General features: G+C 36.4%; 2 protein-coding genes across 4 annotated transcripts; one reads left to right on the plus strand and one right to left on the minus strand.

The window, feature by feature from the left end:
- Window positions 1-2,294: 2,294 nt before the first annotated feature.
- On the minus strand, window positions 2,295-13,878 carry LOC127841783 (uncharacterized). The gene is made up of 2 exons (XM_052370858.1): window positions 13,707-13,878; window positions 2,295-4,670 (listed from the first exon to the last, which is right to left on the minus strand). The coding sequence occupies exon 2, from the start codon at window positions 4,666-4,668 to the stop codon at window positions 2,971-2,973; it is 1,698 nt and encodes a 565-aa protein (XP_052226818.1). The 5' UTR covers window positions 4,669-4,670; window positions 13,707-13,878; the 3' UTR covers window positions 2,295-2,970.
- Window positions 13,879-19,896: 6,018 nt separating this feature from the next.
- On the plus strand, window positions 19,897-46,735 carry LOC127841780 (uncharacterized). Of its 3 annotated transcripts, none has more exons than XM_052370855.1 (16): window positions 19,897-20,004; window positions 21,509-21,593; window positions 22,045-22,603; window positions 22,872-22,962; window positions 27,427-27,561; window positions 29,402-29,540; window positions 30,211-30,348; window positions 33,363-33,519; window positions 34,618-34,813; window positions 35,487-35,625; window positions 37,056-37,178; window positions 39,969-40,204; window positions 41,042-41,227; window positions 42,471-42,572; window positions 43,863-43,949; window positions 44,855-46,735. In XM_052370855.1, exons 2-16 carry the CDS (start codon window positions 21,524-21,526, stop codon window positions 45,005-45,007), a joined length of 2,511 nt encoding a protein of 836 aa, XP_052226815.1. In that variant the 5' UTR covers window positions 19,897-20,004; window positions 21,509-21,523; the 3' UTR covers window positions 45,008-46,735. The 3 variants fall into 3 exon arrangements, with proteins under 3 accessions (XP_052226815.1, XP_052226814.1, XP_052226813.1); XM_052370854.1 differs by lacking the exon at window positions 19,897-20,004 and adding an exon at window positions 20,032-20,207 and having other exon boundaries at window positions 42,498-42,572; XM_052370853.1 differs by lacking the exon at window positions 19,897-20,004 and adding an exon at window positions 20,034-20,207.
- Window positions 46,736-67,500: the final 20,765 nt, after the last annotated feature.

Raw genomic sequence — 67,500 nt, forward strand, 5'->3', positions numbered from 1 at the left:
CTCTAACAAATAAAATTCTACATGTTTGTTGTGAGCTTATATGACGTAGATTCTGCCCTAGTCTTTGGTGGATTATTTAATAAATGTTTAGATTATTTCTACTCCTCGTCATGTATTAAACAGCGATGTATGACTAGTTTTATATAGAAGTATTATTTGAATATCGTGTAGTCAGCGATTGTTGTCGGCTGTGGTATATTGTAGTTATAATTGTTTTGGTTTAACGAGAATAAACTATGCATTTTTATATGCAAGAGAAGTAATTCATTGTATCTGTTATCGATATATCCTTTAGGACAGCATCACATGAACACGTGTGGTTAGATTAAGTAATGCGTGTGGTTTAGCAATGCGGCGTCAAACAATATCCAGCAAATAATTTGAATAGCGTTCTGGGAAAACTGGGCTTAATGTATGTGCGTTTAGTGTTGTCCCAAATTGGTCTGTGCAGTCTACATAGGCTAATCATGGACGAAACTTTCTGCTTTTATGGAATTTTTCGTTGAAATAAAATCTCTTCTAAACGCAAATCTAGTCTAGGCGGAAGTGTTTTTCTTGCGTAGCATGGCAGACTGCACATGCTAATCTGGGATGCCATGTTACGCTTTGCATTAAGCCCAGTTTTTCCATAACGAGACTCAAATTATCGTCAATAGATTGGTGGAAATGAGCCATGCCTGGCTGAAAGAATGTTCAATTCAGGGCTGCTTTAGAGTTTGCACACACCCGTTCGAAAAACGCTCAAATTATTGGACATGTCAAGTTAAGTGTGGACAGGCGCACTTTCTGATCAAAATGCATGGTCGCGACAATCGTCAAGGTCACAATTAATGGTAAAAATAAGAAAATAAATCCTTGACCCATTGATGGAGCATACCTTTGTAAAGCAGATTGTGAAATCAATTGGCAGAGATGACAAGCATCGGAGATGACTAGTCATGAAGTCGTAGGTCAAGATCACGTCAAACCTCGGTACAAGAAATAAACGCCTGATACTTCGTACGGAGCATTATTTATCAAGCGCGAAAATTCTAAGACTTTGGTAAAAACCTTGATTGTCAGAGTAGCGAAGGTCAAGGTCATTATGCAAGTCATCACTTTGTCAAATTCATAACTTTGTCCAGCATAGATCCAATAACGGCATAATTGTCCGGCGTTTTAGGACGTATTGTCACGCGCGAGAAATTGGTCCCCTTGTTTTAGGTCAGAGTCCAAAATCAAGATCAAAAGTCGTATACCGGCAATACACGCATTGAGACTGACCTTAGTTTTAAGAAATTTATATTTATGACGCGCTTTTCGTTGTTGCAATGACGCTTTTGTGCTTCTATGTCAGAGGGGGTAATATTATCCCGGGTAGTCAAAATGGCGACGTCCATGCCGAGACAATTATTTTTCGCTGTATTATATCCTTTATTAATTTTGTTTAATTTTTAAATTACGCTCACTTTCCAGCCATATCAGTTTAATTGCGATGCGTTTATTTCGTATCAAAATTCTGTTTATATATCGACTTTACTCCCCGTGCATTTTCATAGTGGAACTGTTATTGGGTCATCCCGCAAAGAAATTTCGCAACGAGTAAAGTCGAGATATAGAGCGAATATTTACTCGAAATAAACGCTAACAACTTTCTTGCTGACATTGTTAGAAAATGAGCGGCATAAAAAATACTACAAGTAATAAAGGGTATAAAACGGCGAAAAATACCTACCTCGGCATGGACGTCGCCATATCGATTATCACGTGATTGCACCCTCTGCAATAGCAATAAGAAACGTTGGTTTAATTCGGGTTGACCCTGAGTCACTCTTGTTTGTACCAAACAAAAACACGACCTGGTGTTTTGAATTCTCACGGATAATTCTACAGGGTATGTGTGTTCAACATAATTCGCATCATTTTGAAAGCAGGCAACGTGTTGCAATTCACTGAATATTCATTCATCCACAAATTTACCGAAACATGTAATACCGGGACAACCCATATGGGGTTGAATCGCTGAAACGCACTAAATTGCCCGATTTTTAAAAATATCAAAATATGTTGAAAACACACACACTTTACCCACCTTTAAAAATTATCATTGAAATTTCCAAACATCCTGTCCTAGCGCCACCTCGGAAGTAGCATTAACCTAGTTATTAACGCATCGCAAAACAAAGGTGGGTCCCGTGATTAATGGCCATGATGTATTAACCCACCAAAAGAGGACGAGACCACAGCGCTATGCATTCTATACATAGATGGTGACGTCACTACGTCAGTAAGACCGGTGTGACACAATGCAGCGCTATGGTTATCTAATACAGAAATAATTTATGTAACTATAGCGCTTTTCCGTTTGTAGTTTTATTCATATTGTAAACAATACAAGTCAAACATTATAAAATAATCTAGCAAATACATTAAAATAATATAACAATGACACGTCTTTCATAACAGTTAATGTGGTGACAAATTAAGGATTTATTTAATTAGAATACTTATATGGCACTGTACACAGTGCACTGAAGGGCTTGGATTCCATGAGGAAAACTGGACTAAATGCAGGTGCGTGAAGAGTCTGCACAGACTAATCTGGGACGACACTTTTCGCTGTACTTGATTTTTGCTAAGAAGAGACTTCCTTTATACGAAAAATACCACAAGAGCGTTAAGTGTCGTCCCTGATAAGCCAGTGCGGACTGCACAATCTAATCGGAGACGACAGTTTACGCACATGCATTAAATCCTCTTTTTCCCGCAGAACTTGGCTCAAATGATCTATTATTGACAGAGTTTTAAAGAAGAAAAGCAGACTTTGACGAATTGATGAGAGTGTTTCCAAACAAGTTTTTAAGATGTAATGATTAACACATTTAACTGATAGATTTTATATCGAATATAAAATGGTCATAGAATAAGATCTGCTACGAACTACATCTACTAATCAAAATAAATTAATATCCCCAACGTCCACTCGAGACGTCACGTGGTATTCTCGACGTCATCAGGGCATGTGGAGGCCCCGTCCACTGTTCTGGAACTCTCGAATCCTGACTCGCTCACAGCCACTTCCGGTAACTTACAGTTAATTGTAACTCGAAAATCACTTGCCTTCCCCTTTGTGGAATTCTCAGGTTGCTGAAACGTAACTCTCTGACCTGCCGTTTTGCTGTTCATTGTCCTAGATATATATGTGGAACCGGGAGTCATTTCCTCTTTACGTGTATCCTTCTGATCAAATATGATGTTTTTTGCTGTTACTTTCAAGCCAGGTCCGACGCCTGTAACAAGCGCCATCTGAAGCTCCATCCGGCACATGCTGCATTTACACTTCTCCGTATCCGCATTACTGTTTCCGGTGTGTTGCATGCCGGGTGTGCGCAAATAGAACTGGCGCTCATGCAATTTCGACTGCTTGTTAAGGAGAATAAAATCCCCGGATGCAGGATCCGTTATTTCTGGTACAGGCGAACTAGCCCGGGATGGCGGTCGAGAAGGGGCCGCAGCAGCGGGGGTCAAAGAGAGACCCTTAAATCGTGACCCCTGTGGGGACTTTGACCTTTGACCGGAATTTGGTCGTGATTGCGGCGTTCCATATGGATTGTTTTCATCGTAATAACTAAGGATATGTTCTACCCGTCTGTTATAATCGACTCGCTCGTGCGCGATTCGCCGCGGATCCGTTTCGAACGTTTTTCTCAATTTATGTGCGCCACCAGTTTCATACTTCGGGTGTTTGAGATAGTCTCGTCGAAGCTCCGCCAGAAAGCAGTTGCCCCGGTCCGCTCTCAGGGTCTGAGTTTTTAGGAACTGTGTCAGATCGTGCCGTGATTTCCCGAAGTACATCACCTTTCCGTTATCTATATACACAGTGGCGCGGCTAGTGTCCTGAACGACGTATTTTTTTGCCTTGGATTGTTTTAGATCCAGATCACGCGCGTTAACTATTCCACTGGAACCACTTGACATGGACTTTGCATCGTCAAATTGAAATATATCCACCTTGCTAGGCTCGGTCGTGTATTTTGTTTGCTTGATGCTGTTCTGCCTGATGAAGACATGTTTGGCCTCCTGTGACGGTGGCGTGGTGTGCATCTGCTTTTGTTTGCTCGTCTTCAAAGTCTCGGCGCTGGTGACAGGAAATACGGGAGCAGTATGCGCGCGTGGCGACGTCGCTCCATCGGCGAGAAGGTGAGTCGCCGATATTTTGGTAGTTACAGGAGCCTCTGCAAATCGTCGGCGCGCAGAATTCACGCGACGTTGTTTCTGAAATGTTGTCACGTAATCAGAATTCCTTTTCGGAAACGATGCGGCATTTTTTGTTTGAATTAGTGAGTTACTCAGCTCTGCCCGCGCGTCTTCCGTTACGTTGCTCGATAGCATAAAATTCTCACTTAGAGCAGAACTATGTTGGTTGCCACCAGACGGCGCTTTTTGTGCGTCCGCATCCCGCTTAGACGAATGGATCCCGCGCCTCGATTGTGGTCGACTTTCATTTTGAGGCCCGCCCGCTCTAGCGGAAAACGGTCGCGGGGAGGCGACTTTCTTTGGCGTTAAGGTGCGGTCGCTGGAGGAGCCGACGGCGAATTGTTCGTCGGCGTCGTCTACGAATGTCTTGGTGGTGAGCTGGTATCGAGGTGGCAGCCGCTGCCACAGTGTCCATGTCTGTACGGTGGACATTTCTGAAAATACACAATTTGTATGCCATAAGATACGCTGCACATGCTTGTCAGGAGCTACGCTGGTCCAATATGACATAAGAACCATTTTCGCGCGAAGCGGCTCATATCAACCGACAATAGCTTTATACACAATAAAATGCAACATCAAGTATATGAACATATGTTTCTTCTGTTTGAATTTGCAGTTCGAGTTGGAATTTAAGTTTAAGCAACCATTGCTTTGAAAAATACAATAAGCTCGGATAAAATATCCGTTAGATATCAGTAGCATCATCACCACCAACACCATTAATACCATCACTATAATCGTCGTCATTTCAACCATATTCATCATGAAAATATTTTTGTTAGTCAGACATGTTATTTTGTCTGTTTGCATATAATATATACATTCTTCCCGGAATCTATGGCATTTTTATTTGTCATTCTGTCAAACTGTGAACGGGTCCGTTTGTATAATCAAAGCGCTGTAGGTGCTGAAGGCCTGGGGCTAGATTTAGTGTGACGTAAAATGTATTTAGGATGTTTTGTCCGAATTTCTCCCTTTGTCCGAATTTATACTGATCGACCCTAGCGGTTGAGTGCAGAAGCTCAGAGACTGTAAGAAAAGACAATATTTGTGTATATAATACAGTGTACATAGACGTTGGAGGACAACACGATACTGGTTGTGGGAACGATAACATTTTGTTCAACTCTACAGATCTGGTAGAGATTCGTCTACATAGGCGGTGAAATTACACAACAACAATAACATGGCCGCAAAAAAACCATGTTATTGTTGGCGACAAATAAATCACTTTCAATAGCCTAAAATAGCTTTCTATCACATGATTAACAGATCAGGAAAACACTCATACTTCCTTTGTAATGTGTATACAAAAGAAAATCCCAAGAAAAACCCAAATCTCACTATTGCCGGTAGAGCCCCGGTCCATCCCGGTTTGCTAACGCCGGTCGACCGGCGAGGACCGGGATGATTCGTAGAAATTTTTTAACACAGTCAAAATATTTCCCGATGCCGCCCCGTTTGAAGCCGGTCAACAGCCCGGCAGAGTCCCGGTCAACCCGGACTGGCTACGGTTCATCCCGGTGAAGCCCGGGCAAAGCCCCGGTAGTGCCCCGGTTGAGCCCCGGTGAAAGCCGGCAGCATGTCGGCATAGCCTCGGTTGTCGCCGGTAGTGTCCCGGTTGAGCCCCGGTAAAAGCGGGCAGCGTCCCGACAGAGCCCCGCTATACCGTAACACCACCGGCATTCACCGGGGCTATACCGGCATCAGTCCCCGGCAGAGCTACGGCAACGCCCTGGTTTCGTCCCGGTCGTCGCCGGTAATACCCCGGCGGAGCCCTGATGAATGCCGGTGGCGTACCGGCAGAGCGCCGGTTTACTTATGTACCGTAGCTTTACCGGGACTTTAACGGCATTCACCGGTGCTCCACCGGGGCGTTGCTGTAGCTCTGCCGGGGTCTGTATGGGCCTCGGTGGAGCTACGGTGCCGTCCCGGTTGTTCCCGGTGCCGTCCCGGTTGTTCCTCGTGCAGCCCCGGTCGTTGCCGGTCCTTCCCGGTGACTCCCGGAGGTATTGAACATTTAAATACTTTCCCGTTGGAGCCCCGGTTTTCCCCGGTCGTCCCCGGTGGAGCCCTGGTTCATCCCGGTAGAGTCCGGCTCACGCACCGGGGCTCCGCCGGCATCATAGTGAGACTGGGCCTTTACCCTGATAAAGAACGGTGTACAGATTGTGTACGTTGTCTCATGCAGAACTTTTCGCGCTCGATTTGCGCGCTCGATCTGCGCAGTGAAATATCATATCCGGTAACTTCGTATATTTCCGAGAATGATCATGAATATTTGTTGTTGATTTTTATTGTCTTTTTTCTTGAATGACTCGTTAACGCAAAATAAAATAACAATATCATAAAATATGTTTATAAATACCAAATATAATGTCTTCAAAAAATGTATCAGAAAAAAAATTCTTCTTACTGTATCCGAAGACACTAGACGTGTCTTTTCGGCCTAAACCGTCCAGTGAGGAACTTTTTCTCGCATGAATATGCAAACAATAAAAACTATGTCGTAGCCAATGCTTAGCAATTTTGCTTTAATCATATTTTTTTACAACTTTTATAACACGGTTAAGTTATTTAGTGATGTTTTGTATTTACAAGGCGGATTATTGAGATCTGCGAAGAACTTCTTTTACTGCGCATGAATTAAGGGGTAAATCGTTTTTGGGAATTTGGGTGTGTGCAGCCAGCCAATTCTGACTGTCTCAGAAATTTGTATCATTACTATGGCCTTGGGGCTACGCCCCATGCCAAAAAGCGACATTGAGAATATGTATCAAATGAATACAGCATTTTGAGTTAGACGCCTTGCTTTTGAAAAACGGGGCGTAATGCACGTGCTTTAAGACTAAGACTTCATTTAAACGAACAATTTTATAAGGGCGGAAAGTGCCGTCCCTATTTAGCCTGTGTGGACTGCATAGCCTAATCTGGGATGTCACATGCATAAAGTCCAATTTTTCCAATAAGGCGGCTCAATGAACTTTCCTAGCAGCAAAATACGTCACAGAGATACTTGTGAAATGTCATTAAAAAGCATTGTCGACGATATATAATGTGTTTCGAGTACGGGTATGTAACAACTAGCGTTCATTTACTAGTTTCCGGTCGTTCTTAATTAAGGAGAATAAACTTTTATCAAGTGCTTTGTCAATAAAACAATCTGCCTGTTTAAATACCTTGTTTGAAAATACCGAGTACGTTATATTACTCGTAGGAAATGGATATTGGTGTGTATTCGTTTTCAACTGTTTTAAACCGGGAACAAATGGGTTTTATTGAGCACAGAAATGTGCATAACATATAGAGGAAGAAAAAAGTACATGATAGAGAAATTCAGAGCCGGGGTTGTCAGAACAGACTAGGGAATAACAGAGAAGGGAAAAGATTTACTACACAGAACATGAAATAGTATAGCATTTTAAAACCAAATATGTACAGAACATAATTGTATTTCAGTTATTAATTGCAAAATTCAGTCTAAAGCAACACATAAACAAATAATTCATCGTTAGAAACAGCCATAACGCTCCTTTACTGAAAAATAAGCATATGTTCAAAACACTTTTTCATTTGTAGTAGTAATGACCTTAACACCGCGTGCACGAATTACGATTTCTAATTCGGGATTTGAACAGGATAAATTACAGTTAATAATCAAGATTAAGCGATTGATATTACGGATTAAACAAGATCATACAATTCGAACTTGAGTGTTAAGGTATGAATCTTAAAAAAGATTTGTAACTGAACTTTATCCAATAAACATTAAACCTATAAGACTAACTAAAGCCTGTTGATTTCGACTAATTTAATTGTAATTAAAAAGTCATCTCTGTCAATCAAGAACAGTCTGAATTAATGCATTTTGAAATAATTGTCATATTTCTTCATTAAAAATGGCTTAAAAAAGAAAATAGCGTTGTATTTGTCATGTTTACTTTTTAAGAAAACACTATAAATAAATTGCGCGGTACAATCCAATTTACAATTCCATAATGCTATAAATTCAATAATAATAATAAACTCGATGTTCAAATACTTTAGAACATGCTAAAAAGCATTTCTTATCAAATGCGAATATTATTTATAATTGGTACATAGAATACATATATAAAAAATATAACGGTGTGTGCTTAATATTTGCGCTGCGCTCTGAAAAAACGGCGCCTGGCGCATGTCCGTTCAGTGTTGTCCCAGATAAGCCAGTGAATTCCGCACAGGCTTATCAGTGCGACATTTTGCGCTGTAATGGAAGTTTTCTATGAAATGGAGTCTTTTATAAATGAAAATCGAGTCGAAGCGGGATGGGTGTTGTCCCTGATTAGCCTGTGCGGACTGCACAGTTTAATCGCGGACGACACTTTACGCATGTGCGTTCAGTCACGTTCATCCAGAGGGAGGCGCAATTTTCACAATATTGTAACCCGCATCCCAGACATGTCAAATTAGAATCTTGGAGCGAACCTCGACGTAAGGCAGAGCTGAGACTCGCGCATCGCCGCTGTCTCCGATCCGGAAGTAGAGGCACGAACAGGCTCGGCTGCACTGCCGACCGCTTCACAGCGCTGTCCGTAGTCATAGTTACCTTGTATTAGTTACGTTCCACGCGTTTGAAATGTTAATCCGTTTGAGTCATTATTATGAGTGAGAACACTCTTCGCCTCCGTATTCGATTTTAAATGAACATAGGGCGGACTTACGTTTGTAAATATATCTCTTTTACCATCATATGTACGTGTGTTCCGCCTTTGCATAGCTGAAGTTATTGTAAATGCAGTGGTTAAAATGAAATGTTATTCAATGATTCACAGCCATGATTCTAAAAAAAACATAGGGAACTTAATTATAGCATTTTTCACGTCGACACCTTGCGATACATTTGCTAAAGAATAGTCATTAATAGAGATACAATTTCACATGAAAGAGCAATTTATTTCATTAATCTCCATTAATTCGACAATTACATGCCGTGTTTCTATACAATGTCGTGTTTTATATCACATTTCATAGGATACGGATTGGAAAGCAAACAGGTCGATACTGGAAACACGGCTTTCTGTCCGAGTTGATTTCCCGACTAAAGTCACAGATCTATATTCAGTAGAATGTATATCCATATCTTGATCTGGCCATTAATAATTCACATAGACAGTGATTTTACTGCCAACTAAGTTATTTACATGCGTAAAGTACGAAATTTATTTAAAAGTCGTGTATATATTTTTCGTCTTTATGAAAATACTCGAGATGCGCGAACACAAACCACCAGGAAGCATAATCTAAATAGATGGTGCGCCTCTCTCTACATACGATTTTAGATCAGTTTATTCCCTGTTGCGCGATTACACGTTCTAATTAAAATGTATATTTTATCACAACTATTTGCATTTAACAGTCCAAGTTTCAGAAATCAGTAAACACTACAAACGAATTGAATGAGTACTTAATCTTTAATCAGGGAGGTCATTGTTGAGGATTTTTACAGGTGTTATGTAGGTAATACTTGACCTCCTTGCTATTGGCTCATGGTAGACGTAATAAATCCTCCATGTTATAGTCATAAATCGACCATGGTATCGCCATTAATTGGCCATGGAATACGCCATGAATCGGCCAAGGTATACCCCATGAATCTGCCATGGCATACGCCATGAATCGGCCATGGTATACGATTGAATCGGCCATGGTATGCGCCATGAATCGGCCATGGTATACGATTGAATCGGCCGTGGTATACGCCATGAATCGGCCATGGTATACAATTGAATCGGCCATGGCATACGCCATGAATCGGCCATGGTATACGATTGAATCGGCCATGGTATACGCCATGAATCGGCCATGGTATACGATTGAATCGGCCAAGGTATACGCCTTGAATCGGCCATGGTATACGATTGAATCGGCCATGGTATACGTCATGAATCGGCCATGGTATACGATTGAATCGGCCATGGCAAACGCCATGAATCGGCCATGGTATACGATTGAATCGGCCATGGTATACGCCATGAATCGGCCATGGTATACAATTGAATCAGCCAAGGTATACGCCTTGAATCGGCCATGGTATACGCCATGAATCGACCAAGGTTTACGCCATGAATCGGCCATGGTATACGCCATGAATTGACCGTGGTATACGCCATGAATCGGCCATGGCATACGCCTTGAATCGGCCATGGTATACGCCATGAATCGGCCATGGCATACGCCTTGAATCGACCATGGTATACGCCATGAATCGGCCAAGGTATACGCCATGAATCGGCCATGGTATACGATTGAATCGACCATGGTATACGCCTTGAATCAGCCATGGTATACGATTGAATCGGCCATGGTATACGCCTTGAATCGACCAAGGTATACGCCATGAATCGACCAAGGTATACGCCATGAATCGGCCAAGGCATACGCATTGAATCGGCCATGGCATACGCCTTGAATCGGAGATGGTATACGCCTTGAATCGACCATGGTATACGCCATGAATCGGCCATGGTATAAGCCATGAAACGACCATGGTATACGCCATGAATCGACCGTGGTATACGCCATGAATCGGCCATGGTATACGCCTTGAAACGGCCATGGTATACGCCATGAATCGGCCATGGTATACGCCATGAATCGGCCATGGTATACGCCATGAATCGGCCATGGTATACGCCATGAATCGACCAAGGTATACGCCTCGAATCGGCCATGGTAAACGCCATGAATCGGCCAATGTATACGCCATGAATCGGCCAAGGTATACGCCATGAATCGGCCATGGTATACGCCATAAATCGGCCATGGTATACGCCATGAATCGGTCATGGACCGGCCCTGGTATACGTAATGAATCAGCAAAGGTATACGCCTTTAATCCATCACGGTACAGGCCATGAATCGGCCATGATATACGCCATGAATCGGCCAATGTATACGTTATATATTGCAGAAATATGAGTGTGTTTTAGTTCATGTGTGTAGATGTATTAATGTGTTGCAGTTCATATTTGTATAAAAATTAATATGCAAAAGCACATTTGGATAGAAATCGCCTTGTGTTGTGGTACATAATTGTATAAATAGTCATGTGTTTTGGTGAACATATGTTGAAATAGTTATGTAGTTTGGGACACGTGTTAAAGTATTCAAACGATTTGTCCCTTCACATTGTAAGCAGCCAGTTTGTAATATTGATTCGAGTGTAATGTAAATTGTAACTTAAAGGTGTCATAGTATAATTATGTGTAACAATATACAGGGCGATATTCTATTTGGGATGTTAAATTATGTAAACTGATTGTAATATATTTGCTAAACATACTGAGACTATTGTTCAATTTTTCAAAGGTAACAATACTCACTATACTACTGATTCTAATAAGTGAGTTAATGCTTTGCTCTTGTGGTGAGAATGTTTCGATATAGGATTACAAGAAACAAATTTGAAATCAGTTTCATTGGCCTGTGTCATGCGAAAATGTGTGTTATGCCATATGCGACCAGCGTAGCTCCAGACCAGCCTGTGAAATCTGATAAGGAACTAACCCGTCCGTTATAAAGTCACGCAAGTTTTTGTCGTTTCATTAGCGGAAAGATTTGCTCCTTACCAGACTGCCAAAATGGCATAACACCCATTTTCGCATGATGCGGATCAATTATTATTAGTTATGGTGCCTTAATTCTACAAGTTGCCATTGTAGCTATGAAACACGTGTTTGATACAATTTATTTAACCTAGTAATACATTTCCATTAACCTATTTATGCCTAGCGTCTAGAAAAAAGGCCTTGGCAAACAGCGTAGACCCAGATGAGACGCCGCATGATGCGGCGTCTCATTTGGGTCTGCGCTGTTTGCTTAAAAGAATTTATGTAAAACATATCCTAAACATAGAAATAAATATACCAGACATCCATAACTTTGAAAATAAATTGATCCAATATAGAAGGATGGGAGAGTCCACTAGGCTTAAAGGGGTTAAATAACAACCACATCTCGCAAAATGTATGCTGCAACTATCATTTGCGCTCGATTGGTCATGGTCGGCTCGTGTAATACTTTTAAGTACCCAACGTGCTCTTAAGGTAGCGCACCCGTAATGGGCACCTATCCAAATATAATCTAATCTATTATTTTCTTAATCAGCATCATTTCACTGAACTACATGCAAATTTTTAGGTAGTCTTTCCATGCTTTAAAAAAAATATACTGATTATCAAAACCACCCCCACACTCGGCTTTTGTCCAGTGTAAGTGCACCCCTGGGGTATATGAAAGTTCCACAATTCATCCAGATTTCCAAATAAAGGCATGCAGTTGGTGTGTACAGATGCAGCAAAGGTGTTTAAAGTTTAAACAAGATGAACAAGAGATGTGTTTGTCAGAAACACAATGCCCCCTATTGCGCCGCTTTGAAGCCATAAATTTGACCTTTGACACTGAACGATGACCTTGACCTTTAGCCACTCAAAATGTGCAGCTCCATGAGATGCATGCCAAATATCAAGTTGCTATCTTCAATATTGCAAAAATTATGACCAAGGTTAAAGTTTTGTGACACACACATACAATGACAGACAGACAGACATACAGACAGACAGACATGCCACAGACAATATACCCGCCGATCTTTCGATCTGGGGGCATAAAAAAGTTTTCTTTTACGGACATTTATTTTGTAGAACTTGTTATCTATGGAAGAGCGCCATGAAATGTAAGTGGTTTCAGGCAAGTAAAAATTGGGTTGGTGAAAACAAAGTGTCATAAAATTCAAAATAGTATCATTTAAGTAATATTTGGAACTTAGTGTTTATAGATACACTATATACAGCAAACATACCAAGAAATAGACAGATTTACCGTTTACTTTTTGAAATAAAAATAAAAATGCAACATGCATGGTTCGTATTTTCAGCAATAAATTACCCAATTTAGCCATAACGTTTTTTTAATTTTAAAAATTGAAGAATGTACATAAAAATTGAAACATATTCAACAATAAACATAGCTTATATGCCATATTAAATCAAATTACGTTAGAAAAGAAATAAAACGCGTCGCAAAAAGTATACGTCGTCGGCAGGATTCGAACCTGCGCGGGAATATCCCAAAAGATTTCTAGTCTATCGCCTTAACCACTAGGCTACGGCACCTAATATTAGGCTCTTCAACCTTCGAAGAAATCGCGGGAAATCATTAGGGGTGCGCTACCTTAAGTAAACTAAAAGTGTGCGAGGACGGAAAATATACGAAAAAGTACCGTGGAGTATGACCGAGTGCCTTTCAGTTTATTTTCCGCACCCGGGGTATATCGTAGAATACTTGAGCGTACCCGGGGTATATCGTATATACTTGAGCGTACACGGGGTATATCGTAGAATACTTGAGCGTACCCAGGGTAATTGTATGTGATACATGAGTCGAGAACGACCATTTGAGCATTACAAGTTATTCATAATACGAACCTGTTATTTTATCCTTTAAAACGTATCAATCCAGATAAAGCACTTATCAATATTATTGTATTTAAATACCGGTATCCATTCTTCGAATGGTCTCACGAATATACCAGTAGGCAACATTTAAGACATTGGCAATCTAACAAAACGTTTTCAAGATACGAACATTAGTTATCAATCGAAGAAACCCAGTCTGTTTACATTTGTCACACATTCGTTCGTTCTTTCATTGGTCAAATATTAAAATAATAGACCAGGTCTTAATCGCAAGTTTTGATGGCTGTCGACTCTCAATTTGAGATTTGTCAATCTATGCCTTGGCCATTGTAAACAGCGCTATCTTTCACAGTTCGCTTTCGTTTGAACAAGTGGTAAAAAGTCTGAGACTTGTTCAGATGTATTGAGATTGAATCATTGAAAATATCAGTTGCCTTTGGATTTTTTTCGATTAAACATGAACGTGATAAAGGGTAATTCAATGACACCGTATGAACTAGTTTCAGAAACATGCGTTTTCCAAATGATCAATAGTTAAATATCGCCCTATATTGCCACAATGATATGCCATGGTTTATTAAAATTATGGGGATTATGTGAACATGCTTGAAAATAAAACACCTTGCAACAACGTGTGGGCGCAATTAGATCGCTGTGAGTTTCCTGGCACGTTCTTTTAAATGGCTTTTAGTTCTTAAGTGCGTTGTTTAACGGCAGTCATGCGATGAACACAACGGCGGCGCAGAAAAAAAGAAACCCACATTTCACTCTCGCCGCAACCACTTGGGTTTATCATCTGAGACCGCAAGGCTGTGATGAGCTTCGTATAAACACCGAGATAAGGTGTTTGCTTGAACCTAATTATCCACATTAGTTAATCATTACATAGATATATATTTTGTATACTATGTCTAACAACTTTTAGAAATTGAGTCGAATATTTTCCTGATTAAATGTCAAATCTAAACTCATATGTATACCCAATACATTCGATTTTGTATGAAAAACAACAAAAACACAAATATGATACATTTGTACATTTTATCGTTATCTAACTGAAATACTATGCTTCCTTTCGAATACTTTGTATATGAATTTCGGGTATTAAGCGACATCTGTGCATTTTTGTCGTGGATATCACTAGCAACTTGCACCTCTGTTTATTATTCATTAAAAAGAAATATAAATTGGCTTACCTGGTGAAAATGTTAGCTACTCCTTCACGAAAAACACGAAAACGACGCCATATTGGAAGTAAGTTCAAACTAACCTAACCTAAACCAAGTAAGCTCCAGGCTACGCATGCTCCCCCCCCCCCCCCTCCCGCAGGTTGCAGTTTGATTGTGCGTATGAGGTTGTTTTTTTTATATTTTGTGAAAACATCTGGCACGTGCGGTCTAATTAATATGTTTCTTATTTAATGTCTCTGAAATCGACAACTAGCTAAACGTGTTAGTAAATGAACTAAGTTGAAACTCTTATGTACTGAAAAATAATCATTTTTAAAAATGATAATCTATCAATTAGTCACATTTAAATATTTTATTGTATTATTTGGTCTTTTTGTTTCAAAACAGTTCAGAATACCACCATGGTTTGTATTTAAACAACCGTTCACAGGCTTATGTACAATAACCACCAAGGACATGCATGCACACCTGACCTTCATCTGCAACTGCAATTTATCATGAAGCACTCTGTATTGAGTGTATTCACTCAATATATCATTTCATTTGATATATCATTTGAAAAGGGAGGTAACAGCACCTAATCATGATACACGAAAATAACTATTAATGTACTGTCCATGGTGCGCGGGATATGATAAAACTGGTATATTTAGAACCTTGCGTCATTCTATAATTTGATATTTCTATCGGGGCGTTTTATTGGTGGATAGTTTTACTGAAAATGACGTAATAACATATCACGAGGGTTACATTCTACTAGCAGCCTGTACACTGGTACCCGATCTTTACGGCACTGTACTAACAACGAAGTCAGTTATCGATTTTGGTACACCACTTTACTTTTGTAACATAGAGTTCCCGTTTATGGGTCACCATTTGAATATCAACGAGATTATTAATGTAAACATGTTTTGCTCTTATATTAAGAATTACCGGTCTCGATAATATATATAATCATAGGGAAAAATCACGGATTTGTTATGTGACACATTAATATGAACGACAACGACGGACAGCAACAACAAACACATAGACAAACCCTTTGCTCCTAGGTGCGATTCAAGCGCCAATGAAAAGTCTCAAGGTAATTGTTAATTTCAAACAAAGTTCATATAACTCTGAAATCGTGTCCGCATTCCGATAAAGAATAATAATAATTATTTAACTATAATCCCCTTTCGTGTGCACATTTTATGGGAGTATTATATAAACATTTCATTGCAAAAGCTACTTCGGTGATCGCGCTGCCGACTGTCATGTTAAGTACAGTTCTTATAAATCATGCTAGTAGGTGAAGTCCAGTCGCCGTGGTATCGTGGATATGGTGTCCGCCTAGCAATCGGGAGGTCATGGACTCGATCCTCACTGTGGGAGCGTTCTTTAGATTTCCCCCATAGACACCAAGTACTGATTCTAATCCCAGGAAACGAACTCGATAGCGTTTCAAATAAGCCTTAGGCTTTCTATGCAATCGAGCTAAAATAAATAGGTTTTAACTAAACTAACTGAAGCGCACACCGCCACCAAACCCACTTCCATGACGAGAAGAAAAGGCCTTTCATGTTTTAAAATAATTTTTTGAATGTGCTTAAAGTGTCGTTAAAATATGTTGTAATGACTTACCGTTTGTGTCAAAAGTTAGTAGGTATGCAAGTTACAAACATATGCATACAGCCACAATTTGTGCATGAAAGCATATATTGTAAGCCTAAAGATATTTTTGTATGCCACATTCAAAATATACCTACAGGTTCAATTTGAGCCTTTAGTCTGTCTATATAAATTCATACCCACAGTACACTAAACATTACAAATTGTTTGAAGGGGTCAGAACGTCTTTAAGTTTTAGTTTTTATGTATTATACTTTTATAATTACACATCGTTATTGAAGATCTTTTATTTGTGTATATAAGAATAAAATTGTTGTTAATAATGCGGTTATAAGAATGGTTTTAATTAGAGACAGTGGGTTCATGCAAATACTGGTGTTACATGAATGTTCAAATGTAAACAGACAGGTGTAAATAAACGCCTGTAGACACAGCTTAAATATGCATGAAAGCTTTTGATTATGTCTGTAGTCATAATAGTGTATCTACATGGGTATATAATTTAGCTGATTTATGTATAATATGTATATTTACTTTTAAGTCATAAGTTCTGACTAAAACGTACGGCATACAAACACACGGCATACAGTCGAAGGGTCCAACAGTTAAGTTTATTTACGCATCAGTAAAAATGTGAACACAAAAGTCCGAACAAAGTAAGTATTGTTGCAAAGATAAAACCTTTAAACGAAAAAGCCTTTTGAAACAGTAATTTAAGAAAGTTTTTTATACTCATATTTGACCTTTAATTGTTATCTGGACCTTCGACCTGGTTCTGGTATGCAATTCTCCGTCGCAGTATGCTGGTAACTTCTGCCATGTTCTGTAATTTTAATATTTAATGGACAAAAGCTGAACAAAAATATATGCAAATGCAGTGTAAGGGTATTTTATTAAACATTTGCCTTTAAATTGTGACATGTTTCTTTGACCTATGGCTCTAGTGTTTTTGTATGACTATCTACCTTACCATGATTATGATTTAAGCCATATTTTTTTTAAATCAAGCATTGCTGGTTACAGTTATAGCCCATACAATATGTATATGTGTGAGGTTGTGTTCTTACAATTAGCTTTCATTTTCATTTTGTATTATGTGCAAATATGAGTATATAATGCATTTATTGCTATAACATCATGTTCGCTGCACTAATATATACTTACGCACAAGTTATTAATATAGTTGTATGTAGACATGAGAACATTTAAATTATTGGATTTTGCATAAGCCAGCTCTTCAGCATAACAACGTGCACTTTCTTTCCTCGTAGTACATTCCTTCTCCCATGATATCAAGGTCAGTACGTGGTTAGCCATTCTGGAAATCGTCCCTGAAAGCAAGAATATGCTACCGATATATACCCGTTTGCTATGACAAACACTGTCTAATATAAATTATCAATCGAAAGGTATGCTGGTTGGTTTTTCAATAACAAAACATAATTACAGGCAGAGGGCCAGATAAGATGCGTATTTGCGTAAAATACGCATGAAAAAAAAATACGAATGACTTAAAATTTTGTTGAGTAAAAAAACTCCTGGCTATATTCGGATTACGCACCGTGTGCAATTTCAATGCGTATTAACCGTTTATACATGCGTATAAATTCATGTAAACATGACTGGTTCCCGTTATTGTGCCCACACCGGTAAAAACGTAGTGACATCACCAGTTATGTGTAGAATGTGGTTCCCGACCTAATTTACTCCTCAGTCAGAAAGGTATCATTTCATTTTGGCCAAAGATAAAGACCGATGTTGACACAACGGGCTCCCCGCTGCATTGTTGAGAATCGATATACGCTTATGGTGAAAACATTTTACATCAGATTCGATACAACCCGATTCGCCGAACTTAAAGCATATAATTTTTGCTATCAGTTTATCTCTTGTGTGGCACTATGGAAAACCCCCTTTCCTTCAAGCACTTTTTAAATGGCAGTCGAAATACACATATAATAAACAAGTTTTATGAGTCAAGCTTTGAAGATTTTGATCGTGACTGTATGTGTGTTCTAAACTGTGGCTTGCCAAATCAAGACGGAAAAAGATAGTAATGGCTGCTTATAAGCCCAGGGCAACACAACAGAAAAACGGTTAAATAAAACAAAAGTGATTGCTTTATTTTGTACAGGCTGCTTGTTATAGCGAGTTAACACTGCATGTACAATTTATTATTAATTCTGATCCTTTGAACATAAATACTCCTTAAATGTATCGGATCTTGATTTTTACTCCTCAATTAAAAAGTTCATGAGTGAAATACCCCTCGGCTGAAAAAATTATCTGGAGAATCAGATATATGTAAATACGGTATTTTAAGTAGTCGAAAAAACTTAGTCTTCAAGGGTGAATTCAAAAATATTCTATCATATAGTTCAATCGTAAAGAACTAATGTCATAGTCAAAATAAGCCATTGAATGACACACATAATAATATCTGATATCGGTCTTGTGAAATTTCGCGGTATTTTACGATCATTTTAATTTTCGTACTTCAGTTACAAAACATCTTATGATGATCAAAGCTTTTCCGGTATTGTTCAATGCATTACTAAGCACTTTTCGTGTCAAGAATGCTTATCAACGTAGTTGTAAATACATCAATTTCCTTTATAAGAAACACGATTATTATATTTCATATAACTTCAATTATATAGTTTATACTAGAAAACAACAATTTAAACCTTGTTTTAAATTTCATTGTTTCGAAAAACGTATTTTTTTTTAAAAATTTTCTAGCTCGATGCATGCTACGAATATATTATTTATGGATCTTTTAGCGATAATTTGTTTTCTCCGAAGGTGTAGGTCTATGTGCAATATGAGCAAATTAAAGTGATATTATGGGCAACTAACAGTTTAAAGGTGTCAATCGCAACCGTTTTTTTTTGTTGGTGTTTTTACTTCATATACGTCTACACTTATATTTGTTAATACAGCATCAACATACTAAAACAATATCCCGGAAAGAGAAAAAAATGCATTTGAATATCAACCGTACTTTCGTTTGACAACTGATCATGCATGTACGATGTGAACCTAAATTTAGTTTTAGTGCAGATTCGTTCATACGACACAAAGACACAAACTTGTTTTACGAATCATTTCGGCCAAAGACCTATAGGATACAAAGACCTATAGAATACATGTATTCTATAGGTCTTTGTATTCTATAGGTCTTTGTTTCGGCTTAGAGGACTGGGTGAGTAATGTAAAATATCGAATATAAAATATATTTTTAATAAACAACTGGTAGCAAGATGAGTTGCAGATAATTGGTCAGTTTCCATATTTTAACTAACTCTTTTGACCTGTTAATTATTTTCAGCTCAATTCAACAGTGAAAAATCCCTATTCTATCACTTTAACGGCTCTTTTACTATAAGCGTGGAACCAGTCGATCATGTGTGTGTGTGTGTGTGTGTGTTGTGTATCCTAAATGAGGAAAATAAAACGTTACGTGACCGATTGTCTTCTTTCGTTTCACGGATTTCAATTTCTCGGTAATTTGTCCTGTAACGTGCATCTAGCAACATAACCTTACTGTTAATATCATATAAATTATTTCTAGTGTCATCTCATACACACAAATAAGCATGTAAACGATGTGCTTCAGCCGAAATAGCGACACAAATTCGTAGATTTCAGAAGCCCAACAGAACCCATCGCCATTTTGAATTGTGTTACAATGGAATGCGAGCAATTTGTAAGACTCAATTAACCATATTAATTTAAAAACGACGAACTGTTCAATTATATTAACGTATATAAAGTATTAATATATGATATGTAGTTGCAGTGGTTTATGGACGTTTCGTGCCTCTACCAGTTCGTGCCACTGATATTTGTGTTGAAAAGGGGTAGACGTTTCGTCCCACTGATAATATATAGCGGATGGGTGTGAATAATGCCGTATAGGTGTGAATGATATTGAGGTGTATATAAATGTAGAAAATTACAACAATGTTGACAACATTTATAATTATAAATAACAAACAAATAAAATGATCTAACGTTAGTATACTAATATTTGTAAATAGTGTATTATATGCGATAAACATAAAGCATAAAGTGTTGTTATTTTTTATGAATCATGTGTGTGTGCTTGTAATAATAAAATAAAATGATTTATTGTTAGTATAAAAACATGTGTTCATTCTGTTTAATAAATATTAAACATGAAATGCTGTTATTTTCTATGCTTCAATTGTATGTATTATATACATAAATAATAATATATAATATGAATGAACAATAATACAATTTAAAATAGAGTTGGTCTTTTTCTTTTAAGAAATGCTTATGCTTTACTATCGACTCACAAACTTTCAATTAGCGGTATGTGTCTTTACGTAATTAGCAAACAATTAATTACCGATTGGGCCTTAAATTTACCGACACGGGCCTTTAATGGCCAATTAGTTACCAATTAGTAAACAACTCACCGCTTTAATTATGATACAAACTGTGTAATTCACTGAAAGAGTAAATAAAGTCAGTTGAACACACAGTATATAATACGTGTGTTGTTCGTTGAATTCACAAAACCAGTAATGGCTTGCGAATATCCTTGTGTGTACTGTGCACGGAATGTTGGGGAAGAAGATAAAGCCATCTCATGCGATGAATGTGAAAGATGGCAGGATCTGTCGTGTGAGACTGGTGTCAGTCTCTGACAGTATCGAAAAATGATGAAAGGGAATGTCGTCGTTACAAGGAAACGTGCGAAAGTTTCCTGTTATGTTTTCACACCTATACGGAATTATTCACACCTATCCGCCTATATATTATCAGTGGGACGAAACGTCCAATGCCCTCCTACACAAATATCAGTGGCATGAACTGGTAGTGGCACGAAACGTCCAGTACCCGTTGCAGTAATCCAACTCCCAGCTATTGACCCTTTGGCTCACTGGTACATGTATGTACTCTTAAAAGCTCAGAGCATTCAAGAAGAACTAATATGATATGTAGAGCATTTTCGTCTTCATTGTTCACGTATTTCAGCCAATTGCTGACCACATGGCAGATCATTTCACGCACACAGGGAAAGATCCGCCTTCTTCGAAAATCAAGATGAATCCGTCGACATGTATGTTTGTATAAGTTTTGAACTTCTATTTGTGTAGTTGCTAGACGAATGCTTCAAATGTTTTCACTCATTATGAAGTAAGAAAAGATGCTATGTTTTTATGGGTTAATTGTGTAAAAAGATAACTGTGTGTGCTTATAATTTATTTGAGGGTCCGAAAAAAGCTCTTTGATTATAACAAAAACAATAAGATACAAACTTATAGCAGACAAGCCATTTTCAGCAATATGTACCAGTCCATAAAACAGACGCAATCCCAAAGCAAAATGGTAGAAAAAAATCCCTATTGACAACAATTCTCAATTTTTTTCTTTCATTAAGTTCTACTGATGATTTATTCCCTATTTTATTTCGTTTACATCTAACAGAGTATATAACTATAATTTAAGTGAAAATTTTCTTGTAATTTGAATTATTTAACTTCTAGAACCATTTACCATTATAACTTCAGTGAAGGTTTTGCCCCCTGAATCGCCAGTCCAACCAGATCTTGTTCCACGCTTTGAGGAGTTGGTCTTTCATGACAGCAGTGGAGGACAGCAGGACCCTATTGACGGCTTTGTGGACTTAAACTTGTCCAACCGAGATCATGTCACTACTACCACACACAACATTTCCTCTACACAGTCTACAGAGGGGATCCCCAACTCTTTGCCAAATGTTGTACCCAGTGGTGTTTTTGGTTTGGCCTTCAGTTCATATGATCAAGATAGCCAACAGCACCAGGAACCCTTTTATTCCATGCCGCAGCTAAGACAGAGATTGCCTGCTGGGAAAACATTTCAAGATGGACCTTCTCTTAAACTGTTTGTTGCCAGTTGTGATGAAGACGCGACTCTGAAGAAAAGCTCGCCTAAACAGTTTGATGCCAGTTTGGAGGAAGATGCAAACAAAAGCCCACCTTTGCCTGCATGTTTGTATAGCACTCAGGAGCAGACTGCAATCCCTGAAGGTCCCAAAAAACTGTACACACAAGAACCTGTCAAACTGAGGAAAACCTTTGAGGAAGGGTATGTTTCAGCCTTATATTAACTTTACATGTGTTCCTTAACAGAACTTTATATATGTACCATAATATCCTAACTTTTTTTTAGAGCAAAAAATTTTAAGTTTCTTTTTTCTTTAAGCAAAAGAAATTTTGGTTGTTCAACCTACAAGTTTTAGGACCACCAAAACAGCAACAAAGTGCTTATTAAATTATACAACTACACAAACATTGTATCTGTTTTAACTGAAGGTTATAATGATGTTCTCTACTGGGTTGAATATTGTTTTCAGAAAAGTTGTACTGGGTACCACAGAAGCATTGCGGGACCTTGTTCAGTGCTACAGTAAGCTAGGGAAAACTACAGGTGTAATCTGTGATGAGGTAAAACTAGCAAACGTTAACGATCATGTCAACAATCTTAAATGGACTCCTGAATTAAACTACACATTTTGTTTTATCTATTATAATATTTTTAAGTACAGAAGTGGCCTTTTAATTTTTGGGAAATGTATTGAAGTATAAATTATAGTATAATTTGCAGTCAAATTTGAATGTTTTGCTGATTTTAAGTGGATGTCCTTGATTCAATCAGAACTTCTGTAAATTTTATTTTGAACATATTTTTGTACTGGACAATAACATTCTTAGTCAGTTTGCATAATATCAACCATATTTAATAATAATCTCAAGTTGAGGATATCTTAGAAATATAAAAAAAACATGATAAGCCTTGGAAAGAAAAATATTCAAAAAAATAAATCTGACATTCACAATGCTCCTTCATTGGTCTTGTGCTTGTAGTAGCAATTCTATGTAGGATTACTTATAAGCTCTTGGGTTAAATAAAACAACCACCATTTTAAACAGTCATGTGTTTGATTTATTACATCATTTTAAAGCATTTAAACACACCAACAAGATCTTTCCAAGTTCTTAAGACAACTATCTGGATTGTATTTTGGGTGATAAATTTCAGGCAAATTAATATATATGTCATGTCATGTTAGTCACTACTGATATATGTCGTGTACACTCGTGATACTGGTTATATTAATACTTTGGGAAAACACATTGGTTTCTTGTACTATAAATAGATATACATTATGAATACATGGGAAATGAAAGTAGCCTTGCTGTTTAGACTATTATAGGTTATCCCAAAGGAATTATCAACATTTTTGTCCCTGTAAGCACATTTCTAGAAAGTTGGAAGATATTTTGTGCACGCTATAAGAAAATATATACATATGTTGTGGACTATAATTCAAGCCCATGTCTCAAATTTATTGACCCTAGCTTTCTATACTTCGGTCTTAAATGCACAGGCTTCACTTATTCTGACCTACTTCCAATTGACCAGTCGCCAAATTATCGATCCCTCAGCCCACACAGTCACGTGGTTTAGTGATTGGAAAACTCCGACATGCAGATCACAATGATGGCGAAAGAGGCGGGTGAAATCGTATATTTTGTAATGATGTATCAGGCTATTTTCTACAATATTAAGTGTTAAAGCCACAAAATAAACTAAACTGCTTTGTAAAACTTTAATACAATCATAGATGCTGTAGAGAGAAATTGCGTAATCAAAATAAATTCGTAAACGAAAGGCTGACTATCAGAAACGTTTCATAAACATATATAGGGAGCTGATTAAAGATTCCTTGTAAAAATGAACATTTATTATGCCCCCCTTCGAAGAAGAGGGGGTATATTGCTTTGCACATGTCGGTCGGTCTGTTGGTCCGTCCACGAGGTGGTTTCCGGATGATAACTAAAGAACGCTTATTTCTAGGATTATGAAACATGATAGGTAGATTGATCATGACTAGCAGATGACCCCTATTGATTTTCAGGTCACTAGGTCAAAGGTCAAGGTCACGGTGACCCGAAATAGTAAAATGGTTTCCGGATGATAACTCAAGAACGCTTAGGCCTAGGATCATGAAACTTGATAGGTAGATTGATAATGACTCGCAGATGACCCCTATTGATTTTCAGGTCACTAGGTCAAAGGTCAAGGTCACAGTGACCCGAAATAGTAAAATGGTTTCCGGATGATAACTCAAGAACGCTTAGGCCTAGGATCATGAAACTTGAAAGGTAGATTGAACATGACTGTCAGATGACCCCTTTTGATTTTCAGGTTACTAGGTCAAGGTCACAGTGACCCGAAATAGCAAAATGGTTTCCGGATGATAACTCAAGAACGCTTATGCCTAGGATCATGAAACTTCGTAGGTAGATTGATAATGGCTGGCAGATGACCCCTATTGATTGTCAGGTCACTAGGTCAAAGGTCAAGGTCACGGTGACCTGAAACAGTAAAATGGTTTCCGGATGCTAACTCAAGATTTGCTTATGCCTAGGATCATGAAACTTCATAGGTACATTGATCATGACTTGCAGATGACCCCTATTGATTTTCAGGTCACTTGGTCAAGGTCACGGTGACCCAAAATAGTAAAATGGTTTCCGGATGATAACTCAAGAAGGCTTATGCCTAGGATCATGAAACTTGATAGGTAGATTGATCATGACTCGCAGTTGACCCTATTGATTTTCAGGTCACTATATCAAAGGTCAAGGTCACCGTGACCTGAAATAGTAAATTGGTTTCCGGATGATAACTCAAGAACCCTAATGGCTACGATCATGAAACTTAATAAGTACATTGATCGTGACTCGCAGATGACCCCTATTGATTTTGAGGTCACTAGGTCAAAGGTCAAGGTCATGGTGACCCGAAATAGTAAAATGGTTTACAGATGATAACTCAATAACGCTTATGCCTAGGATCATGAAACTTCATAGGTACATTGAGCATGACTCGCAGATGACCCCTATCGATTTTGAGGTCACTAGGTCAAAGGTCAAGTTCACGGTGACCGGTAATAGTTAAATGGTTTCCGGATGATAACTAAAGAACACTTATTCCTAGGATTATGAAACTTGATAGGTAGATTGATCATGACTCGCAGATGACCCCTATTGATTTTCAGGTCACTAGGTCAAAGATCAAGGTCACAGTGACCCGAAATAGTAAAATGGTTTCCGGATGATAACTCAAGAACGCTTATGACTAGGATCATGAAACTCCATAGGTACATTGATCATGACTGTCAGATGACCCCTATTAATTTTCAAGTCACTAGGTCAAGGTCACAGTGACAAAAACATACTCACACAATGGCTGTCACTACAACGGAGAGCCCATATGGGGGGGGGGCATGCATGTTTTATAAACAGCCCTTGTTTTATTATAAACTTGGATTTGTATTAAACGGCCTTATGGCTGTTTATATATAATTATTTTGATGAATATATTAAGTACCCAATCCAAATGACGCATCTATATCATTATGAATGACTGCGTTTTTTCCGTTTATTAAAATGTATTGATCTCTGATTTATTGTGTTTTCAAAAAGACACCGATTCTCTTTATTTAGATATATATAAAATTTTGAGTTAAACCATAATTTAATATATGCTTATTTCGTGGTTTCATTTACAGATAGTCTGAGTTGCATTTTTATATCATGTTTTTTTTAATGCAAACCAGTTACAGTTCACTCTCGAAAAATGATATGTTGGTTTTCCAGTGCTGGATTTTTATGTCCCCCACTATAGTAGTGCCCACTTTGCCCTGTCTGTTGGTTGGTCTGTTGGTTGGTTGGTTGGTTGGTCTGTTGGTTTGCGCCAACTTTAATATTTGCAATAACTTTTGCAATATTGAAGATAGCAACTTGATATTTGGCATGCATATGTACCTCATGGAGCTGCACATTTTGAGTGGTGAAAAGTCAAGGTCAAGGTCATCCTTCAAAGTCAAAGGTCATATATATGAGTCAAAATCGCTCATTTAATGTACACTTTTGCAGTATTTCAATATTCAAGATAGCAACTTGATATTTGGCATGCATGTGTACCTCATGGAGCTGCACATTTTGAGTGGTGAAAGGTCAAGGTCATCCTTCAAGGTCAGAGGTCAAAATTATGTGGACAAAATCGCTCATTCTATGAGTACCTTTTGCAATATTGAAGACAGCAACTTGATATTTGGCATGCATGTGTATCTCATGGAGCTGCACATTTTGAGTGGTAAAAGGTCAAGGTCAAGGTCATCCTTCAAGGTCAGAGGTCAAATATATTTTTATTTATATAATGCATTTGTTTATAACTACATTGTGTAGATCACCTTTATATGTTTATTGCAATGTTCACATTTTCCGCCGAATTATTATAATGTATTGTACACTTTACACATGAAGTCACTATAGCTGTCTTAGCCGCGTTGAAAACACCTTTTTGCTGTTTTTTTAAAAACAATATTTAAGTTACTAATTTATGAATGTTTCCGTTGTTTATAATCCACAGAAAATAAATATGTTATTGGGAGTAACTTAACAGTTTTCTTTTCTTGTGTACAGTACTTAACAATGCCTCAATGTTAATACATTCTGATGAACATATTCTGCTATTTATTAATTATCGACTATTACGCCGAGATTATAAAGTCCTAATATGTCATTCATGTTTTTATGCCCCCGAAGGAGGGCATATAGTGATCGGACCGTCCGTCCGTCTTTTTGTCACACTTTGCGTTTAGGTTTCACGTTAAGGTTTCGAAAAATGCTCATAACTTCTATGTCCCTTCACATAGCAACTTGATATTTTGCATGCATGTGTATCTCATGGAGCTGCACATTTTGAGTGGTGAAAGGTCAAGGTCATCCTTCAAGGTAAAAGGTTAAAAAACGTATCAAAGCGGCGCAGCAGGGGGCATTGTGTTTCTGACAAACACATCTCTTGTTTTTACAACAATTGTTTTCCTCACTTTGCAGGATTTGAACACTGAGAGAGACCTGTATGAGAAGGATGTACACTATATTGTGGAGAAGTCGCTGGGACAGGGGTCGTTTGGAACTGTGCATCTTGCCATGGACTCGAACAGAGGAAAGAAGTTTGTCCTAAAAAAAGTATGTACAACACATTGTAGTGCATCGGAGAGAGCATTATATGTATAAGCTGAAGAAATTTGCATCATTATACCTCTGAACAAGTTATTAGCTAGATTGGTGTGTTATCATTGATTTTTATGTATTAAAAACCTTGATTTGATTAGTTACTCTGACTCAATACTGTGTGATACAGGATCAGTAAATAAATATTTTGCAAGAGAATAGCTCTAGCCCAGTCTATATTAGCAACCTTATATCTTACCATCTAGGATCAGTAAGAATTTATGCAGTGAAATTAATTTATTTTACAAAGTACCAAGTTTACTTGACTTTCATCAAGTTATAACATGAGAATAGTAAATCATTGCATATTTTCAAGAATTTTTCCAAATTTTTATGAAGTGGCCTTGGTCCCCTCATTTTGTGAAAAAAATGAGTGGCAAATGTGTCAAAATTAGGAAAAAATGAGAAGAGATCTTTTTAAAATTGTTACAATTTGAGTCGGAAACTTCTTGAAATTTTAAGTCGCAACTTCTTTAATTTGTGAAAAATTGCCATTTCTAAGAAGGAAGAAGTAATGATTTTATGACAAACATCTTGTTTACTTCATTTACATCTTTTAAAGTTACTAACCTTATATGAAAGGCTACTGACCTCTTATGGGAAAATGCATTACATGTACTGTCAATTGAAAACCAGTATTTTTTTATGAGGTTAGAGAAGTCCAAAATTGAACAGTTTGGCCAAGCAAGTCAGAATTTTTATGTTTTTATTAATAAACAAAAATAAATTTTACATAAAACAGATAATTTTTGTGCAGTGCTTATTAGTGTATAATGGTTTGAAAATCACAGTTTGGTTATGTTTTTTTTTTCTTGAAAACCTCTTGCACAGAAAAATAATTGTTACAATTTTTTTGAAAAAAGGCCTATATCAAATTGAACAGAAGGGGTCATTGTAGGGCCCCTGCTCATTTCCATCCCTGTTCAGGGTTCGACATTAACTTTTATAATAGCAAGACCATCGGACCAACTCCTCTTGAAATGTACTAGCCCGAATCTGATGTCTACTAGACCATATATGACATAGCAAATAAACACAATTGTGTCATGTAACTGCTTAATCAGGATTTATCAGTAAATAATCAGTGAACACCAGAAAGTTATTTTGATGCATAGAATAAATCAATAAAATAAAATTATTTTGTTTGCTTTTCTTTGTTAAATTCAAGCCGTGGGCATTGACTCGATTTTCCATTTAGGATTAAATTTATGTTTTTGTTTTTCTTCATATTTACGTTTCCTGTCACTTTTACCATCGGATTGTTCTTTATTAACCTTTTTGTCGGAAGAAAATCCGAACTTGAACAAAGCCATTCTTTAAATTACATTCTCTTGTCTGCTATGCAAAAATGTTTACATTGACGATACCGATTTTCGATAGAAGTCTTAAAAAATATTGTAAAGTTTACGACGCTGCAGATCATTAATATTCATGACAACTTGACCAATGGAAACAAGCAATTTCTGCGGGAAGCTCTCCTTCGCGTCTAAAAATAGAGATGAATCATGTGAATGCTCTGCGTTATTTATATACGCTAGTTTTGTTCTGATGTAAATAACGGATACGAGAGTAATTTTACACATTCAGAAAAAAGGTTTTCACAGCAGTTTGTTATAGTTATATGAATCAGTATAGATTTTTTTATGTACGACCAGTCGGACAAACTAGCCCGCAGTTTTACTAGCCCGACCACCGATCTTACTAGACAATGTCTGTCGGACATGCCGTAGTGTCGAACCCTGCTATTAATTCTTCTTTCAACCGCTAGGGATCTCATAACAATCTCTTTTTACAGGTGACCAAAGCTTCCTTTGCTAAGAATGAAGTACTAGTACCAAGCATGTTGAACCAGACAAACATCACACGACTGTATGGACTGATAAATCGAGTGGGCCTAGATGGAGAACATATGGAGCTGCTTATTGAAGATGCAGGTAATCCAAGAGCTTTCTCAACAACATATAACCATGGATATAACCCACTCTCTGGTAAAGCATGGTTCAATGCATGTGGGCAAAGTGTTGTCCCAGCTTAGCCTGTGCAGTCCGCACAGCTTATTCAGTCACGTCACATTCCGCCCAAACTGGGAAGAAGAGTCACTCTTTTAAGAAAATACCATAAAGCAGATAGTCTTGTCTGTGATTGACCTGTGGGAATGCCCAGGTCAATCTGGGACGACACTTTAAGCATTTAGCCCAGTTTTCCTAGATTGAGGCTCATTATCCTGAATGTATAATTATTTTCCATGTCAGGACTCCGCGCTCCTGCTGGCAACTGTACCTTCTTCTCTGTACCTTCTTCTAATGTTTAGCTACCTTTACTCATTAGTATGCTGGATTCTTTTGCAATGTTTAATAGGTTTATCAAAAAAAGTTTTTTGTGTATCAAGATTTACCAATCCAAGCAATTGGTTGATGTGATGAATGGTCATGTAAATATGTATAGTCCCTTTTCAAGTATATTATCTCTCTCACAATGAGAAAAGACATGTCTGAACATGGTTCGGAATTTGAATAGCAACTCTTATTACTTTATTAACTTCATCATTCATGATCAAATTACGCAGTTGCATGTTTTTATTCTATGTTGATATCTTTTCCACAGGGATGTCACTGAACAAGTACAGAGCCATGAATCCCCAAATGGCGAGGAGGCAGGATGTAGTGTGGGACTTCTGCAAGCAGGGCTGCAGAGCTCTGGAGCACATGGACAAGTTTGGCATTATTCACCAGGACATCAAACGTAATCAACTTATCTGTTAACAATAATATCAGGCTTGCTCTGGGAAAATGGGGATTTATTCTTTTGCTTGCAGTGTGCTCTTGTATACCTGTGTGGACTGCACAGGCTATTGTATTGTCACAATGCAAATTGCGCTAGGCCAAGTTTTCCCAGAGTGCGGTTCATCATGTATAATGTATGTATATGTATGTATTTTTTATGCCCTCGGTAGGCATATAGCAGTTGAACTGTCCGTCAGTCCGTCTGTCAGTCAGTCAGTCTGTCAGTCTGTGCGTCCGTCCGAAAACTTTAACACTGGCCATAACTTTTGCAATATTGAAGATAGCAACTTTATATTTGGCATGCATGTGTATCTCATGAAGCTGCACACTTTGAGTGGTGAAAGGTCAATGTCATCCTTCAAGGTCAAGAGTCATAAAATACAATCCAAGGGAAGTAATAAGCTTTAAAAGGGAGATAATTTCTAAACCTGCCAAATGATATATTCAAATTTTATTTCAAAGCGGCGCAATAGGGGGCATTGTGTTTCTGACAAACACATCTCTTGTTTTATTATACCCCCATTACCATTGGTAATGGGGGCTATATAGGAGTCACTTTGTCGGCCTGTCTGTCGGTCTGTCCCGAAATCTTGTCCGGGCAATAACTATGTTGTTCATTGTGAAATTTTAAAATCACTTGGCACATTTGTTCACCATCATTGGACGGTGTGTCTCGCGTAAGAATTACGTTGATATCTCCAAGGTCAAGGTCGCACTTTGAGTTCAAAGGTCAAAAATGGCCATACATGAGCTTGTCCGGGCCATGACTATGTCGTTCATTGTGAGATTTTAAAATTATTTAGCACATTTGTTCACCATTATTGGACGGTGTGTAGCGCGAAAGAAATATGTCGATATTTCCAAGGTCAAGGTCACACTTTGAGTTCAAAGGTCAAAAAAGGCAAAACATGAGCTTGTCCGGGCCATAACTATGTCGTTCATTGTGAGATTTTAAAATCATTTGGCACATTTGTTCACCATCACTGGACAGTATGTTGCGCGAAAGAATTACATCGATATCTCCAAGGTCAAGGTCACACTTTAAGTTCAAAGGTCAGAAATTGCCATAAATGAGCTTGTCCGGGCCATAACTATGTTGTTCATTGTGAGATTTCAAAATCATTTGTTCATCATCATTGGACGGTGTGTCTTGCGAAAGAATTACGTCGATATCTCCAAGGTCACACTGAGTTCAAAGGTAAAAAATGGCCATAAATGAGCTTGTCCGGGCCATAACTTTTTTGTGACATTTTAAAATCATTTGTTCACCATCATTGGACGGTGTGTCGCACAAAAAAATCATGTTGATATCTCCAAGGTCAATGTCACACTTTGAGTTCAAAGGTAAAAAATGGACATAAATGATAATGGCATACTAATTCTTAAAAAATCGCCATAAATTAGATTCTCTTGTTTTGTGAAGACAGCATGCAAAATAGTCTGTGTCAATGCGGCACGTGGGGGTAAACGTCACGTCTGTGACAAAGCTCTAGTTTTCATTTGTTATGAAGCATAAAAGTTTGCTTGTTTAATTGCTTGGCTATGTTTAGTCTTTTATCTTATTACTAGAGCTGTAACGATTTGGATCGATGCATCGAAAAACTGGTTCAACGCCGCCGATTCGTTGTCGATACCAATATGGCCAATTTCGATTCGATTCACTGCAATCACAATTGATCCGCATTTTAAACCTTACTTTCCAAATCCGTCGTCTAAACTCTCTTGTCATTTGTAATACGTCTTGTGATTGGTCAGTAGCCAATATGGCATCCAATGAATGAATGAATAAAATGCTGAGCATTACATCAGCCAGTAAAATGGCGTCTTCAACCACGCTGAAAGACCCACCAAGAAAATTAAAAACAAAAGTATGGGAACACTTCGGGTTTCGCGCAGGTTTTGATGCAAAGGCAACTTGCAAAACGTGTTTTATTGATGTAAGTTACCCTAAATCTGGAAGCACTACAAATTTGAGGCAACATAAAGAGAAAACACTCGGTTGATATTTCAGATGTGAAATCTTCATCTCCCACGACAAGGTATTTTAACACGTTGGCAAAATAATCTGAGACAATGGGTCAAATGAAAGTGACTGATTTCAAATCTAAACTGACAACTGACAGGTTCGAATTTGATTACTAAATCTATTGCTGGTTTCTTGGCCCAAGACATGCGTCCATACAGTACTGTTGAGAGTCGTGTTTTTTTTTCTGTTAAACACATGTGATACATTATGCATTTTATGTTATTTAAGAATAACTCCACAGGAAGTTTTGTTCAATGGACAAACCAAACATGAAATAGTTTGCAAAATAAGCAGCAAATAGTTTAATTTGAATCCAATCGAAAATAATCACATCGGACCATTTGGTATCCAAATTGAATCGAATTGAATGATGGGTGAATCGTTACAGCTCTACCTATTACCAGATGAAAATCGATAGTGTAACAACGATAATATAAATGTGAGCTCTATTCTTTTGCTATTTTTAGATCGCACTCTGGGTTTTCCAAAAAATGGGAGAATGTTTTTGTCAACAACTGAAGAACAAAATTGTCAAAAAATGAGATATTTTATAATTGTTAATGGAAAAAGGGAGGACATAATAGAATAAATAAAAAGATCAAGTTTATCATGCTAGGCTCGAACCATGGAAGTGCCTGGCAAGCCTTGCGCTACCATGGTTCTAAGCCTCGCATGATAAACTTGTTCTTTATCCAAAACTCACATACTATTCCCTATTTCTTTGCATGAAACTGGTCCCCTTTTGCATTAAAGTGTACTGTAGCCAAATATAATACTTTGTTTTGTTAATAATATTTTCTTTTCGTTATAAAGAAAGGCTTGAGGACTTTTTTTTTAAAGCCAACTTGAACAAGTATGCATTACTTTTATTTTAGAAGTTTCTAGTTGTAGATAAATAATGCTCAATATGCTCACCATTTAAGTATTGGTTATACCTTTACTTTAAGCTGAAAATGTGTGCCTGACTGACCAAGGTGACGGCTTTGTGAACATGAAGATTACAGACTTTGGATCTGCTAAGTTTGCCCATGACCCGATGCACTTTGTGGGCTTAACCCCAGAATACCTCTCCCCAGAGGTGTGCAAATTGGTTCTACAGATGAGGTAAGTAGGGCAAAGAGAATTAAGTAGGGAAAAGTGAACTAAGTAGGCCAACATAGAGTGGAGTAAGTAGTGTAGAGTGGAGTAAGTAGTGTAGAGTGGAGTAAGTAGTGTAGAGTGGAGTACATGTAAGTACTGTAGAGTTGAATAAGTAGTGGAGAGTGAAGTAGGTAGTACAGAGTGGAGTAAGTAGTGGAGAGTGAATTAAGCAGTGTAGAGTGGAGTAAGAAGTGTAGAGTGGAGTAAGTAGTACAGAGTGGAGTAAGTAGTGTAGAGTGAATTATGAAGTGTAGAGTGGAGTAAGTAGTGTAGAGTGAATTATGCAGTGTAGAGTGGAGTAAGTAGTACAGAGTGGAGTAATTAGTGGAGAGTGAATTAAGCAGTGTAGAGTGGAGTAAGTAGTGTAGGGTGAATTAAGTAGTGGAGAGTGAATTAAGCAGTGTAGAGTGGAGTTAGTAGTGTATAGTGAAGTAAGCACTGCAGAGTGGAGTAAGTAGTGTAGAGTGGTGTAAGAAGTGAAGAGTGAAGTAAGTACTGCATAGTAGAATAAGTAGTGTAGAGTGGAGTAAGTAGTGTAGAGTGGTGTAAGTAGTGTAGAGTGAAGTAAGTTGTTTATAGTTAAGTAAGTAGTACAGAGTGGAGTAAGTAGTGTAGAGTGAATTAAGCACTGTAGAGTGGAGTAAGTAGTGTAGAGTGGAGTAAGTAGTGTAGAGTGAAGTAAGTTGTTTATAGTTAAGTAAGTAGTACAGAGTGGAGTAAGTAGTGTAGAGTGAATTAAGCAGTGTAGAGTGGAGTAAGTAGTGTAGAGTGAAGTAAGTACTGCATAGTAGAATAAGTAGTTTAGAGTGAAGGAAGTAGTGTAGAGTGGTGTTAGCAGTGTAGAGTGAAGTAAGTAGTGCAGAGTGGAGTAAGAACGGTAGAGTGGATATAATAGCTGCTCTGTGGCTTCAAAGCGTAGTAAGGTTCTTTGTTTTTCACTAACGCAGCTCTTGTTTTTTCTGCTTCTGAGCTCAATTTTAAGGCTTTCATTTTTAGATTATTCTGGTTTCAAACTTGTTATGAATGAAATAAATTACATCAATTAATTGCTGTTATTTTCAGATACAAACAACTGAACTTTGGTCTCTCAGATGATGACATAACAGGAAAGTCAGACATATTTGCATTTGCCCTGGTGGTGATGTTCCTGTACAAGGGATACCACATTCTACAACATGTGTTAACCAATGGCCAGAGCTCTTATGAAGCATACACCCCAGAACAGAGGCAGAGCTTGCACATGTCGATGATTGTCCAGGTATTTATGATAAGCACAATAACAAGAAAATGGTTGGCAGCGTATTGTTTCTAAATAGAACATTCATGGTATGTTATATTGATTGTGCAAAACACTTTTAGGATGAACAAATTAGAGGCGACATAAACTTTCATGAAACTTGTGAGAATTGTTTTCCACGGAATTCAGACTTGACTCTAAACTGGCTTAAAATATTTGTTTTAACAATATTTCAACTGTGTTCATAAGCAATAAGCAATTCTGGTGATACTTAAGATTTGTAAGTTGAATAGATTTCAAAAAATCTATGTGCCCTATTTTCAGTGATAATTGTCTACTTTAAAGTAAAATAAATAATCAAAATCAACTTATATTCCGTAAAATAAAGTAAACCCATAAAAAATCAGTGTTCCTAATAGCAATATCCAAAATTTCAGCGCTAGCTGTGGTATGGTAACATAGATGTAATGAGATACAAAATGCTCGTTTGTATTTTTTGTGGCACAATATATTCCATTTTAATTTCCTGCAACAATGTCTATTCAAACGACACACAAACACTTACTTGGTACATTAGCATGGGTTGAATTTATTATTGCCTATTGCAATGGAGAACTCCCCTTTTGATGTGATATGACCAGAATTAGGGGCTACTCTCGAGCATCCATTGTTCATCTTATTTCCATTGTTCCAGGTTGCCCAAGGTGAAAACTTTGTTCAGACTTTCATTCCTGATGAATGTTCTCCAGACATGAGGCTTTTTCTTCACAAGATGCTGGAGTTCAACCCTGTAGAGCGTCTCTCAGCCAGGGAGGCCTTGCAGTCTATTGAAGGTACATTAACAGGGACTGCACAAATACCTGCTGACACGCTCTAAATCCGAATTGACTGAAATCCACTAGGCTTGCATAAATTTCATTTTAACCAGGTTTTCCGAAGGAAAAAACTGGTTATTAGATTGGCGCATGCGGGCGGGTTGGCGGGCGGGTGGAACAAGCTTGTCCGGGCCATAACTATGTCGTTCATTGTCAGATTTTAAAATCATTTGGCACATTTGTTCACCATCATTGGACGGTGTGTCGCGCGAAATAATTACTTCGATATCTCCAAGGTCAAGGTCACACTTTGAGTTCAAAGGTCAAAAATGGCCATAAATGAGCTTGTCCTGGCCATAACTATGTCATTCATTGTGAGATTTTAAAATCATTTGGCACATTTGTTCACCATCATGGGACGGTGTGTCGCACGAAAGAATCACGTCAATATCTCCAATGTCAAGGTCGCCACGGCTAACAATAGATTTTTTAAAAAAACAAACTTACAAAGGGGGTTAATTTTGTTTGTTCATTTCAAAAGTTCAGTTTGAGTTTTCTCCCTTTATCAGATTTTTTTTTCACAATGAAAACCTGGTTTTGTGACAATTTTGTCCCTTGTTAAACATGGGATTAACTCAGCCGATTGCCAAGTAAGCCAATTGCCAATAATGGACCATTTGGCTAAAAAACCTACTTCGCTATAACTTATTATCCATACTATAGCCAAATTAGGATGAATTTTGCCTAAGTAAGGACAATTTTTTTTCAAGAAAATCTGAAGCAAGTGTAAGGCCTGAAGCATTGTGTGGCATCACGTTTTCTGCGCCACAATTGCACTGACATTAAATTTTTTAATTAAATGGTGCGTTTTAAAACCAATCAATTGAATTTTAAGCATGATTATGTAGATTTACCATAAAATAAGGTAGTTGGAAAAAATTTGACTTTCCATGCTTCACTTGAAGCATAATTATTTCATATAGATGTTCAATTATATGTAACAGAGTTTTGACAGTAAGTTCTTAAGTCTTATTTTATAGTCATCTCTTACCTGGTAAAAATACTACATGAAAATCCCTTTTAAAAACCTTGGCGTTAATGTAAGCTCTTTGAAATTAATCTTAGTAAAATCATTTTATTACAAAATCTTAGGCTCGTAATCAAATGAGCCTCGCTATTGGTAAACCGGGTTTAATGCATTAGTGACAAAAAAGCCAAATTAGGCTGCGCAGTCCGCAGAGGCTTATCAGGTACACTTCACCCAGACTTGACTTTTATTAAGAAGAGGCTTTCTTAAAACCAAAAATTCCGTAAAATTGGGAAGTGTCATTCCTTAATAGCCTGTGCAAACTGCAAAGGCTCATCTAGGACAACACTTTAAGCACTTACAATAAGTTTTAATTTTCACAGAATGTTGCTTGAATAAGCTTTATCTGGTGTGTGTGCAGGTCTAGACCAGCAAGTTGCCCATGATAAACAAAGAATGGAGCGGATGAGAGTGAAACCAGCCATGTCAAAACTGGAGATGCCCTCGCTTGTCGGGGATCAGGCTGGCCATGGATTTGTACCAGGTAGGAATCCTTTGCATTTGAGCTGCAAATTGGGAAAACTTTGCATAGACAGGATTTATGTTAAGTAAAGACTTTCTTTCCATGAAACATTTCGTAAGGGTGGAAAAGTGTCCTCGTTGATAATCTGGGATGACTCTTTGCACACATGCATTACGCCCAGTTTTCAATTCTAAAGGAACCTCCATGAGGTCTGGTAATATTAATTGTCAGGATTAATAATTACATTAAGCAAATAATATTCTTGGAATGCAAATACCAAAAGCCAAATAGTATGATTTTGTAATCAGCTTCTTTTTGTTGTTGCCATGGTTATGTTTATATTTAAAATTCATAATATTTTATATATTTTTAGGAATTTTTTTATTGCCAAATTGATAGACTTAGATAGATAGATTAAATGTAATTATGCCATGGCAGCTTTCCACACAGCAGAATTTGAGAAGCACCCTGTAGAATTGTTTTCCCTTAAAGTAACATAAAAACTGGAAATAAAGGAATATTTCGCAAAAGATTTAGTAAAATAAAGTTAACCTATAAAAAAGTAGAGACTGACTGAAATTTTAGCTATTGCTATACAGAGAATTGATTTTTTATGCCCCCCGAACCAGATGTCGTGGGGGCATAGTAAAATCGCACCGTCCGTGCGTTTTTGTCCGTCTGTCCGGATTAGTTTCAGCTCAATAAGTCAAGCAATTGTCAACAGATCTTCACCAAACTTCATGAAAATGTGTAAGGCAATAACATCTAGGTCAAGTTCGATAATCAGCCAAATTGACCTGTACATTCCAGAGTTACGGCCCTTGAATCATCATAAAATTGGGTTTTTTCTCATTTCCGCTCAATTACTCGAGCACATGTCATAGGATCTTCGCCAAACGTCATGGAAATGTGTAAGGCAATAATATCTAGGTCAAGTTTGATAATCGGCCAAATTGACCCAGACACTCCTGAGTTATGACCATTGAATCATCAAAAAATTGCATTTTGTCGTGTTTCCGCTCAATTACTCCAGATATTGTCATTGTATCTTCACATTACTACATGAAAATGTGAAAGGCAAGCACATCTAGGTTAAGTTTGATAATCAGCCAAATTGACCCAGACAATTCTGAGTTATGGCCCTTGAATCATTGAAAAATTGTATTTTTTCTCGTTTCCGCTCAATAACTCGAGCAAATGTCATAGGATCTTTGCCTGCACACTTCATGAACATGTGTAAGGTCATAAGATCTATGTCAAGTTCAATAATCAGCCAAATTGACCAAGATACTCCTGAGTTACGGCCCTTGAATCATCGAAAAATTGAGACGGGGGCATATGTCTTCCGATGGAAACAGCTCTTGTTAAGAGTTATTGTACAAAATATTTGTTTAATATGCTCCCCCAAAATTTATTTTGGGGGGAGCATATAGTCGCTGCTTCGTCTGTCCGTCCGTTTGTGTGTCCGACAGTGTGTCCGTCCGTGTGTCCATCTGTCCGTCCGTGTACAATTTTTGTCGGGGCTATTTCTCAGCAACTAATGACTGGAATTCAATGAAACTTTATGGGAAGCTTCACTACCAAGAGGAGATGTGCATATTATCAGTGGGTTCTGGTCGGATGATTTTTCACAGAGTTATGGCCCTTTGAAATTTTCCATTAACTGTACATATAGTGCAATTCTTGTCCGGGCTATTTCTCAGCAACTAAAGACCGGAATTCAATGAAACTTTATGGGAAGCTTCATTACCAAGAGGAGATGTGCATATTATGAGCGGGTTCTGGTCGGATGATTTTTCACAGAGTTATGGCCCTTTGAAATTTTCTATAAAAAAATTCTTGTCCCCCCAACTACTGTGCCCTCAAGATGTTTCCTTTTATCTGAATATATAGTGCAATATTGTGAAAAAACAAACTTTGGGGAGCATCACCCGTCTCCGACGGTTTCTTGTTTTGAGTGTTTATGGGCTTTTAAGGCTATCGTCTTTCTACCCGAGCGTTATTCTGCTATTCCAATGGTAATGACTTCATGATTTAAGTTTGCATTGAAAATAAACTAAGTTAATTTAATGTTGTGGTTCTTTTAACATTAATGTTGCTTCTTTGTCTACAAACAAATATTTATAATACAAACAGTTTACATAATATACTTCTTATATATTTACCCCACCATCACATGTCATCTTATACCATAATTGACATAAAAGTATTGGCAGAACTATATTATGGTAAGTGCAGATTTCTTTTCCAATTTCATTTCCAGATGTCAATAAGAAACTTTGCATTAAGTTTGATATATATCAGTTATAGATATATGCTATTTGAATTCTAATATTATGTCTCTGGCTAAAGAAATTGTTATAAGCCTGCCTGTATGAAACAGTGAAGCTCAGAAACCTGGTTGATAATTCAACAGTTCAGTATGTGAGGACTTGTCCTAATTTTTATGTAAAAAGGACATACAAGTTTGGAAAACAGTATTTCTGCTATGTCAGATGTCAATTAGAAATGAAATGTGAAAAAAACAATATAATTAAAGAGCATTAAAATGAGCTGCGTTCTGTGAAAAGAGGACTTAATGCATGTGTTTGATGTGTTATTCCACTGGGTCCACACTTTGATCCTTGACTGGATTTTTTGTTCTGGAGAGACTTCCTTTTCAGCAAAAAATCCATAAAAGCAGCAAGTGTTGTCACTGATTACCCTGGCACAGGCTAATCTTGGATGACATTATGCTCATGCATTAAGCCCCATTTTCCCAGACCACAGCTAAGTAGGCTGTTTAGGTAACTTGTGTCAATCTGTCCACAGAGATTGCTGAAGAGCTAATGGTGAGTGACCATGGTCCAGTGAAGTCTGCCACAAAGGACCGACTACGTAAGATGATTGCTGACCCGTACACTCGGGGGGGCAAAGGCATAGCTGACCCATACACCCGGGGCGCCAAGGGCAGTGGCAAGGGGAGAACGACCCCAGTGACCTCTGTGATGACCCCACGGCATGTGGCTAGCAAAAAGATGCATATGTATCCAATGACAGATGCCAAGGTATGTGAAATAATTTATCTGAAGTGTATTTGAGCCGTGAAAACTGGGCCTTAAGCATGTGATGATTGTTGTCTTAGATAAGCCTGTGTAGTCCGCACAAGCTAATCAGGGACGACACTTTTAGCCTAGACTAGATTTTGGTGAAAAAGAGACTTCCTTTAAACAGAAAATTCCATAAAAGCCAAAACTATTGTCACTGATCAAACTGTCCATACTGCACAGCCTAATCTGGGTTGACACTTTACGCACTTGCATTAAGCCCAGTTTTATCAGAAAGCCGCTCATTTATAAAAGACAATGTTGTTTGCTATTTACTACCCAGACTTAATGTATATATGTTAGAGTTCCATCGTTTTCAGTAATTGCTCTAAATTAAAAATACATGACAGAAAACTTATGAACCAGCTTAAAAAAAATAATTGCATGGGAATGAAATATTATAAGGTTATTTTTCATCAACATTTCCGCAATTACAGGTTTAGATATTTACATATTGATACTTTTTGCCATTTAATTATAACTGCAGAAAAAAATCTGTTTGTTTAATTCTTTTCCAATGAATTCTTTACTTTATGTTAAATGTGATAAGATTCACTGGGCATATTGCATGCACGACTTGCACATGAAGTTTTTATTCCAGATTAGCCTGGGCTTACTGCAGGTGAGACACTTTCCGCTTTTATGGAACTTTCCGTTGAAAGGAAGTCTCTCACACAAAAATCCACTTTGTGTCTCAAGTGTCGTCCCTGATTAGCCTCATAAGGTGATATGGAATGACACTTAAGGCTCATGCATTATGCCCAGTTTTCTCAGAATGTAGCTCTTTATTTTCTTTAGGAGATTGTGGGTGTGACTGAGAGGAATGCCCCGATTGCGCAACCATCAGCTGACAATGACTCGCCCATGGATATGGCAGCCTCACCCATGATCGACATCCGTAAGGGTCCCAAACCAGCCACACCACAGTTTGTGTACCAGCAACCTAGGAGGCCAATACAGAGGACGACAAGTGACGCCACTCAGGTCAGTGTTTTGTTTCACTATGGGAAAGGGGCCCAGGCCCTATGGATTTGGATATAATAGCATTGCTTTGACTTAATTACAGGGGTGTGATTTTTCTGTGGATTTCAGCGGATAGTGTTGTCCGGGGGTTGTTTCTGAGATTTGCGAAAATTCTTAAAAAAAATTAAGGGAGGGGGCATGATGGATTCCGCAGACGCATTTCTTAAAAGGCCCGGATTATCATATTACACTTGTAGATTCTACCTGAGCATTTTTAAAACAAGCGATATCATTGGCTATTGTTTCCCGATCTTCTAATAAAAGTCGGTCTTTTATAATTTGTTTGGTAATTCCTTTCTGATTCATGTGCTAATGGCGACATTATGAAGGGAAAATGAAGATTATTGAACGAAGGAATCTCACAAAATATCGGAGATTTACTTATTATTGAAAAACAACTACCAATGAGAATTCAAACAACAGTGGATATAAAGCAGAAAGCTATACCAATTTCTGAATGGTTATGGAAGATGGACTGTATAGGTAAGGCAGTGTATTCCATGTAAAAACCTTGAGCAGCCCCTGGAAAAGTGTCGCTAGTTGAAGACTGTAACAGTGTTTACCATATTTCCAAGGTAAAGACTATGAGCTCAACCGAAAGTTTGTCGTCATTGTTCAGAGGCAGCGGAGCACATATTGTTTTTGATCACTATTAAGAATGTTTACTTTGTTTATCTAACATGTTAAATGTGAAGTTAAACAGGTTTTCATAAATAAATATTGTAATGAAGTTAAAATAATTGCTTATTTTAATGTCTGTTTTAAGGTTTCGATTCGTGTAGTTAAAATCAGTCGACAGAATTTTCTTCCCCTCGGACTTCACCTCAATCAGACAGACCCTGTAATTAAGAAATTGGTTTATGTATTATTGTTGACAAATGCTTGAACATTGAGAATAGGTGTTCCCTGCAATAAGGAAATTGGTTTATGTATTATTTGTTGACAAATGCTAGAACATTGAGAATAGGTGTTTTCAATGTTATATTTACTTAGGTTTAACCCATAGAGCTGCATTAAATAAATGTTTTATTTTATTTATCCCCCCCCCAAATAAATGTTTTATTATATTAGCCCCCACCCAATTTTTGTGTGTTTGGAAACCTTGAATTGGAAATTTACGCAGTCATTTGGGGGAAGAAAACATACTTTCTGACTGGGGCCTAACAACATCCACACATTTTATCACAAAAGAACACTACTGCAGGTGGACTGCAGACAGAACGCCATGCAGGTGGACTGCAGACAGAATGCCATGGAGATGGATTGCGGACAGATGGCCTCAGCTAGGACGCCCCAACAGTGCCAGGTAACAATGAATGGCTCTACCATTCTCCTAGTAAGCCTTTGGTGACAAATTTTAAAGTTTCAATTACTTTTCTTAAAATATTATTTGAAGCTACGGGAATACGTCATGCTGAAGGTGAGTTACTGCGATCACCCTATGTCAGGTGAACATCATGGTGCAGTGTGCAGTTGCATGGTAATTCGTTTCCACTCAAAAAGCTGCTTTTTAGCTCACATGAGCAAATTGTGATCACCCTGCATCCAGTGTTATGCTTGTTACTGCTCTAGAGGCCTTATCTTTCATATAAACTAGATGAACATTGGTCAGATCTTGACAATATCTAGGCAGAGTTTTAGGCTTGTAATGTTCGCCAAAACCTTTGTCACTTGGTCAAATATTATAAAAACCTTGGCACAACTCTACAGGCCACATTTATAACTCAATCTTGATGAAACTTATGTCAGAATGTATATTTTGACAAAACTCTTGTATCTAAGCTAAAAAATTAGGTCATCAGATCAAATCTTATAATAAAAACCTTGAAATCGCTGTAAAGGCTTCATTTATGACTCGGTCATAATGACTAGAAGAAACTTTGTCAAAATGTTCATTTTGATGTAATGAGGGCTATGCTTAAATCTGGTTCAAGTTGGGTAAAAAGCTGTATCACAATGTGTAGTCTTTAACAGTCGTTGACTGTAAACTCGTAAGGTGAGCGCTTAATTGCTATATTGGCCCTCTTGTTGAGTATTGATCATAAACATTATCTCAGTTCATAATGACGATCATTACTACCAGTAGTTGTCCCTGTTCAATCCTGGCATTGATTGTCATAGCATGTGTTAATTACAGGAACAGAAATCTTGATGCTTTTTATTGCTATCCTTTGTACCAGTTATGATTTATAACTCCATTAAGTTTAGTATATTGAAGTGGCATTTCTTGGCTGAGTTTTATAATCCGAATGTTACTGATGCCCAGGTTGTGTTGTAACCTTGTGTGTTTTAGCCTGAAAAGTATGAGTCTGGCTCAGGTAAAATGGGTTTTAATGCATCTTGTTAAAGGGTTTTCCCAGGCTAATCAGGGAGGACTCTTTCTGCTTTTAATGTATTTTTAGTTTTAAGAAAGACTCGAAGTGAAAATAGTTAAGACGGAAAGTGTTGTTCCTGATAAGCCTGTGCAGACTGCACAGGCAAACCTGGGACGACACTTTACGCTTGTGCATTAAGTCCCGCTTTCCCCAGAGCATGGCTTTTATAGATTTATGTGTTGTTTTTAAGGTATGTATAATCCGGCCATCACTGTTATCAGGTGACTGAGGCTCATTGGCAGACCAACCAGACCTTGAGACAACTGACAGAGATGTTGAAGGGTGGCGGAAGACAGGTCACCGGTTTGGTAAATATTGCCATATTTAGAGGTTGCTGTGGCATATTGGATATGGTGTCCTTCTAGGGAATGGGAGGTTACTGATCTCCACTGTGGGGGCGTTCTTTAGATCTCCTTCAATGACATTAAGTACTGGTTCTACTCAGGAAACAGACTCAAGAGCATTTTGAAAAGCCTTAGGCGTTTTATGCAATAAAGCTGAAATAAATAGGTTTAAACTAAATATTTGCACTGGCTTTTGAGAAATGTATTTCAGAGTCTTTCATTACTATTCTAATAATCATTTACCAAAGCTGTAAGCTGATGTGTACGAATTAACAAAACATACTTCTAAAGAATTTTCATGCATGGAGAAGTGAAGGAATATAAAGATTTTTGTGTGATGGAAAAACGCTTTAAACTGTAAATTGAAAAAGCCTAGTGCCATACAGGTCATATGCTCATAACAATTGTGGGTATTAAATTTGTATTTATAGAAAAGTATGGACTGTTTATAAAGTTATTTTAAAAGAGACAAAAGTGTTTGAAATAACAAACATATTCCACAGAGTTTACTCTCATGATCATGAAAAAGTGTGACAATTAAAAGAAAGATTTTTATTGACCATTGTCCTGGGCAAAACTGGGCTTAATGCATGTGCCTGCACTGGCTGCTCAAGGTCAACTCTTTCTGGCTTAATTGGAGTTTCCCTTAGAAGAGATTTCCTGTAAATGAAAAATTCAATAAAGCACAAAGTTCCCCGATAAGCCTATGGAGACAGCACTTTACTAAAATGCAGTAAACCCAGGTGTCCCAGAACATGGTTCATATGTAAAAAAAACAACCTCTGTGACCTAAGTAAAAAATAACTGTACATTTATGTAATATATGTAGGTTTTATACGTCAGTTAACAATATTGGAACATTTCTGTAGGTTCTAGAGCAGGTGAAGCAGATGTTGAGGGACAATCAACAGAGGGATATGTTTATGCAGAACGTAAGACAAGCTGGGAATACCACAGAGACAGAACAGAATGGGCCACTAGACCACAGCCAGGTCCCAAGATTTGACAAGATCTTCTTTTAATAATTCAACAAAAAACACTTGAATGATGTGGTGTTACAGATTTAGAGAGTGCTTTTGTATTTGTATTTTTGTGTCTTTGACTTAATATACATGTAATATGCTATGACTTTAAAAAATCTGCTTGTTATTTTCTGTGTTATAATACTGAACATTTTTTTTAATCAGGAAAGATACAGGCTAAAGCAAATAAATTTGTTTTGAAAGCAGAAGTTAGATTATGTGTATGTAATTTAAGGATAATTTCTTAATCATTAACTGTTTCATGGTAGAAGGTTTAACTTTGTAAAACGGTAATGTCCCCTAACTCTGATTTAAGCAATTAAGTTGTCAGTTATTGGCAAAATTAAGTGATTTTTTCTGATAAACTAGCCTACCTTAGCAAAGTGCGAAAAGGTTAAGTGGCCACCATGACTGATGTTCTGATGCAAGGTTATTAAAACAATCTTAAAGGCCTTAGTTAATGAATTCAGATGCATGTTTTAATGATTTAATGCGCTAAAATCATATTTTGCATGGACAGATAAAGATTGCTTGATAAAAGTTTTGTTTCTACATCTCATTCCTGTCTTGTTGTATGTGTGTGATCTATGACAAGTTCTGCATCTATTTTCTAAGACTATTTTTTTCCGGATAGCGCTAGACTTCCCAAGGCACAGGCAATGCTGTCAGATCCATTTTTTTGCACACTATGTAGTATATTTCTAAAGATAAAAGTTGATATGGTATGTAATTTTGAAAGGATTTTAAATGGGTCAGCTTTGTTTAACCGCTGGACTATTGGGGGTTTCCAAGCTCTTGCGCTTTCCGGTATGTTTATTGTCCCCTACCGGTTTATGGTTTGCGCTCGGTTTGTCCGTCAGTCCGTCTGTCCATCAGTCTGTCACACTTTTCTGGATCCTGCTATAACTTTAAAAGTTCTTAATATTTTTTCATGAAACTTGAAACATGGATAGATGGCAATATGGACATTATGCACGTCATTTCATTTTGTTCCTACATCAAAAATTCTGGTTTCTATGGCAACAAATAAACTAGAAATACTGCTGAAAATGGTGGTTTTCTGGATCCTGTGATAGCTTTGAAAGTTCTTCATATTTTTTTCATGAAACTTGCAACATGGATAGATGCCAATATGGACATTATGCATGTCATTTCATTTTGTTCCTACGTCAAAACTTGTGGTTGCTATGGCAACCAAAAAATTAATTCTGAAAATGGTGGAATTTCTGACAATAGTGAAGCCGGTAGGGGACCATATTTCTTGACAATAGCCTTGTTAATACTGACAGTCAAATTACTGACCTATATGTCAGATTAAAGACCCATTTGAAGGGACGTCTGGCCCTATTTTCCTCTCAGTATATTAGTCCACCTATCTCTTTCCTGTCAGTTCTCTGACTTCTATTGTTCACGGCTGTTTCATCGGCATCTGTGTAGACTCTAACTACATTACTAACATATGAAGTGTGAGTTTCGTTCCAGTACATTGATTTTTGCGAAGTTTAATGTTTTCAATTAGGATATAGTTGCTGTGTGGCTTCAAAGTGCAGTAAGGGGCATTGTGTTTCACAAACGCATCCCTTCGTTTTTTATTTATAATGACGATTATATACTTGTTAATTTGAACTTTCATTCGTTATCATTAAAACAAATGGACGCAATTATTTAGAAGAAAACTGTACTCTTTTGTTCCTAACCGAACTGGAATGAATAAATGGTATGAATGTGTACTTTGTTGGATATTAATTTTAGAAAGTCGATTTTAATTTCAAACTCGCTGTATGTCCGTTCCTTATAAGAAACAATATAAGTCTTATTCCTAAGGCGATAAAAAAGAATCAATTTTAGATTTCATATGTTCCTTGTAATTATATCTACATCAACGTATCATAATACATGTATGTGCATTTAAACACACTTAAACATGACATTCTAAATGGTAGCAACATTTTTGTAAATCAACTTGCCTTTAGAGAGAGAAAAGCGTCTTATGAAATGCCAGTTTTCACAAATCAACTTAAGATTGATGAAACAAAAAGCTGTAATGATGAAAATCAAATGAATTCTGATAAAATACACCAGGACTCTCTCGCTGTTCTTTATGCTAATCTTCAAAATCATCAAACATCTAAAGATTGATGTTTGCAGAAGTGCTAGTTTCTAAAAGGTTCAAGTGGACTTGATGGCTGCCGGAATTCAATTGACGTACAAGACATCAGCATTGTATTTCCAATACATATACACGTTTTTCGTTATCATGCAACAATTCATAAGTGCCGAATGGAGTGGGATTCAATATGCCATCTCAAGACTGAAGAAAATGTTACAATGTTTTTCAGACTCTGGTGATTTTTGTGTTTAAAGTCGGCACATATTTACCTTAAGAAAATAATGAATCTTGGAGAGGAGAATCAGCATTTCTAACAATTGAATAGAACAAGTTGTAATGAGATCGTTATAAACCTCCGGAGGCTTATCTCGATAATGGGATGTGACTGAGAGCAAAGACAGTGAAAGAGCGTTTTGGGTTGTGTCAATGCCAGCAAACGACAAAATGAATATATTGTAATGCTAAAGCCTATGCAACATTTCTCGAAAACTGAGCACGAGACCAGTGATCAAAACAAATAATATGGAAAGTCAAGGTCCATCAGAGATGAAATGGATTCCAAAATCAGTTTACAAAACATCGCTTGACTTTTCCATATTCCTGGCTTGCGACAAGTTCACATAGGACATCATAATTATAATCACACATGAAGCTAAAATTTATAAAATAATAGAACAGATGTAAAATAAAATTTAGCGAGCGTGACCATTTAAACTTAATTTAAAGTGTCCGAAGAATGCTTACGTTTATTCACTGATTCAATACATTATATCCAGAGAAATCATGTGCGATTTCATTCTCAGAAGTAATTTTTTTTCATGTAATCGTGCTAAAATGAAATACGATTTCCGTTCGTATATTTTCCGTTCGCGTTCGGAATAAACGAAAACGTATATGTTTGAATACGCGTCGTAGGAACAAATGATCCACTAAGCATCATCAATTATAAATGCAGATCTGAAAACATTACAAAGACCATTTTACTTATTTAACACCTATAGTGAAACCTATATACTATACTATATATATAGTAAAATATTAAGACGACATGTGGGTCTTATGAAAAGTGGTTTTAATAGCGAGATGGTCTGAATGCTGCGTTTTAATGAATTTTGAGGGAAAGATAATACAACTGGCAAATATTTAATGACGTTTTATAGTGTTGCAGGCAATATAACAATTATCAACACCAAACAAGAACTGAAGTGAAACACACTTTTCATCATGATGCTATTCTTTACTTAAAGAAATAGTCAATTGTTGTTTGCTTAAAGGCCCTATAAAGGTGACGATCCGTAATTATTTACCGATTTTTTAAATATTTGTTTTCATATTTTATTTATTAAGGTTATCAAAAAACAATATATATATGCTATTGGACATTACCATAAACAAGAAATATCTTTGAAAAAAAGATACACGGCGTTTATTGTGGTTGGAGTTTATGAAAGGTAAAGAGTTAAATGAATGAGATCAAGGATAGCGAATGTCTTTTTCTGTGCAGTTCTTAGCTGCATCACACGCAGTACGGGATGATACGCGGAGTTTTCGCGGCTTATTTTACATTATTACATATTGCTGTTCATAAACCTATAGATTCAAAACAGAAAACCAAAAGAAGAATGGAAGTGAAATTAAAACATATGAGTCAACCGGCCACACGCGAAGTATCCGTACATATTTTAAATATTTATACGCGCGTTCTTTGAACAAACCTTTTTTAGTGGTTTGTCGGGCATTGCTATTTTATTCGATTATTAACAGTATCGAGAATCATCGCGCTCATGCTTAATACATTAGTCAATATGGTGGAATAATTCTTGTTAAATTAAATAAAAATAATATTTATCATGGTATTGTTGAAAACACATTAAGAATCTATTATTGACATACCATAATTATATATGTATTTATTATCGTTGTGTGAATGAATAAACTGGTTATACAGGTTTTTGAAGGTGATATATGTCCAATGGTGCGGAAATCAATATTTCCTCGTGCACAGATTTGTAGGTTTAGTCATTCGACAGGCAAGCAGGGTAGAGCGAAGACTTGATTTAAATCGTTTTATTTATTTTCTCAACCACATTTAATTGTGAAATTTGATTTATTTTTGAGTCGTATTGGCGTTGGCAATTTATTAATATGGACAGTCAGGATGAGAGGAGAGATCGCTTCGCCGGCGGGGACAGGGCTGGCACAGTAAATGGAAACACGTAGCGACCACGTGGTAGCTGTCAAGAAGGTAGGCCCTCGGGGATAGAGGAGAATTGTTTTACGTGTTTGGTTTACATATAATACGCACATTGTGAAGAAAAGTATCATTTCTCACGTTTTTCTCTTGTAAAATGTAGTTTAAAGAGGCATGTCCTTCTTTTCGGAAAATCATTGGTGCCAATCCTGATATAATTGACTGTATTGTCGGCGCTTACGCATTACCATTTTTATAATTACCTGAAAAATGTGTATCTGGAAATAACCAATCAGCTTTTAAGCAGATAGATTAGCAGATATTAACGAGTCGGTGCAGGATATGTAAAATAATGGCTGTCTTGAAGAATTAAAAGACATCCCTCATGTTGTTAGTCAATCAAGTGTAGCCGTGAATGAAGCCGGAAGCTGGATTTGTGATCAATGAGGACAAGTCAATATAAGTACCAGTTCAGAGGCTAGAATGGGTAGGATTAATCTGGGTTAGCCAAATGTTTTCTTTTGAAATTCCCGATAGAAGAATAACTGATTTTAAAAATACTCTTTTAAAGGTATTTTCTTCCATGCCAATGGTTTCGGCAAGGGATTTAGCTAGATGTACGGGGAAAGTTGTTTCAATGATGCCTGTTATTGGTAGTCTGGCTAGGTAAAGACTAGATATCTTTATTCTGAAATCGATTCTATACCGTCATTGCATAGAGTTATAGCCCTTGAACCAGATAGCTTATTTATTTCCGAATTTAGATTTTGGTTAGGTCGAATAGATGGCATACAATCAAGACATTTTAGTAAAACTACATGTGTCGAAGATTTTAAAGTTTACAGTGATGCAAGTGGGTTTGCCGGTGGGGCTTTTATTGTTGTTATGTCAGGTTTTATTTTTCACGATATATGGTCAAATGACGATTGCAATACAAGTTCTACTTATAGAATAATTAATGGAGTAGTTCTAGTTTTACGTGCCTATGGGAATTTTTTAAGGGGGGGGGGGGGGGGCTGTTAAGAGGTTTTCTGACTCTGAATCACGTGTAAAGTTGGTAAAGGTAGGAAGTTCTAAACTTGAGTAACATGATCTAGCACTAAGCATTTTTAGTATGTGTTTGAAGATGAATATAGGACTAGAAATACAATGGGTTCCAAGAGAATTAAACATCATTGCCGACAGTATAAGTTAAATGAGCAATACAGATGAATGGTAAATCTCACGAGATTTCTTTGAGTATTTAAATGGTAGCTCGGGTCCGATTTTGATTGATCGCTTAGCTACTTTTAAAAATGGAAATACTTAAAGATATAATTCAAAATTCTTTGATTTTGAAACAGAAGCAGATTGCTTTACAGTTTTGGGGTGCCGATTTGAGTTGGTTGATGCCCTTATTTATCTCATAGGAAAAACAATTTTGCACTTTCTAGAATGCAACGCATATGGCGTTTTGGTGGTACACAGATGGCCTAGTGCAGCATTTTGGCCATTCTTATTTGAGGCTGGTAATGTACAAATGCACTTTGAGAATGATATTATTGTGTTTGACAAAGGGCAAACTATTTGTATGAGTAATAACCACTCTGTTTCAGTTCAAGACCTTTTTCAAGAAATGTTCTTGCTATTCGAATTTAACTATACTATATGTCGTTTATATGTGATATGAATGTTTTGACTGTCTTGCTATACTTATGGTATAGTTGGGATTTTTCACGTGTTTATATGTGTAGAAATGATTCAATGGATGTTGTTTTTGTATGGCCATTAAGTATGTATAGAAACCATGTTGGTGTATGTCCGTTTGCATCTGTCGTGTACAGTACACGAGGAATGAAATATTTGCAAAAAAGAAAGCAAAAACAGTACTTGCAAAAAATAAAGCAAGGGTTAAAAATAATAGTTTTAAAAGTATAATACTTGCAAAAAAGATAGCAAGGGTAATATTTATTTCAAATCGGAAAATACTTGCAAAAAAGAAAGCAAGAGAAACGGTTTTGTTATAGAAAGTCAATTTAAAATGTTGGTGTGTGTGTTTCGTGTCTGTCTGCCTCTGGGGTAGACGCGATTGAGTGTGGCATTTCGTGGGCTCATGGGGTTGTGGGATCTTGTGGTCGTTGTAATTCTGGTCTGGTTGTGTTTTCTGATGATGGATTGAAAAGGGCCAATTCTGAGCCGCTGGTTCGGAGGTGCTTAGTGACTTAAGCGGATGTGTAGAGGCTTTGATTCTTTGATTTGAGATTTGTAACGGTGTGTTTGGTGCGTTTTTTGAGGGGTTTGGCGGTTTGGGGACTTTGAATTGAAAGGATGCGATACAAGATTTTTTGAGGATTGTGCTATAATTATTATTTTCAATAGTAAAACGGTTCAATTGTGCAAGGGCGAACAGGTATTGGCATTTTGTAAAACAAATGCAGTTTTATGCCCTGTCTTCTACTTGAAAAAATGTATCTTGGCAGAAACTATCTAGATATTGCAATATATGTTTTGTTTAAAAACATAACAAATTGTAGGAAAATGAATAAATACATTTTAGTTGGCTCAAAGCAGTTGAGTTACATTAGACAATTAGATATTTTGCACCACATCTTTCGTGAAATTTGACTTAAACCTAATGTTCACGGGTTGAATTCATTTCGGTCATGGAAAGCAACTGCTGTTGCAAATAGCGGTGTATCTGATAGTGTTAAAAAAGCATGGGCAGTGGAAGACTGTTGGCGCTTAGGATGGCTACGTGAGAGATTCGGATGAAACACGAACAATTGTTTCTTCTCGTTTGGATTTGTAAATATATATGGTACTTTGTGTTGTATGTTGTTAGTTGTGCGTTTTTTTTGCCCCTTTCTTTTTTCTGTCGATAAAATACCCTGCTTGTCATGACACCTAAACAAATGTGTTTGTTTTTATTCTAAATGGTTAGATGATAAATAAGTTATGTTTGTCATAAAATGTAATGGAATATAGAACATAAATGTATTTATTATCGTTGTGTGAATGAATAAACTGGTTATACAGGTTTTTGAAGGTGATATATGTCCAATGGTGCGGAAATCAATATTTTCTCGTGCACAGATTTGTAGGTTTAGACATTCGACAGGCAAGCAGGGTAGAGCGAAGACTTGATTTAAATCGTTTTATTTAGTTATGCTCTGTTTGTGTGTTGATGTTAATATTATGTTTTATGTGTTTCAGTGAGTTTTATGAGAGCAGACGGATGACTGACTTGAGATAGAAAGGGGCATTGGTTCCGGACATTTTACCATTAGATTTACATGGTTTTCTAAAAAGAATACTTAACGTTTACGATATAGTAACAGCTGATTATTTGTAGATTTCTCTAAAATTAGAGGTTTCAGGAGGTGATGAAGGCACCTAGACACCGGTCTTGACCCATGGGTCTCATACGTCCCCCTGCCATTAAAAGAAAAATGAAAAATGAGCAGTAGAGTTGCGTATCCCGCTCGCGGTTACACCTGAATCGTTCGTTACCACAGATTATTGTTTGGGGTGTACGTGAAGTCATGTGCACTTCTCTTAATTTATGGTAATGAATAAATCTTGTAATTATCGCTGCGGCTTTTATCAAAACTAATGCTGCACTTTATGTACTTTTCGCGAATAGGCGTTGTGGATGTGCATAGGGGGCGTCTTCGGTGCGCTTTGGGCATCGGCGGCGGACGGGCGGTTGTAAGGGCCGTGGCGTTCTTGGTTGGGCTTGTGATTTTGAGTTGTGTAGTTAAATTGTGCAATTGTATTATTTTGAGTTTAGGCTTGACGTCTGATGGGTATTAATAATATTCAATTATTCACATGTAACGCATGAGCATTTTTAATGATACGTATAACGACGTGTTCTACAGAATAGATTTAGTATCGTTTCAGTTCTTAAATATATGAGAAGGATGTCGCAACGTTCACTGAACACCCACTCCGTGCGTGTGTTTCAAGAAATAAAATACCCTGCTTGTCATGACACCTAAACAAATGTGTTTGTTTTTATTGTAAATGGTTAGATGATAAATAATTTATGTTTGCCATGAAATGTAATGGAATATAAAACATAACGCTGGATATCTTCATTTAACATATTTCTGGTCTTAAGAAAATTCCAGTTCACCTAGTTCACGCTATTGACCCGATACCTCGCGGGTTGAAATGCAATGCATTAAAGTGAGGCCTCGATTCCACTGCTCTTTATACTTTTACATGTTAACATGTTGACAGGAATATGGAAGTTAGTACTAAATATGAGAACATAGCCTTTAAGGACAAACGTTCTCGCGCTGGAAATCCTCTGAAAATAAAAGGTGCACGCACAAACTGTATTGATGTCGAGATTGAGTGTAAAACTGTTCTATCTATTAAGCCTTTTCATTAGAGATAAAATTGTTTCATGCTGAAGACGCAGTAAAACATTGTTACAAAGACGCGAACATGTTTCTAATGTTCTGGTCGTATGCTCAAATCAGCCTATGAGATAAATGAAGTGTATTCATTCTGACCTAGCCGCGGGAAATTTTATTTGAATTTTATTGGACAGTTACAAAGGTCAGGTAAGGTGAAAAGCTGGCGTATACAGCTACGCCGAAAAAAAAAGCAATACAACTTGTTTTTAGCTCAAAATACAGTGTCCTCCAAGTCAATTGTGTTTACAAACAATCAGTTATTTACATCGCTGTTTACTCGGGAAAGTGAAAGTGACTCAGGTCACCAAAAATGCATCATTGATTTTCAACGTTTCCCGGTATCACTAACAAAGCAGGTCTCTTTTACATGGTTAAAACGTTTGTAGTGATCTAATTAGTTACTTTCTGCTGGAAAAAAAAATGTTTAAAATAGAATTAAAATTGAATATGCTTTCGGCTATATATGCTTTAGCATACGTCACCTCTTTGAGGCTACACACCACGTTAGTTGCAAAGTTGTAAACATTTCTTCCAATTATGAAACGGGTATATCTTCCATAAATTTTGACAACGTTGCACCTAAGCTGTGTTATTAGCATTTTTTATGGAGGAGTAACTGAAATCCGGTAAAAATTAGATAAGTTTATATGCATAATAATTGGATTTGTCACCTTTATAGGGCCTTTAACAGAGCGTTTACTTTAATCACCTGTTTTCCCAGCTTTCTTCTATCTGCCATACTCAAATGCTAAAGATTCCATATCTTTGTAAAAACAGAGTCTCATCTGAAATTAGATGTTTGCATTGCAGACCACATTCCACATTTGACAGCAGTTTTTTTAAACACATGTTAAACAGCAGCGTTTCTCATAACGAGCTTTGTGTATTTTTAGCGAAAACTGTACAATAGCAAATGCATTTGTTTATCACAACGTTGTTAATTGATTATCAGCTGCATAACAATCTAATAAAGCAGATAAATATCCAACTATCAAATGACAGACTTGAGCCCAGCAAATACAGTCTTGGATGGACGTGAAAGTTAAAAAATTAACACACCTGCGTCTTTCCCAATATATCGGCCAACTGCCGTTAAGATTTTCCATTACTCGCGTTGATTCAATCAATCTTATTTTAAACAGAACTTTTCCGCTTATCCATTTTGAATAATAATATGGCATAAAAGTTGGTTTTTTATATCCACCACAACAAAACCAACTTACTCACTCAATTATCATAACTGTTAAATTATTAACCGTCTTTTATCTTAAACGTGTGTACCAAAAGATAACCAATTTACTCACTAACGACTCGATAACATTAGCTAATTATTAATCAAGAATCGGGGTTAAAAAAGATTAAAAAGGGCCAAAAATCAAACACCTCGCAGTCGATGCCAAAAAGATTTTCGTTAATGGTCGTTTATTGGGTCGCAATGTCTTCGGACACATACCCGATCAAACCACAACATCAAATCAAGTGAGGTGTGAAAATTACTGGTCGTTTGTTGGGTGTCAATTTTGAGCAATTTGTTGTCAAGTTTACGAAATATTGAAAAGTATTTTGCTGGTTCAGATGTCTGTATATGCTATTTTTCCTGTTTTTAGCATCAGAGAGGTATGGTAATAAACAAACTATATCTGAACAACGAAATTGTGAAATCTCCGAAAACTTTGCATAAAAGTCCACATATGAATGCCCTAAAAAGAAAGTAGGCCTACCCATATAATTTGTGACGTTCGAAACATTGAGTATGGTGGATTAAAAGCCTTCAACAATCATTATTGTAACAAGCGATTACAATTTTAACTCTAAAGCAGTATTCTGTCACGGCCTATGTCTGCCACTTGTACTTTTGATTAATGCAATTATGAATAATTTATAAATGTGCAGAAACGGAATTTAACAACATGGCAAACAATTTTTGTTCTGTCGTCGCCTTTAATTTAGTTAAATTGTTTGATGAATTATGTCTCGCAAATTCAATAAATATACATTGAAAGAAATTACCAGCAGGAAGGAATAAATATATTCGCATATCAGAATTGTTATTTGCTGATTTTTTAAACCCGACTTTGATTTATCGTTGTTTAATAAACAATAGTATTGAGTTTCGATGAAAGGTTATTGGGCTACGAAGGCTTTGTTAATCCCCAAAGAATGAAACAGTATACTACACTAACTAAAATTCTCAAAGTTGTAATAACCTAAAATTAGACATAATCAATAGGTACATCGGACAATAGCGTAAGCTTCTTTAACTGTTGCAAAAAAACTTGATTGAAATATAATGTAATATCAGTTCAAAATAAAAGTATTTTAAATTGTTTTATTGTATACATGTATATATACACACACACAAACACACATGAATCCTATGTGAAAAATCTTTCAATCATTGTTCTCAAATACCAAACTGATATTGAACACAAAAGTCTGTACAATCTTCTGCCTAGCTCTTATGATTATGCCCAAACAATTAGCTGAAATGCTATTTATAGATTTATGGGTTTTCCAATTATCAATTTGTAAAAGGATATCGAAATTAAATTATATAGAATGCTTTATTTTGGGTGGATAAAATGAAATTAAATACCTAATTCATGTAATACAGTGACAATTTATAGTTCACTGTAATGTTGAACGAAGTGACTATGTAATTTATACTCTTATCGTCACCACCCATATGGTCATTTAGTGACTTATAGTATGGACAAAAATGACCTCACTGAAGTTAGACAAAGTAATGGAAGACATAGGTGTGACTGAAGAAGTTATACGCTTCAGAAGACATGTTCACCTTTTTAAAGAAACAATTTTTTCAATCGTGAACAAGCATATCCACTTGAATATTCGAATATTTGGAAGTCAGAGTGAGGGATCAACAACTATAGGCATGAAATCAGACACGGATCAACTTTTCTAGTCAAACACAATTGTTGCCTGTATAGATTTATATTCGTCTTATATATATGCGCTACAAAATTACTCGGTGTTTCTCGTCATAAAGACTGCATTACCACAATGCTGCATTTTACAGTTTGTACAACTGGATGATGATGGTAAATTAGTGCCAGTAACTTTCGAAAACGTTTCAGGATTTGAAGATGAATTCATTTTTGACCATAAAAGAGGTGTCTTGTCTTCAAGTCAGTATGGATTGAAAAGAATGTCGTCACAATATAAAGAATGGACGCACGAAGTAGAACAACACGGTCCGGCAGTAAGAGTGTTTGGTGTCTTAGACTCTGTGCTTGGAATATATTGTCCATTGATGCCCGATGACTGCCAAGTTTTGTTTACTAAACCAGCCCAGCCAGGTCATTGGCCAAAACTTGAAACAAAAATAAAGGCAAGTAAATGTGGAATGTATTTCGTGGCATCCGGACACCTCAGTCACACATTTTCTTATGATCCGGTAAGATCAGTGGTGATAATGCATGTGAGTTATGCGAGTGATTACTTAAATAGCCAATGGCGAATGTCAACCAACACGATTGAACGGCTGCTAATGTTTGATCTTTGCATTGTACAAATGAAGGCTTACATAATAACAAAAATGATCAGGAAAGAACTCCTCAAACCTATAGTCGGAGACCGTTTAAGCACATTTCATATGAAAACCGCGCTCTTTTTCACTGTCGAAACATATCCCGAAAACATATGGACTAAAGATAATCTCGTCCAATGTGTTCTCTACTGTCTAATCACACTTCGATGATTCCTGAAACGTCGCATGTGTCCACATTATACAGTTTCCAGAGTCAATTTGTTCAATGACAAGCTTCACCTCAATGAATACCAAAAGATTATTGACGCTCTGTCAGTCATTATAAGCTGTCCACTGGAATGCATCAAAACTATGCGCATGGACAATATCGGAGAGAGATTACTGGTATCAGTGGATGAAAACTCATGGACGTTAAAATCAAGGATTTTATATGGAAATGAACCATCGTCACTGATTATTGCTAGCCTGTTGCACACATTCTTTAGTACGCAAATTATTGAGATCTGTGGGGTTACTGAAAATATTCAAACATTCGAAACCCATCTGCATCTCTGTGCGGAAAACATTGAAACTTCGTTATACCAAGGAAGTGCATATTTTGGAAAACTTGGATTTGTTTTAAAATATATCTATAACACTTTAGCTTCCATGAAGGCTTTTAAAAGCATTGCAATGAGGAGACCGATAAAAGAAGACATCGTCAAAATGTTCGAATTGTCTCTTAGCCCTTCGCAAATCCCGAATTACCTGAAATACGCTTTAATGCTCGTTTGCACGCATCAGTACACGCGAGCAGAAGCTCTTCTTCAGAAAGTTAAAGGCATGATCTCATCGGATATGATCCACGCCTCTATAAATCGACCTCATAAATTGATACAAGCAGAATATATATATTGTCCTTTAAGTGCACTTTGTTAAAAATCGTGATGTCATCTGATTTCAACCTGAGCGCAGAATCGCATTACGTCATCACTTACCAAATTGTACCCTTATCGTAACATTTACGTCATCGAAGATTCTGGTTGAAATTCTTTCAAAATTTTGAATCTCGGTTTTTGTAAAATCATGATAGGGCCTACACATGTAATTTCATTTTAACCGTTTTAATTGTATCTATTTGAAATAGGAAAACATTTTTGAAACTATTTAACTTGTACTATTTTGTACGGCTAAAGACAGACATATACACAACCGAGCTTTGTTATTTGACCAATAACAACAATTAGTGGGGCTCCTTCATGAATCGCACGGCGATGATCTATATGTTAAAACGTTAAAACTGTATGATGATATTTCTGTTCAGCTTTTTAATTAAGACAAGAAGTAGTCGATACTAGTTTGTTTTGCATTTCTCGTGACTCAGAAAGTTCTGTTGCTCTGGTGTATAAGCAACCTCCAAGTCGCCAAAAAGTAATTATTTTTAAACGTTATGTCTTTTATTTTATTTTTTAAATTGATCGTTGTATGAATACCTCTGGGCCAAGTGTGAGATTTGTAGCTCCTTAAAAACGGATTAAACTCCAAATGAGTTGCAATTACTGTCCAAAGGCGTCGACCCCACTTTAGTTCGTTGAAGTGTGTTTTTGTGTACTTGTGTGTCTTGTCTACTGCGTTTGTTTTGAATTAAGGTGTTAAGTAAACGTAATGTGTTAAAACTCTCTCCATTAAATGACAGAATAAACATTATAATTTCATTAAACCTGTTTATTTTAGCTCGATTGCATTGAAAGCCTCAGGCGTGTTGGAACGCAATCGAATCCCCAATGACAACAAGTACCAGTTTGTTCTAGCTAGGAAACACATTATGAAACGTAATGTTCAAGCAAAATAACACTTCTGACTGATAATCGTGTTAAAATAATTGGTTCTGTAATGGATAATCATCCTATTAATAGGGGAAAAAAAAGATTGTGTCGTTTCTTCGATAGTTTTGAAAATACGTACAGGTACTACTAACATTGCTCTTATAATTCGCGAACAGATCATAGAGCCTGAGTGGCGCACTGTTGACGCACCAGCATTTGCCTCCTGAGGTCACAATTCCGAAATCCATGTTAAGATTTTTTAAAACTTTATTTCTTGCTATTATAATAAGTCAGCACTATTCAAAACGAGTAAGATATATTAGTAAGCATATAATTAAAAGACAATTTTTGAAAAAAACATCGGATGATTTTTATTTCGATAATGTTAATGTTCCATTTCTGGATGGTAATGTTCCTAAAAGTCCTTCTTATGGAATTAATATCACACAATTAGTTTGATGCGCTATGGTATTTTCATTTTTAATATTTCGATGACATCATCAAACGGTTAAAGTAAAATTCGCTAGATCTATACTAAAGTGGTATTATGCGCATTTTTCACTGTTAAATTGAGCTGAAAAGAATAAACAGGTCAAAAGAGTTAGTTAAAATGTGGTAACTGACCAATTACCTGCAACTCATCCTGCTACCAGTTGCTTATAAAAATGTATATTATATTCGATATTTTACATGACTGTCCCAGTCCTCTAAGCCGAGCGGAACTGTCTTTTTATTAGGATCGGAGTTAGTGTTCGTGTGTCTTATAAATAGATATCGATGCAGGAAATTAAAATGATCCGTAAAACGAAATTGTGTCTTAGTGTCGTATGAATGAATCTGCACTAATATAAGTGTATATGAAGTGAAAACACCAAAAAAATAAAATAAACAACGGTTGCGTTAATATGGCAGTAAAGTTTCCATATACAGCGTGCCCTTTAATGGTTAATGAGTAGATCTAATGGGATATCTCACCCGCGTATATAATATTAATAAAAATATAAATTAATAAAAAGTTTAACCAAATTGGCTGATTCGAAACATATATATAAAATTATGTAAAAAATACAATGTTCCATCAACATTGTTTATTACGATTCATACAGTAGCACAATCTTACAATGTTATATTTCACGTGTTCGTTAATGTAAGTTTGTATTTAATTGTAAACTTAACATATACCAGAAAAATCCTTTCAATTTTGCATTTATAACATAATTATATATTTGATATACGTTTTGGAGTACGTTGAAGAGTAGGCTTTAAAGATCTCTTTGTTGTAACATTTGTGACGTAATCAGAGTTCTAGGCGAGCGCGGGAATTTATTACGTCATCACTGCATACTCATTACTTATACCGACGCACATGAAGGTCATTTGGGGCAGATATTTCTGGTATTTAAATGCTTTCCAAATGAAACATTTCGGTTTTTGTTCTATCACAATGTTTTTATTTCAACTGACTTGAATAATCATAATACAAAAGTGATTTCATTTTAACTGGCTGTTATACCTATGTGAAATAGGTAAACGTACTTGAAACTATTTATCTTGTGCTATTTTTAATGGCTAAAGACAGACACACACAACCAAGCTTTGGCCTTTATTAACACTTATTGGGGCTTCTTCCTGAATTTCACGACGATGATCTGAAGGTTAAAACTTAATTTAAATATGATAAAAAACACAATCAAATCTGCTAGATACTAAACGTGTGAAAATGCGAAAAAAAAATTAAAATGCTGAAACAACGTGCTGGATTAACGACATCAAACATACCTATATCTTGTTTAAAACATTTTTTTTGAGAACATAAATAGTCCAAATAAATACTTTTTAATGCAAATAAGACGTGTTAAATTTTAATAAGAGGTTTGTAAAGAAAGAATTTCAAGTAATGTTTTATGAGCTTGATTGTGAAATAAGTCTGGGAGAAATTAATAAAACAATTAAACGGTTAAAAGGTGAGCGTAGCGCATGGCATTGATAAAATAAAGAATCATTTTTTATGTACGGACATACAGCTTTTCGCATTGCTTACTCTCTGTATTTAATAAAGTACTATAATTTAGTAGAGAAAACTGTCTTAAATAACTCGCATATTAAGGGGGGGGGGGGGGGGGGGGGGGGGGTAACTGGTCTCCGATCATAAACAGAGAGTTTCGCATACCAAAAATGTTCGTTAGGTTCTGTAGATTGGGAAATGAAATACTGTTTGGTTCAAAAGTGCTGGGGGCTAAGAAATCTAAGATGGCGTCCAAGATGGCCACAAAAAAAAAACAGAAAAAAAACACAAAAAACTAAAAATGTATAAAAAAGACTTATTGCGTAAATGTTTGCTATTTTAATCTGTTTAAACTGCCATAAATGTTTGTTTTAATATTTAAATTGTGATTCAATTGAAACATGTTGTAAATTAAGAGTGAATATATATTTTGTTCATGAAATTTTGTATCTAAAGAAATATATGTGAATTTGTAAGTTATTTAACATGTATGTTCAAATTCAATACATGAATGAATTTTTCATTATTTTTAAATGTCAGATATAATAGAGAATCACAAATAAACAATGTATTTTAGTTTGTTTTAGAAGCAACATACAGTGGGTGGGGTAAATATATATGCACTTCAATCATACATATCCTGAGGTTCTTAGCTTTATCCGGGGTTTGGTTGTTCAACTTTTTATTAATAAATTTAGATTTATTATTATGGTGTGAACATCTGAACTATACATAAATTACAATTACAATAATATTGAAACCCAAACGAGACGTCAATATGGCTGACGAATTATCATACGTGTGTTTTAGTGTTAACCAAAAAAATATTTAACACAATATAAATACAAAAATAATTTATTACAAGTATACACATGAAGCAGTTTGTTACCCATTAATATACTTCAATTCCATTGTATTCGATTTATCCTGATAATAGGTATGCTGTGTTATACAATGATAACCATGTTCAGACATCTGTTAAGTATACGTCATAGTCATACGTTTAAATATTTTGTAGCTTTACATAAAGATGAGTTTTGTATAAAACCTTGTTGTTTAATCAAATTATCATCATAAACTACATAATAGATAGTTTGAAAACTATAAATTCATTAACAAAATTATATATATACACATACTTATACAAATACCTTAAATACTGATAAAAAAGAAACTAATTCTCCACAACATATTCACAATATAAATGAGATCAGTTTTCACTGAATATGCCATTATATATACAATCTTTCCTATCCTATTTGTGTGACATTTTCTTTAACATCACATATTGCGTAACTCTATAATATTGTATTAACATGAAATAACGTTTTTCTCAACATTACAATTTGAAATAGAGATCACATTGATATTATTTCAATCAATACATGAGAATATGTTTGTACGCGTTATATCATCTGTCTGAGTGTTACCACTGCAACAACAGGCTACAGTACATGGTTGATGACTTGCGGTATTTGAACCGTCATATATTTTGCATATGAAGTCCTATTCGATGCAAAAACATAGGCATTAGATGCAGCTTTGCATGTGGATGCACCGACCAGTTTGGAGACTTGTTGAAGTTAGAAGTAATTTGAGGGGCGTTGATTCCTTTGTAAGATATTCATCCCAAACAAGGCATGTGGAAGAGATCGTGCGACACTCAGAATGCTCGGAATTCATCAAGCAGGTGGAATATGTGCGTTGAAATGACTTCACCGAAATGTTTTAACGATGGATCTGTATATTCATTTCATTCATGTCTCTGAACTATGACAGCATTTTGTCCCGTCACAATGATTATTTTTATTGTTCCTTTCACACCACGCTTCAAAGTTTCTGATAAGTCAGTAATGCAATGCTTCGTCGATCAACTTGAACGCCATCAATCCTCTGTCGAAGTCTTTTCCTGTGAGAATATTTGTTGCAGTAACAGGAGCATATACACCAGAGTCTGGCAAGAGCTGTCGAAGACCAGCTTCTCTGTACAGAAACCCAATTCCAACGAAAATTGACATTAGCAAATTTCATGCCTCTTTCAACAGGAAGTACCCCTTTAAAATTGTCTTTCTGACCCAAAACAATTTCAAGGGCCTTAGACAGAAGACCCATAAAAAACCCAGGAATGTGAGATTTCCCCAGAGCGTTCGCCACTTCTTTTGCTCGCAAAAGCGTCGTATAGACAGTGCGATTGGCTTTGACATAACGTTAGGGTTGCATGCTATTGTTTATACACTGTTCTGTTTGCCCTTGTCGACTGTTTTGGCAGAAAATATACTTAAGTTTGGCTTGTTCTGAACTTCAGATTCTTCCCGGAAACATGGTCAGAGGGTTTTATAATTCCGCTGCATGAAAAGGAGTATTAATAATTGCAGTAATTATCGGGACATTACTCTATTAAGCTCAATTGGTAAACTGTTCACTATAATTATACGCAATCGAATAGTAATAATAATTTCTGTATTCAGTTTGCTATATTTCGTTGAGCATTTCACGTAATGAGCATGCTCTGAAAAAGTTACTTACCTATCAAAAGCTTTTTTTGCAAACACCACCACAAACGATCAGAGCTTTAACATTGCAATTATCATGCATCAAAATACGAATTATCAAATGCTTATTTATTACAAAAATTGCATCAACCAATCCAGTGTTGCCAACTCCTTTATAATTACCATGCAGGTGATTGCAGTTTGAAGATTGAAATCATACACTTTGGTGTCAGATCGATAAAATGGCATGATCCATTACACTAAAGAGTGTTTTAACTTAATCTATATTGTTTGCTATACTACATTCTACATATGTATGGTAAATTCAATAAAGACACAGTAGACCTGTCTGAGACACGGCAAAGACATACACATTTAAGACATTATTTAAACAATATAATTATTAATAAGTAGTGCACATTCGATTTTAATGTTCCGATTGTTTCCACAGAAAACGTAATCGTCTCTTATATTATACGGGCAAAAGCTCACCGAACAGCGTCGAGCTTTGACCGCTTAATTGTATAATATTTTGACACATCATAACGACATATCTATGCAAATGAAAATTTTTCATCACGCATCATCTATTTTCACGATGCAGCTATCAAGAAAAAAACATTAAAATACAACTCCGTCAGATGTTCTTTGGAGTGTCCATAGATACTTGAACCGAAAATAATTCATTGTACTGCATTGCTTTGTTGCCAATAATACTAAATATTTCTATATATTTTTATCTGCTAAAGGTTAGTTTTTCGCCTAATGTTTCTCCTCCTATAACAATTGGAAGAATAAGTACATCCTCTTGTCATTTTTAATGACGTAAAACAGACCGGTTCATCACAATATGTTCGATACTTTGAGCTGATTTCTCTCACATATAATCCAGTCGGAGATTACATACCAGTAAATAATTATGTAATGTGCAAGCTGAAACGATCCCAATTAAAGGGGCCTTTTCACGTTTTGGAAAATTGACAAAATTGAAAAAAGTTGTTTCAGATTCGCAAATGTTCGTTTTAGTTTTGATATTTGTGAGGAAACAGTAGTACTGAACATTTACCATGGTCTAATATAGCCATTATATGCATCTTTTAACGATTTAAAAACAAACCTGAAAATTATAAAGCATTGCAACGCGAAACGATTGAATAATTTGGAGAGTTCTGTTGTTGCCGTTTCATTTTGTAAAACTACGAAGATTGCTTATATAAAGTATAAAATAGTCGCTCATACATACTTGGCAGGATGGTCGAGCGGTCTAATTGGTTTTTACTCCAGGATTCCGGTGGTTACTGGTTCGAGCATTGCTGATGGCTACTTTTTAAAATTCTATTCTTGATTTTTTACTGGAGCTTTTTAGATCCAATGTTTACATTTATCAATATAAAGCATTTAATGCAAAACTTTAAAACATGCCAAAATCTGTGAAAAGGCCCCTTTAAAAACGACCACACCTTGGAACGGTCTTTTTCAAAAAGCGATTTCAGTTCTTTCAATATCAATATACTTACGAAATATTTTATAATTTAGTTTATAATTATGTCCATCAAATTACAGTTATCGGAGCACGTTACGGATACACGAATATTCATATATTTTATTTTTATAAATGCCAGTTTATAGCAGAATTGAGTAGGTTGTACGTTTTAGCACCTTTGGTTATAAAATAATATTTAGAAAACTCAGACATGCCTTTATTTTAATTTCTTTATTCTTTTTGTTTTCTTCAACATTAAAATGCATCTCATGGAAAATGTATTCAGTTGAATTTCTTACAAACATTGTAGTAAAAAAACACAAGCAAAGTTATTGTTCTTTGTCAAGATAGTTGTGCAATCTGTATTTGTTGGCATACTTGGCAAGAAAATATAAAAAACATAATCTGACTATACATGTTGCCTAATTTATGAACAAAAGCTAAAAATATAGATGTCACATGTAAGGTCACATAAGTTTTAAATTAATTAATGCAATTATTACAATTATTATTGTAATAAGTTCTGTCGCTGTTTTACAAGTTTGAATTTAATTTGGATTTATGCATATTCCAAATACAGAAATGAACTCATTACACAAAAAATCATATGATATACAATTTGACCAAAAGAACCAACTTTCGTAGTCTTTATTTCTGATAATGATATATTAAAAGATCAGGCAGTAACCCGTTCCTGAACTTGTTATTATCTACATAACATATTACACGTCACATTATTTGTGAACATGACGTCATTAAAATCTTCAACGAGTACTTGTAGACATCATTAGGTTTACATGTATAGAAGCCGGGTGCGGCCCAATAGTTAAGGATTAGATCAACGTGGATCAGAGGTAACATTTATATATATTTTGTATTTTGTATGTAATGTAAATTCAGTTCGTCTAGAAATAGACATAACGTAATTATAATGATCAGATCTAGATATCTACTGTAGATAATGAAAAGGTAACAAGAAACCGGTCCCCAAACTTTAAAAGGTGGTAGTACGTGTACCGTCTCCGTCGATTCTGCCCTCTTAACATATACACCTAAATGTTTAAATAAAAATATGTTTAAAAACACTAGGTGCATGTGTTTGATCTGTAAATAGTTTCTTAATGGAAAAAAACAACAAAAAAACAACAACTTTTGTTCATGTTGTTCTTGAAGCTTAAAAAAAACAGGTTCCCGGCTTGCGCGCGCATTTCAATTAGCGAGCGGGGCTACAGCGATTTCATTATGCATAATGACGCACTTCCGTTGCTTTAAAAAATGGCGAGTGATTTACCTTGTCAATATATACATACATAGTCGAACTTTCTTTTTTTAAGAAGACGTTTTGTCGGAAGATTTTTATTAATTTAGTATGTGTATGCATTAAAATAAACAACGGGTAACTAAAAAATAAATAAATAAATACATTAAAAAAAAACATTGTCATTGACATCGAGCGTCTATGGTTTGGCTCACAGTCGTAGCAGTTGGAAATTGATGTACGTATGATGCGTTTAGGTGTACAAGATGACGTCATATAATTTCCCGCGCGCTAAGCACATGCATTCCTTCCAGAAGCAAGTTATGTCACTACTACGTGTGTTTTATTTAACACACCCAAAGCTTAAGGACAAACAAAATAATTTTTCATTTGCCAATTGAACAAGTAGATCTTTACCTTCGATCGAGTAGAACCGCTTATCTTAGATCTTACATCAGCATAGAAATGATGTATGATACACAAACAGAAAACACGATAAACCAGCGATAAGTTTTACTAATACATTTCTATTTATGGAATATAGGCCCCTATTCATCTCTCAGTATTTTGATATTTTTATTCCGTTCTTCATCATTGATTGTAATAATAGTGTTGTTTAAGTTGTATTATTTCACAACGACCATTGATTGTGAGTGCTTTTTTCAGAACTACCATTGATTATTAGTGTTGTTTCACAACGACTGTTGATTATTTATGTTGTTTATGAATGACCATTGATTATCAGTGTAGGTTCACACTGAACATTTGTTACGAGTGTTGTTTTCTAACAACCATTGATTATAAGTGTTGTTTTCTAACGGCCATGGATAATTAGTGATGTTTGAAAATGACCTTTCATTATTAGAGTTGTTTCACAATGACAAATGATTATGAGTGTTGTTTCATAACGAAGACTGGTTATTATAGTTCTTTCAAAATGATTATTTATTAGTAGTACCAGTAGTGTTCACTGTTGTTTCTTGACGGAGATTGATATTTAGAGGTTTTTTTTCAGCATGACCGGTGATTATTAGTATCGTTGATTATAGATGATCTAATCAGAACGATCAGAATGATCTCTGATTATTAGTGTCGTTGATTATAGATGATCTAATCAGAACGATCAGAATGATCTCTGATTATTAGTGTCGTTGATTATAGATGATCTAATCAGAACGATCAGAATGATCTCTGATTATTAGTGTCGTTGATTATAGATGATCTAATCAGAA

This window comes from Dreissena polymorpha, chromosome 8 (assembly GCF_020536995.1).
Source record: "Dreissena polymorpha isolate Duluth1 chromosome 8, UMN_Dpol_1.0, whole genome shotgun sequence".
NCBI lineage: Eukaryota > Metazoa > Mollusca > Bivalvia > Myida > Dreissenidae > Dreissena > Dreissena polymorpha.

What these genes read in the sequence shown, in the direction of transcription:
- LOC127841783 (XM_052370858.1), bottom strand. Translation starts at nt 4,668, where the DNA reads ATGTCCACCGTACAGACATGGACACTGTGGCAGCGGCTGCCACCTCGA.
- LOC127841780 (XM_052370853.1), top strand. An exon ending in GGCCTTGCAGTCTATTGAAG is followed by an intron (nt 35,626 to 37,055) that starts GTACATTAACAG and finishes GTGTGTGTGCAG; the next exon opens with GTCTAGACCAGCAAGTTGCC. An exon ending in GGACGCCCCAACAGTGCCAG is followed by an intron (nt 42,573 to 43,862) that starts GTAACAATGAAT and finishes CACTGTTATCAG; the next exon opens with GTGACTGAGGCTCATTGGCA.